A 72,089-nucleotide genomic window follows, 5' to 3' on the forward strand; every position below is an offset into this window, starting at 1 on the left:
GATGTGGTAGAAAAAGGAAGTAGTTCATATGTGATAATATGTGATGAATGATGATGTTGCAGGATGGATGATTCATAATGTGGCATAATAATAACATGTGCATAGGAATGTTGTGTCGTATACGTATATTTTGTTTGCATAATGTTGTATGATAAGTTTATGTACTTGTCCACTATTGTTCATGTGTATATGTGGTAAGAAGTGTGTAGCAGTAATGGATGAATTGGTTGGAAGAGATTAAGTAAGTAGTTGCATAAAAATATGAAATTCATGTGTGGAACATGTTTATGTGGGTAATGGATTTTATAATATCACGATGTTAGTAACATGTGAATAGGGGATTTTATGTCGTATATTATGTTAATGTGTACGTAAAGTTATAAAATAAAAGCATGTGGGTAAATCGTGATTGACAAGTTAAATAACCTATGTGCATGATGAATATTGTTGCTTGGTTTTTGAAAATAGTAACATATGATTATGAATACTGGTTTTATGAGTTTTGGACTGGTTTTGTTTGCTTGGTTGCTGTTTAAGCTGTTTGGAAGTAAAAATCAAATAGTTATGTCGTCTGATTACAGCAAAGTTGTCTTTAAACTGTTATAACTTGAGATGCATAAATGATTTTGATGTGATTCCAATTGGAGGTGATAGCTTGTCCTTTTACGATTCTAACGATAGGTCACACGCCCAAAACGACCAAGAAATGAGTGAGTTATGGCTGTTTTACGAAAACTGGACAGTGCTGAGAAATGCGTAGGTACTCGATCGAGTAGCCTTGGTACTCGATCGAGTAGGGGGCACTCGATCGAGTACGTCACTTACTTGATCGAGTGGCCCTGTTAATTTGTTTTACGTGCTTCTGATCTTCACCTACTCGATCGAGTAAGTCACTTACTCGATCGAGTAGCCTGTACTCGATCTAGTGACCCCTATTTTGGGTCATCTGCTTATCTTTTGACTTCGTTGGATATTATGTTTAATTCAAAGGTGTTAAATTATTTCGTTATGTATTGTTTTACGTATGTGTTGGTCCTGAAGCGTAAGTTACCCAATCTTATGGTGGTGAGTGGCACCTTATGGTGAGTATGAGTTTGGTGGGAGGAGATGAGCTATATGTGGTTGTGCTGAGAAGTGGAAAGACAAAAAGAACATTGATGAGCCGATTGAGGCATGGTGCAAGTTTTGGTGAGACGTGGTGAGTGATATATTCGTGAATTTGAGTGATGTAAAGGCAAGTGGATGTGAGTAAGGAGTAATGTAAGTGTAAGGAATATAAGACTAAAGGGGTGACAGGAAGGATGTGGATAGTAGCAACTTGAGATGTGTAAGAATTATGGAGGGAGATGGTTAGATTGTGTTGGTTAGGAATATCTGTAATGAAAAGTCGTTGTAGAGGGATGGAGAATGGTGGTCTATAGTGAACTGAGATGGAGACATGCCGCGAGGTGGACTTGTAGACAATGAGTGAGTTTGGGAGATTTGGTTTATTAAGAGGTGAAACTAATATGTGATTTCGTTAGGCAATTAACGGCATGAAATGAAATTGTTTGAACAGTGAACGTTGATTTTATGGATAGGTTAGTGGCAAGTGTGAGTGATAGCACAATAAAAGAAGATCCATGGTAAGAAAGAGTGAGATGATATCGACATGAAATAGTGAGATTTGAGTTTTAGAGAAACGAAAAGGTAATTACTTTTGTCGAGTGTAAAAAGAAAAGAATGAGGGGAGTAAAACTAAGGAAATGTTGACCGGAGTTATGTAATATAGAGGTAAGGAGTCACCGAGATGTGCGACACCAATCATGAGGATGTTAGTTAATGGTTATATAGGAGTTTCGGGACAACATGATTAGTCTTGAGTTTTGAGGAATTAAGGAAAGTAAGAAGTTGGTAGAATATCTGCATGATAAGAGATTTTGGTGGAGAGCTAGATGATGATATATACAATTCAGGATAGTATTGGGAAGAATGTTGAGGTAATTTTGTTGATGGATTTGATGTTCGTTGTTTGGGATGATAACCAAAGATCGGAAAGAAATCGTGATGTTTAGAGATGAGTGTAAGAGGTTTGATGTCCGGACAGTGGTAGTGTTATGGTTTGTGACTAGTGGTTAAGGGTGATGGTATATTAGAAAGGTAACAATTCTAAAGAGGTTGATTTTGTAGAGACCAGATTGATAGGTATGGTTGTGAGAGAGTATAAGAGGTGGTTATATGAGGCAGTTGTTAGTAGTTGAGTATTAATGGCATGGTTACAATTGGCAGGGGGTGATAGATATGATAATGGAAGAATATGTTATGAGGGGTATACGAGTTAAGCTCGGGAGAGATGTAACTTTTATCAGGTGGTAACTTACGTGATCAGGATTGACTGGTTGGGTGTGATTACGGGTCTGTGATTTATATATATAAATGTTGGTGTGAGGCTTTGACCTCACAAGACGTGGTATGGTTTGATTATCATAAAGTTGATATTTGAATGTTCTGTAATGCATGATTGGGTACGCTAATCTAATTGAATGATGATTAAAAAGGTAATAATTTGAGTTATCTGGCATGACTGGTTGTACTTGTATGTATTCATGATACATGTTAATCTGTGATATGGTAAGGGGATGATATTCATGAGGTTATTATCTGTTTTATTCATATAATATGTTGTGTTGGGATTGATTAAAGTGGATTTGAGTAAGTTTTCTTGTCCGAAAAGTGATTTCCGAGTCAGTGTTTATGGAATTTGTACGTAGTTGTGATGTCTATCGGTGTGGTTGTGGCGCCTCGGGTGGTGATCCGGGCACGGTACTTAGTGTTGTGATGCGGGTATTTTCACACTGCGGTGTGGCTGTTGGTGACGGTTTTGCAATGCCGTCACCGGTTGTGGTGGAGTAGACGGGATGATTATGATACGAGTTTTCGAAAGTACATACCAGTTATACATAGATTGTTGTTTTGTTTGTTGTTGTTTCATGTGAGTTTCAGTTTGGACAGATAGACTGTTGTTTTGTTTGCTGATGTTTCTTACAAGTTTCAGTTTGAGAATGAGGGTAGAGTATGATATAAAGAGAGTTGTATATGTTTTCGTTGTTGTCATGGTATAGAAATGTTCTGTTGATGGGACACGGTTGTCGAGAAGTTATTCTGATACTTTTGATCTTGTTGTAGATGAGACATCGGTGCACATAGTCATGGCAAGTGATTCGTAAAACATGTGTGGTAATGACCTGAAAGATGCAGGTGGTTCATAATCCTTTGTTGAGACAGTGAGTGTAGGGTGTTGGGGGAATTATTGTCATGATAAGTTATGTATGAGTTTTGCGGTAATAAAGGAAAGAACTTGAGGATCTAGTGTGAGTGTACGTAACGAGTGTGGATCGTGAGTTATGCTTTTGGGAGATAGGTTCTTTACATAGAGAGGTATGCCATGTTGCGGTAATGTGGAAGAGTTGGAGTATTGGTTATGCTAAGGGTTTTCTGGTTTTGGTTAAATGGAGTGTAGAGTGAATTGAAGTATGAGAACTGTTTAAGTAACAGTGTCTTGGAAATAGGAATGGTTATAGAAATGAGGTTATAGGTGGTTATCTTTGACATGTGGTGGTGATGAGGATAATGAGATGATATAACTAAGAATTTAGTATTAGTGAGTTACGAGGACGTAACATTTGTTTTAAGAGGATTAGGATGCGGTAAAAGAGAGTTTCATGTTTGTGCATGTTGTAATATAATTAGAAGTAGAGTGTATGTGTAGCATAAAGAAGGAAGTTGAATATTTTGTGGTTGATGTTGTAAAAGGCCATGGTCGAGCTTGTAGTAGTGTGATGTTTAGGAGTGGGAGAATATTTTATATAGTGTTGACAGTTGGAGGATGATGTTATGAGTCTGAGTAAACTTCGAGGACGAAGTTCCTTTTAAGGGTGGTAGAATGTAACATTCCGTTTAATGTCTATGAGTGTTTTGATATTGGATTTGGTAGTGGATGATATTATGGAGCTAGCAGCGTTAGAGAATGGTAGTTGGTAGTGGATGGAATTAGTGTCGGGAGAGTTTATGATGTAGTTGATACAACATCGTGAGCGATGTGTGGAGGTAGGAATAGTTGGTGGAGTTGGTGTTAAGAGTTCACGAGTTATAGGGTGAGGTTTTGTTTTGAGTCTTAGTTGCGTTGTTGTGTCCTAGTCAAGTTGGTAGGTTTGTTTTTATGTATGGGTTGAACTTCGGGGACGAAGTTCTTTTTAAGGAGGGAAGACTGTAATACTCCGTATTTATGAGTCTCTGGGCACTCTATCGAGTAGGCCTTACTCTGTCGAGTAAGGGTGAGTTGCGTTTTAAAATAGTTTCTGACCTGTTGGGTACTCCATCGAGTAACTAAGATACTCGATCGAGTAAGGGGGCACTCGATCGAGTACCTTAGCTACTCGATCGAGTAGCCGGTTTACGGGAGTTATTTCTCGGGTTTTGTTAATTATGCGATTAAGGTATATAATACTTCCGTCATTGTTCTTAAACACTTTTTCAAAACCTATTCACTGTCAAGAGAGAAAACAAAGTACGTTCTTCGCTTTAATCGCATTGTTAGCAAATCCCGGAGTTTGGAAGGTCGGATTTCACCTTTCGTTATACCGTTGAGATCCTTGTATCGAGGGTAAGATCTATGTGCCATTTTTACAGTATTTCCTTTAAGTTGGTTAAACCCTAATATGGGGATTTGGGGGTTTTGTGTAGATTGTGATTTGGTAGTGTTTATGTGTTTGTATGATAGGAGGAGGTTTTCTAGAAGAGGCTTTTTGATACAGCTGTTGATACCGTCTGATAGTTGTGCTTTCCAGGTAGGATTTCCTACTCGGTATTAGTCCCATAATGTGATGTTGATGTGTTGTGGTTGATTGAATAATATAGTAATTGTATTGTGACGGTTGTTGATTGTGATTGTTTGTCTCTGGTTCTCGAGATGCCTTCTCGGCTGAGTGGAGTCACTTGCGGGAGTGGCTTCACGCCCTGGTTTCGCCCTTCGTGGAACCCGCCACGGAAGGGGATGTGCACATTAATGAACAGGGAAATCGCTCATTATGAGGAGCGGGGATTTGGTGGGTACGGTTGCGGTCCCCCATTGGCAGGGCTGGTCCAGTGGACAGTCGGTGATTGAGATTGATGGGACTGGTGTGATTTAGTGTGTCTGACGGTGTAAGATGTCTGTTTGTCGTATTGTTGATATATATAAGTTGTGTGATTAGTACTGACCCCGGTTGTTGTTTTGTAAAACCTGCGGTGATCCATTCGGGGATGGTGAGCAGTAATTGAGCAGGTTTGAGTTGAGTTACTGGGATAGCTCGGATGTGCCATCGTCTGACGATAGAAGTCTTCCGCTGTAGCTTTACTAGTTTTATAGACTTTTCAATTAACTCAGTAGACAGTTGGTTTTGAGAACATGTATCGTATTTTGGTATTTGGTTTCAGTTGCAACCTTTCACTAAAGTTATATTATTTAACGTTGTTTCGTTATTGTCTTATGATTATCATGCCTCGGGTAACCGAGATGGTAGCATCCTTATACCTGAGTGGTCCTGGTAAGGCACTTGGAGTGTGGAGGTGTTACAAATGGGGTTACAGCAGGTCTGAAGCAGGATATTACTGAGATCTCTGGTTTCACTGAAGGTAAGCTCCCCTTTAAATACTTGGGTGTTCCTATCCAGGCTGGGAGACTTACTAGGAATGACTGCAATGTGTTGATTGAGAAGATTGTTTCAAGGGTCAGGAGTATTGGTGCCAGGAAATTGAGTTATGCAGGGAGGCTGGTATTGATTAACTCAGTTTTCAATACTCTACATAACTACTGGTGTTCTATTTTTTTGATCCCCAAAGGAGTGATTAAGAGAATTTAGGCAATATGTCGTAACTATTTATGGAATGGGGACACTGAGTACCACAGATCCCCTCTTGTGGCTTGGCATGATTTGTGTTGCAGCAAGAAGGAGGGGGGACTGGGAATCAAAGAAGCTGGGGTGTGGAATGTGGCCACGGTTGGCAAGTTAGTTAATTGGATATACACAAAAGCAGACAGACTTTGGGTATTATGGATAGACCATGTGTATATGAAAGGCCTTGACTGGGATACTTATCACCCTCGTCAAGATTCCAACTGGAATTGGAGGAATATTTGCAAGGTTCGTGGAATTCTCTCTGGTGGTTTTCATGGTAATCAATGGGTAGCTGACCCTAAGGGCTACTCTATAAGCTCTGGGTACCAATGGTTGCAGGGCTCACACCCCCCTGTACCATGGTATAAGGATGTATGGACTGATTGGAATGTTCCCAGCGCAGGCTTTCATTGCTTGGTTGATTTGCAGACAAGCTCTGAATACAAGAGTTAAATTGTATCAGTTTGGAGTGGCTGATACCGATAATTGTGTTCTATGTGAAGGGGGGCCTGAAACTCATTCTCATTTTTTTTGCTGACTGTGCCTATAGTCACCAAATTCTTACAGGCTTAGAAATTTGGCTCCAGATGAAGCTGCTAATCAGGACAGGTAATTGTTCAACAGTGCAGCATCAGGTGGTCAGCCTTACCAGAACAATTTATTGGTATACTATTTGGATAGAAAGGAATCAGTGCAGACTGGATCTCAAGCTCAGATGCCCTGCTCAGATTATAAGACTCATACAGCAGCAGGTCCAGAGTAGAGTTAAACAAAAGCTGAAGGAGATTGTGCAATCAAGGGACAGGCAATGGCTAAGTAGTATTGACATTAATGTTTAGTGTAGGTGCTATGTAATGGTCTTCTTGATGCGGAATTGTGGAAAATGTTGTAATGTTCTTCTGATTAATTAATATATCAAAAGCTCACATTTCACCAAAAAAAATATTTGTATTAAGAATGATTTCTTTGGTACAATCCTTGAGGAGTAAATCTTGCAATTAGATCTAAGTTTTTGGGGCATTTGGATTATTCTTAAGAAGACTAAGTTGGTAGGAGACCAATTTAATATAAACCAATTTTCGGCCCTCCTTGTAAGAAAGACTAAATTTATTCTCTTTTATTTAAATTGTTATGCATGCATAAGTTCCTTTAAGTTTTATGGCTAAACTTATAAACACTTAGGTATTAGAAATGTCTAATAAGAGATATACGAATCTTTCACTAACAAGACTCGAGTTGGTTTATATCTTACAAGTCTTGTTGAATAAGTAAGAGATGTGTAAATGCAAGGTTTCATAGTCTAGCATTTCATCAAAAATAATATGTGCATAGGTTGACACCACAACAAGTAAGCAATCTCATGAGAACATATTAGATTAAGCATGAATCTACCCCCATGTTATAGTTACCCTAATCTCTCACTAATCCTAGCTAGGAAATTACTCACTCATGATCATGGAAAACATGCTAACAAGGGTGTCAATCATATTAACAAGTCGAAACATGATAAGTGAGTAAAACAATAAACAATAAAGAACAAAGAGTAGAGAAATAGAAAGCAAAGAATAATTGAAGAAAACTTGATCGATTGATGAAGAGTTGTCAATTCTCCAATAATAACCCAATAATCTTCAATTACTCAATAATAAGTCTTGAACAATAATTAAGGAAAGATTAATTTGTAATATGTGGAAAGATTAAGTGCTAATCTATTCTACTCCTAACGAAGTGAAGGATTTGCCTCTACTAAGAGGGGTCTCCTCAACTAAGGAAGCTTCCTCTCTTGATTTTTACAAATGGAGTATATATAGTGGTACATCATTAGGTTAAGTAAGGGTAGATTAGAAAATAACATGCTTAAGTGTTGAATAGAGCTTTGAAAGTCCCGAGGGACATACGCGGATTAGCTTGCAACTCCCTCAAGGATACGCGTATCCTAGCTTGCAAAGAAAGCTTGCTGTAGAATGATCCGCTTGTCCCGAGTGAAAGACGCGCGTACTAGGCATCAACTCGAGTGGGTTGAGATTGATCCGAGCGGGTTGGACTGCAGAATTCTCTTTCTTGCTTTTATGCGTATGATCCTTCTATATACTCTTTATTCTACATCCTTGGTCATCATTCTTGCCTCCTCTTCATACTAGTCCATCCAAGATCGTCAACAAGCTTCCGAATATGCACCAGAGTTGGGGATTCTGCCTCATTATCTTCTTTCCTATAAGACATATAAAATGCAATAGGAAAGGAAAATAGGAAGGAATTAACGGATAAAATGGCCGTGAAATGCTATATTAGTATGCAAAATAGGTTCAATTAGGAGACTAAATATGCGCAATTAAGAGTCACCTCAGACATCCCCAAACCGAACCTTTACTCGTCCCGAGTAAAGAGGTGACTAGAACTAGACCTTTATTTAAACTATCCTAATAATAATATAACCGATGTGAGACAATTAGCGGGTCTCACTCCGCCCCTTCAACTTACAACAAGACATCCATGAGGTAAGATGCCTTCTTGCAAGGCAATGTGGGGCTTGCCAAAATGGCGATACATCCAAGCATTAAGCACACAAAACAAGTAATGGATGCATCTACAAAAGATTAGCCACTTTCCTCATCTAAGTGGCTGAAATCATCTAAGTGGGAAGCAATCTAAGGGTACACATTCCATTATAGATATTATTTCTCCAAGTTACTAAGCCTAAAAGGATACCAACAAATCACCTCCAATTTGTGTCAAACTAGGGTACCTTTGTCCAAAATAGTTAAATGCTTTTATTAAGAGTAGGCTCCTCATGGTGTTAGAAACACTGTAGGATCGCTGAATTCCCCCTCTTGCCTAGACAAGAAGAAGGGTCGCCCCCTCTCCACCATGCAACAAAAATGAGATCAATGGATAAAAGGGATCAAGATGTTTTGAGTTTCACATTTGTAGTTTGCTTTTTGATTTGTTTTTCCCCCCAATTTTTTGTGGCATTTGACTTTTTGAGAACATTTCTTTGCCATTTTTTATGTTTGGCATTTTCATACTTGACAAATTTTTCAATCTTTGCATTTTTGAACATTTTTCAAAGTAATCCCATTTTGTAGCAAGGGTACTTTTATTAAAACATATGAGTCTATTTTTGCTCCTCTTTTCATTTGATGCATTTTGCAAACTTTTTGTTTTTGATTTTGGTACTTGAACTCAATTTGGAGATTTTTGTTCCCATTCCCTTTTTGTTGACAAAATATGATGATAGAAGTGTAAGAACGGTTGCGTTGCTTCAAAGGTCACCTTGGAATAAACGGTAGCCAAGGAGTTATCACACCACAAAGTACTCTTGACTAGGTCTTAGTCCATGGGTCAAAAGATACTAGTATGACACATCCTAGGATGTCTTGAGGATATTCTAGCAAACAAAGTCTCAAGGAGAAAAATTATCTACAAGGGCCTTATATACACTTGTCAAGCTTCCCAAATAGGCATTTTCACAAAATTTTCTAACCATGAAACTATATGCCATGATACAACTATCATATATACAACTCTAATATATATGATTCTATAAACTATTATGCCATTTGACCTAAATGCATCTCCTAACAACACATAGGTACACAAACCGCAACAACAAAATACACCGCATCCTCCTTGACATCTAAGCCCATCCTCCTCATATGAATAATGAAAAGAAATGGAAGGGAAATAGGGATTAGAGCGATCATACCAAGCGGTCTTCATATTCCCTTACTAATGCCTCAAATGAAGTGTCGTATCTATGAGAGAAGAGGACAAAAAACACAAGTATATACAATTCTACACTACTAAATTAAAGAACATGTTTTTGATTTTTGAAATTTTCTAATTTTTATGGATTTATTTTTAATGAAATTAAAGAACATTTTTTGGGAATTTTCGAAATTTTTCAATTTTTATGTATTTTGGAATATAAATTCCCATCCCCCAATTTATTTTGGACATTGTCCTCAATGTACATGTAGGAGTAGGAATGGAAAAGAAATACATGTTTTTGGATTTTTTAAGGTTTTATGGAAATTGAAGTACAAATGCAATGATATGATATGAATGAATGCATGATCTAACTAAATACAATTCTATATGACATATATCATTATATATATAAAAGAATCTTGTAATTTTGCCGATGTGGCGCAACCAGATTTCAGAAAACTACTCTAAAAGCCCTCTCCTTCACTCTCACAATGTCAGTCTTTCTCAGCCAATCACATTGCCATGTCAGCCGGGTTGATTAATATTTTCTGTAAAAACAAGTAATTGCAATGACCATAATAACCGTGTGAAGTTATTGCCTTATTAACCCAATTTTCCATAAAAAACGATTAATTACAATGCACATTTTCTATAAAAACTGAGTAATTACAATGCACCTAAAAACCAACGTGTGAAATTATTGCTTTTTAACCCTATTTTCCATAAAAACGAGTAATTACAATGCACATATTAAACCGTGTGAAATTATTGCATTTTCAACCCAACTATCCATAAAAAACGGCTCAATAAAATTCACCATTCAGATTTCTCACAATAACTTCACACGGCTGATTCAAATTCACCATTCAGATTTCTCACAATAACTTCACCCAATTAAAAAACCCTTACTCTACCCTATTAAAAAACCGTAAAAAAAAAAAAGAAAGGCCATATAAATTACATATAAAACAACAAACAATATAAATTACACATAAATTACATAAAAAACAACAAACACTATAAATTATACAATAAACCCTTACTATACCCTATTAAAAAATAGTCCATAATTCTTTATATTCTCCATAAACTTATTGGAAATCACAGTTGCCATAAACCTCTTTATTTTCCTCTTAATTCCCCTTCACTTCATCTTCATACGTTCCCCATCTTTACTCCATCTTTCAACCTGTAAAAAAAAATCAGTAAAACTATTCTCAAATTATTCTTCTCAATTTCTCAAATGGCCATGACAAATGTTCTTACTATTAGTCAACTCAAATATGGAGTTAGACTAACTCAAATGAATGTTAGAGTTGCTCACAAATGGTCCAGGCCATAATTTAGCAACAAAAACAACAAAGATAATAAGAAGAAACTCGATGCCATTGAACTATTATTTGTTGATTCAGAGGTATGTCATAAGTTGGACTGTTTATTATTAGGGTCATCTGACTCATCTTTTTTTTTTTTTGGTTTAATTGAGCATACTTATGTTGCGGGTGAGAATCGTATTCCCAACTTCATGGTTAAAGTAAGAAAGTTCTGATGAATTAAGCTAATTTGTCACAGTACCAATAAACTTTAATTCTAGAATATCTTTATACAATTTGATGAAGAAATTTTGTCAAAGGATTATTACTCTACTTCATAAGAAAAAATCACGATAAACAATTTTTGTATACACAAAAAATTGAGAAAGATGGACACACAGCAACTTATTTAGAAACCATGAAATAAATAGTACTCTACTTCATATGAAAAAATCACGATAAACAATTTTTGTATACACAAAAAATTGAGAAAGATGGACACACAGCAACTTATTTAGAAACCATGAAATAAAAAAGTACTTTAAATATTACTGTGATAATTTCAAGACAGATTGGTCAAGCAAAAAACGTACCATAAGAAATATGACATCAAGAGGGTCCATACCATTTTTGGAAGCTGGCATATCTGCTGTGACTGGTTGATTAATAAACTGTTGCCCTGAGAAGACAAAAATGATTGAGCTACCATGTGGTTTCTATGAGAAATTACAATAATACATGACCTTCTCAGATACAGCGGTATTCCAACCAATTAAAAGTTGCAATTTAGATAGCAAAGGTGCCACTAATAGAAACTCACATGTGAATCCTCACTCCCACTGGCAATGAAAGATTGCTCAAGCCCACGCAAGCATGATCTTATTAGGAATCCAGATGGTTTATGGCACAAGTAAACAATTTCCCAGTTAATAACACTAACCAGTAAAACATTGTTATCATTTGAGAGGCAGAATGAAGTTATTGGTTTCCACATTTGTAAGTTATGAGTACGAATTTCAGAGAAGTAAAGTGATAAATCAAACGCCCCTATAAGCTGCATATAGCAATTTTTTTGTAATTTCAGGTTATTAGTAATGTTTTCTTTTTGTTAACAACTTCTTTTGGCAATTTTTATTTTTTACAGAATGATGTTATCCAAACTACTATTCGGAAACAATTAATTTCCCATTTCGGATAATAATTGTCTGTTGGTGGGGTGTACACCATTCACAACTTAATAGTAGATAACAACACCGGCCTAGACAAGGCAACCCCTCATCCATACCGTTTAAAGTTTGAGTATTCAACAAAAGTTCATTCCCCAAATGATCCAGCAATTCCAATAAGTCTATATCGATTTGCAAGTTTCAACGACATCTTGGAGGGTAAAATTCCCAATACACATTATATAGGTATGATTGTGCAAATTTAATATTTATCTTTGTTATTTTTTATTTTCGAGCTACTTTTTTTTTTAAAAAAAAAATATTTAATTTTGACCTTTGCAGATGTTATAGGAAAGCTATATGAAATTGGTCCGATAACAAAAACTCCAAACAAATTTGCATGCCGTACAATTAAGCTTGAAGATTTTCAGTAACCTCATCTTTATTTATCTTGAATTCGAAAATATTTCACCTTCATAAATTTTATATATCATAAACTAAAATTTTTTTGTTTCAAATTTTAGGGGAACAAAGCTTTCATGCACATTATGGGATCCTTTTACTGTTCAAATACCCGATATTATTTCAAAACTTCCCAATCCAGAACAGTCAAAGGTCATTGTCATCCAAGGTGTTCAAACAAAAAAATATGAAGGTACTATAACTCATACATTATATGATCAAAATAAATTTAATGTTGATATAAGACTCTAATATTCAACCTCTTATACTTAATTTTTTAGGTAATTAGCGCGTCCAAACAACTTTCAACGCTACTGTTTTTCAAGTCAATCCCGACATACCGGAAGTCAAAGAATTTGAGCAAAGGTATCACTCTTTTATATTTTTTATCACAACTTTAACTACCAGCAACTATTATATGATCGAAATAATTTGAAATCAAAGTATTTGTGACAGTTACCTGAATTATATGGTTACTTTACGCTAACTTATTTTGTTCAGTCTTTTCACTCCGGCCGCAAGCAACTCTTTGCAAATTATTGACGTAACCGACGACGACGAAAATGATGACATGACATTTCATAGTATAAAATCAATCAGTGACATAAAAGAGAATGAGAAGATAGTTTATTGCCCATGTCTCTATTTAATAAAAATTGTGGCGTGAACTATAATGTTTTTTTTCTTATTTCACGTCTACCGAATCCTATATTTAAATAACGTATTTTTCTCAGGAGGGTTATTACTACATGTACGCAAAAATAATCCACCTTGACTGCACAGCTAGTTGGTACTACGACAAGTGCAAACTCTGTTGGACTAAGGCTACAAAAAATCACAAAGGGAGGTGGGTTTGTTCCAGAGAGAGTTGTGACGGTTTTATTAATGGTTTTACATCTAGAGTGCCCAGGTCCAACTTCCATAATTTTTAGACTCCTCTTTAAATTTGTTTGTATTGTTTCAAAACTTCAAATCTGAGATTAATTTGAATTTTATTAACTGCAGATTCCAGATTAAATTTCAGGTTTCAGACCCTTCTGATGATTTGGTATATTTTGTTGTATTTGATAGTCAAGTTAATCAATTCGTCACTCAATCAGCCACTGAGATGCTATCAAAAATAGAAAAGGTTAACCTTTTATACTACATCGTTTTCTCTTTTCCCTCAAATTTCAATAACCCAGTTATTAAAAAAAATGTTTCTATTTCTAATTTATATTCTATGTTTTCCATAGAGTGGTGGTGATCCACAAGACATACCTCGCGACCTAGAAGTGTTCCTTGACAAGTCATTTGTATTCAAGATTCATATACATCCTAAGTACAATGTGGCTCAAGGTGGTATTAGCTATACCGTTGCAAGTATGACTGTCAACCCTGACATTGCGCATAAATGGCATCAAAGATATACTGAAATTTTCAAAGTATGCTACAATTTTCTTAAACCGAATTCTTATTTCCTTCAAAAATAAAATATTATATTAACCGTTTTACCTTTGACGTATTAATAGGCGGAGATGAATTATTTTAAATCGAGGCCTACACCTTTGATTGATGATCAAAGTTCGAAGGTTATAATCTTAAAATTTTACCCTTATGATCAAATGATCGATATGTTCACAATCTACGACTAACTCTTTTTTATCTTTTATTTATTATGTCATCAAGAATTTGGTTGTTCATAGTGTTGATGTCGAGGTAAATATTTCATTTAATCGAATACTTGAACTACGTACACGTATTTAAGTAAATATATCAAAAAAACTTACTATTTTTGATCAGGAGGAACCGTCCCAAACCGAAGACAATAGCCTAAAGATAACTCCTCGGAAAAGGCCGTCCCCAATTGCTAACCTTCAATCGCTACTGTCAAGACGGAGAAGTGATTTGATAATATTCGATTTAAACTTTAGAAATATTTTGGACGATTGTTGTTCTTTTATAAGGCTACTTTTTAGTTAGATTGTGTTCTGAACTTCGTGTTTCTCATTGATGGATTTAAACCTGTGTAATGTTTACAATTTCTTTGAATTTCTTTTGGAGCAACTTCTTTTGAATTTTAGTTGTGTCTGTCTTTTCATCACTAAACCTTTTGAATTTCTTTGGGAGCAAGTTCATACCTCACATATCCACTATGATATGCTACATTTAAACATTTACTCTTAATTTAAGAGTCAATATTAGAAAATTGTCATGACTGAACTTCGATTATAATGTCACTATTAAAAACATAAAACACTTCTTATTTATTAAAAGACTACTTTAAGAAATATTTAAAAAGAAAAAATTGTTTAAATGTAGCATAAGCGAATAACCTAATCATATGTTATCTTATTTGACAAAACCCTAAAAACAATTTCCAATCTCTTAGCAAATTTTAGTAGACTTGAAATAATTACAAGTTTAAAATTTGATGTCGACTTTGAGAGTTTAATAAAATTGTCTAATTAAGTGAGATAATTTTATGATAAAGAAGAAGAAAAAAAGCCCGACGTCTAAATTTGAAGAACAAATTTTTAGATTTCGAATAACCTATACTCAAAAGAAATAATAGACGTCTAAAGTTTTCTGGAAATCTGACTCATAAGTTTAATTCCCCGATAATTGGAACACTCTTGAACATCACCTTTGTTCTTGTACAAAGGGACAAGAGTGCTTCTCCTCCAAGCCGATGGCATCTTGTTGCTCCTCCAAATATTGTTGAAGAGCATGGTTACCCATTCGATCCCTTTCTCCTCGAAGCACCTCCAAACTTCTATGGGTATACCATCTGGTCCCTCTGCTTTCTTTGACCTCATCTTCCTTAACGCTTTTCTAACTTCACTCTTTTGTATTCTATGCACAAATTCCCGATTAACCATGCTTGGTGTTACCTCTACATCCCCAAAACCTTTTTCCTGATGTCCATTGAATAAATTATCAAAGTAAGAACTCCATCTAGCCATTATTTCTTTATCCTAAACCAGAACCTTGTTGTCCATATCTTTCACACACCTAACTCTCCCAATATCTCTCGTCGTTCGTTCTCTTATGCGAGCCAATTTATAGATATCCTTCTCTCCTTCTCTGGTGTCCAACCTGGCATACACTTATTGGTTAACTTTTGCCCTCGCATCCCGTACGGCCTTTTTAGCGGCTCGTCTAGCTTCCTTGTACTTTTCAAAGTTCTCGTCACTCATGCATTTCCCCAGAACCTTATAGCATTCACGTTTAGTCTTTATCGCTTGTCTCACCACATCGTTACACCAAGATGTGTCCTTAGTTGATGTTCTATTCCCTTTATATTCCCCTAACACCTCCCTCGCCAAATCCTTTACAACATGCTCCAATTTATCCCAAGTTGCATCAATATCTTTTTCCTCGCAATCCGACCAAATATCGCTACTTCCAACCTTATCCAAAAACGCTTGTTGGTTTCCCCCTTGTAGCTTCCACCACTTGATTCGTGCCTCACCGATTATCTTTCTCTTCCTCAAGTCTCTCTTACCCCGAAAATCAAGAACCACTAGTCTATGTTGTGTTGCGGCACTTTCCCCGGGTATGACCTTGCAATCGGTGTACTCTTTCCTCCACACATTCCTTACCAAAAGGAGGTCAATTTGACTAGCATTACCTCCACTTCTATAAGTCACCAAATGAGAATATGTTTTCTCAAACCAAGTGTTCATTACACCCAAGTCATATGCCAAAGCAAAATCTAATATGTCACTTCCTGTTTCATTTCTCTCCCCGAACCCAAAACCCCCATGAATGTTCTCGATGCCAACTTGACTAGTACCCACATGCCCATTGAGGTCACCACCAATGATAAATTTCTCTCCAATAGGGATTCGTTCTACAACCTCTTCAAAATCTTCCCAGAAGGCTCGTCGAAAAGAAGCATCCAAACCTACTGGAGGTGCGTAAGCACTTCTAACAGTCACCACCTCATCCCCGACTACAAGCTTAATGCTCATAATCCTATCACTCTTTCTCGATACTTCTACCACATCATCAATGTAATCTTTATCATTGACAATACCCACTCCATTACGACTTTTGTCTTTTCCCGTGTACCAAAGCTTATAACCCCAAGGCGCTATTACCCTTGCTTTATCTCCGACCCACTTTGTCTCTTGTAGACACATTATATGCACTCTCCTCCTTTTTATAACCTCCCCTACCTCAGCTAATCTCCCTGTCAAAGAGCCAACATTCCAAGTACCAAAACGTAACCTACTACCCTTCCTAAAGTCATGTCCTGATTTCTTTACCCGCTCTTGACCATGATTCTTAGATCCAACCTATTTGACACTACACCCATACTTCGAGGTGGCGCGCCGCTTTTGGGCGACGACCTAACAACCTTTGCATATTTTTCACTACACCCGGGTTTAGAAGATGTAGCGCACCCTTGCCTATTTGACACCACCCCCAGATGTAAAGATGGTGCGTCGCTTCCGCGCGACGACCTAGAAACCTTCACATGCTTTTCACTACACCCGGGTCTAAGAAGTGCAGCGCGTCGCTTCTGAGGAGACGCTCCAACGATGTACAAATTCCGATTCAAGTCCATAAATGTGACTTAAGTTTTTATGCTGGCTGCCACAGACCTACCATAACCCTCCTCCTTTATCCGGGCTTGGGACCGGCAGTGAATGCCCGAAAACACTCACAGGCGGAATTTTTGGTAAAAGTGCATTACAAAAATAAAAAGAAGAATGGTGCAAATACATACACAAGTGTGACTTGGCCGGATTAAAAAAAAAAAAATTATTGAATCATAGTAAGATTAATAATGAAGGCTCGTGGACAGATTCAATATCAACTTGATTGTGATACGATTTGACTTTGAGGTGCAATTGTCTAGAAGAAAACAAAAAGACATTCAAATAGATACGATTTGACTGCTTTTACTTAGTGGTAATTCACATGTGGCATTAACCGTAAACTCAGTTACATATGTATGAAAATTTAATAAAGTCATACATTTAGATTTCCATGAAGCTATTACTTAGAATTATTGTTAATGGATCCAAATAGAAAGTGTGATTTAAACCCAGAATCAATCTCGGATGCATTCTGATATTTCAGTGTGATTTAAACCCAGAAAGTTCGTTCTTTTTTTTCCTTTTCTGATTATTTTTTTATATCTTTTAGATAGTCCATTTTTAGAGCTTTGTGAAATAACAAACACTCATAGGCGAAGACAAACAACTACACAACAAAGAAAGAGTAAAGCACCACTTTATAGAAATACCTCAGGTATTTACTTTTTTATTTATTAATTTACTAAATGCAATTACAGTTTACATACCCTTTACGAATTCTTCATGTATTAGCTACATAGTAAATTTTTATTTTCACTATTTTTGTAGGTGACCTTGAGAATATTAGACCCACACAGAAAACAAAGTCAATGTCCAGTAACACTCATTCACAGTTATCCAGTCATATATCAATTGACCAATTTAATATAAACATGTTCAGTACTCCAATTTACCAAGGTATGTCATCTAAATACACATTTGTTGTCTTATATAACAAAGCGCATTGCTATACCTAGTTTCGTAACTTATACTTAATTTAAAAATAATATAATGTACGTCTTTGTTACCACTACGTGACATAACAAACAAACAAGGACACAGGCAAGCATCAATTCAACCAAATCATGGTAAAGCACCAATGGTTCAATCTCAGAATGGTACGTCTCTCAATTTAATAAATTTTATTTATTTATACAAAAAAATACAAAATAATTTATATCAGTACTCCGTAGATAATTTGAACTCCGATGTATTAATTTTTGTAGAGAAAAAAATAATGTGGAAAAGAGAAAAAAAATATTGTACTCCATAGATAATTTGAACTCAACGAGTGTACTGTGTGAAAATAAGATGGATCATTGATTTTTATATAACAAAGTGAATTACTAATTTATTTTGTAATTATAAGGTACGTCTTTGTTGCCGCTACGTGACATAACAAACAAACAAGGACAAAGGCAATCATCAATTCAACCAAATCATGGTAAAGCACCAATGTTTCAATCTCAGAATGGTATGTCTCTCAATTTAATGAATTATAATTATTTTTATATAAATATTTCTTACATATACATTTGCAAAAAATAAAACCATTTTCATTACCTTAATTATGTTACATGGTTACTTATATAATTTCCCACCACACACGATGTTATAGTGTTTGATTTCACGCAACTATTTCAAACACCTTCACAGCATATCCAACGGCAAGCATCAATTCAACAAAGTAAGGGTAAAGCACCGTTGTATAACACCGAAAATGGTATGTTTCTCAGTTTAAGTATTTCTATAAAAATAAGTATGTACCAATCACTGTGATTTTTATGTTACTAACTTATTTATTTATTTTTTCCTCATTATCTTAAATTGACTAATTTTACTCAAGCACTTCAACCGCATCCAAATATTCAAAGTCAGTTGTCAATTCAGCCACATAAGGGTAAATCACAATTGTATCAATCTCAAACTAGTATGTCTATCACTTTGTGAATTTGTTTTTAAATAAAGTATAGCTTTGAACATGAAAAATTTTTCTTTTTCGTTATCTGAATAATGTAGTCAACAGTTTTTGTTGTTTTAAAAAAGCACCAGATAGGACGAAAAATAAACTAATGGCAGCCTCTATAAGCAACTTTTGGAATGGTAATAGACTTACTACCTCTTTCAGAAAAAATCAACTTATAACTATTTGATTTTTTAATAACCCAAATGTGTACCTTAATTTTGTCTCATAGATTATGAGTTGGGAAAAGGTGTGAAGGACTACCTACATGCACAAACCTCAAGGAAACAACGGAAACAAAAATTGTCCGTGAAAAGACCCAATGCAAATTTGTTACTTTTTACGGGCCATAATATCTATTTAACCCAACAACAACGGGCAGCAAAGTTAGCGAGGGAAAAGAGGAATCTTATCTTATGTGAAAGAAGGATTGCTAAACATTATTCCAGCTCAAGACGCACAACTCCATCCAGCACCATCACATTTGGTAATTTTCATCAAAACCTTGCACTTTATTCAAATAAAGGAAAAAAATGAACATTTACAAAATTTATACATTTGTACAGATAATATTGAACAGCAACTTTCGGTGTATGAAAATGAGATCACTGATAACACTTCACTACTGCGGCGTTTTGAAAGACAAAACATGATCTGAGATATAGCAAGGTATCTTTCATCAGCATATGAATCTTATGAAGCTAATAACCGTTTAAGAATGGAAGATGATGACCTTCAAGGTCATATTATTTTCATATTTCAAGCACAATTTTTATTCATTTTTCATTATTTTCTATTGAGATTTCTCTTTACTAACAGATCTTGAAGGGTACGATGATATCGGGGACCCTATTAAAGTTTCACTAAGTGTGGAGCTCAGATGTGGTACAGTGAAAGGGATCGTATGGATACCAAGCATGGGGTGCCCTCTTTTACTATGTGTTGTAAAAATGGAATAGTAGAACTTCCGTTTATAAAAAAACCTCCAAAGTTGTTATGTGATCTCTTGATGCGAAAACTCCCCAAAAGTAAACATTTCATTGAGAAAATACGTAGTTACAATAATATGTTTCATTTACATCTATGGGTGGCAAAATAGATCATTCAGTGAACCAAGGTAGGGGTCCTTACACATTTAGAATAGGTGGGGAAAATACACATTTAGTTGGTAGCTTATTACCTAATAATGACGCACCACCCAAATTTTGTCAACTTTATATTTACGACACCGAAGAGGAGTTGAAGCACAGGAAGAACGCTCTAAGGTTAGCCTTTTTTATTTTTCTATTTCAAAGTTTTGTAAAGTTTTAGTCAATTTTTCTGGACTGTTTATTATTTTAATCTTTAACAATTATATATGCAGCTCTACTAATGGTATTCAGTTTGACGATGGTCTAATGAAGGATTTAAAAGAAATGGTTGATCGTTACAATGTTTTGGCAAAATCATTTAGAATGGGTAGAGATCGGCTACACCAAGGTGCTGATGGTGAGGTGAGGTTAAGGCTCATTAGTGCACGTAATACAGATGAGAGGACATATAATTTACCTACTGTCTCAGAGGTGGCTGCCCTTATTGTGGGAGATATGAAGAACACAGTTGATAGTAGGGACATTGTGGTTGAGGAACGCTCTGGTAGACTACAACGTATATCAGAGCTACATGCTTCTTATTTAGCCTTGCAGTACCCTATTATCTTTCCGCGTGGAGAGGATGGTCATAGACTTGGTATCCCTCATAGTCAACATTCTATAACATCTTCAAGTAGAATTGAGAACGCTAGGGATAAGTTAACCTTCAGGGAGTGGTTTGCTTTTCTCATTCAAGACAGATCATCAGCCAAGGAATATCCAACTATTTTGATGGCTGGTATATTCTTTTGGACCTAATTAATTTTTTTGTCCTTATTAATTTTGTCCCTTTTTATTTTAGTTTTCTATTATTTTAACCTTCATTTAATTTAGTGTTTAAATATATGGCTTCTTTAAAAAATAAATGTTCTAACTTTATTTATTTGTCAGGAAAACTATTTCAACAATTCCTTGCTGACGGTTGCACGATGATAGAATCTGACCGCTTAAAGTACATCCGTTTCAACCAACCAAAGTTGTGGTCGGAGAGCTTCAAGAATCTAGAAAATGCAGCCGCTATAGGACAAACGAACCCGTTCTCCGCTGGTGTTCATTTCATTGTCCCCTCATCTTTTAAAGGGAGTAAGGGTTTTATGAGAGAAACATATCAAGATACAATGACCATTTGCAGGTGCTGTGGGTATCCTGATTTGTTTATTACCGTCATATGCAACCCAAAATGGCCTGAAATTACCAGGTTTGTTCAAAAAAGAGGGATGCGGCCAGAGGATAGACCTGATATACTTACTAGAGTATTTTAGTTGAAACTCGACGAGCTCATGCGGGACCTTAAAGCACGACATATGTTTGGACGAACAAGAGCAGGTGAATTTATCATTTTATTTAGTTTACTTTTTAAACATAATCTTTAACTGGAATAATTTTGATAATTAACTGCATTGAATTAACTAATTTTTTTGGTCGGATTTTGTTTCCCAGTTGTTTACACTATTGAATTCCAAAAACGTGGCCTCCGTCATGCTCATATTTTGCTATTTTTACAAAGGGCTGACAAATTCCCAGAAGCCGTCGATGTTGACCGTGTTATAAGTGCTGAAATTCCAGACCCCTTAGAAAACCCAGCCCTTTATGCAGCAGTGAAAGATTGTATGATTCATGGTCCATGTGGAGAACTAAACCCAGATGCGCCATGCATGATTTATGGAATTTGCTCTAAAAAGTTTCCAAAGAGGTTTAATAAAAGAACTACTGTGGACGGTGATGGTTATCCAGTTTATAAGAGAAGGGAGAATGGAACAACAATTGAGAAAAATGGTAAAACCATTCATAACGGATATGTTGTTCCATACAATGCTGATTTATTGTTGAAATATCGTGCTCACTTTAACGTTGAATGGTGCAACCAAGCAAGATCCATCAAGTACTTATTCAAGTACATTAATAAAGGATATGACCATGTCACTGTTAGTGCAACTCGCAGCAATAATGGTACTCAATTTTATTCATTTCTTTTCTATTTCATATTTTTGGTCATAAAAATCTGCACTTAAATGTCTTATGATGCCTTTTTTTAAACTTTAAATAGGTAGTCAAGACCCAAATCAAATTGATCAAATACAAGAATACTACGACTGCCGTTACATTTCACCATGTGAAGCAATTTGGAATATTTTTGTCTTTCCTATTCACTATAGGACCCCCCCCCCCCCATGTTTTAAGGTTGGATTATCATCTACCTAATGAGCAAAACGTTATTTTCCATGATGACGATCCAATTGACGAAGTGGTAGAAAGGTCTTCAGAAGGTAGGACAAAATTCACAGCTTGGATGGAATATAACAATTTGAAATCTGGTGGTAGAGATCTAACCTATTGCGAGTTTCCACAAAAATTTGTATGGGAAAGGAAAGGGTATGGAAACCAAGGGAAAAAGGATTTACTCTTGGCAGAATGTATCATATGTCTCCAAATGGTGGTGAGAGGTACTATTTCAGAACTCTTCTGAATTTTGTAAAAGGACCCAAATCATATAAAGATATTTGAACTGTAAATGGAGTCCCTCACACAACTTTCAAAGAGGCATGCTACGCTTTAGGCATACTCGGTGATGATAAAGAGTACATTGATGCCATTGAGGAAGCTAGTTATTGGGGGACGGGGTTTTATCTTAGGAATCTTTTCTCCACCCTTTTGCTCACAAATAGCTTAGTGAAGCCGGAATTAGTGTGGGAGTAGACGTGGAAGTTAGTATCAGATGATATCTTACACAGAAGACGAACGGAACTACGTAACCTAGGTACTTGGATCCATAATTTACGTTATTCATTATTTCAATATACTAACGTTCTCTTCCATTAACCTAATTTTTTGTATTTTTGGTGATTACAGATCTGCAACTCATAGACGTGCAGTTGTAGACTTACGCACTATACGAGATTGAATCCTGGTCTCAAAGAAATGGTAGTTCCCTGCATAAGTTTGACAACATGCCATATCCGGATGTTGATATTCTTGCTACGTGATCCAATAGGCTCTTGGTTGATAAGTTATCTTACGATAAAGATGCTTTGAAGAAGGAACATGAAGTGCTCACTTCTTCAACGACAGATGAACAGAAGTCAATTTATAGAAAAATTATGTACTCCGTTGAAAATGGTCAAGGTGGTGTATACCTTGTTTATGGGTATGGGGGAACCGGTAAGACTTTCCTCTGGAAAACCTTATGCGTTGGAATAAGGTCGAAAGGTGAAATCGTTATAGATGTCACTTCAAGTGGCATTGCAGCTATCCTTTTTCCAGGAGGGCGGACAGCCCACGCCCGACTAAGCATACCTATTAATGTCGATGAAAACTCCACATGTCATGGAATACAACCAGGAGCCGATTTGGTAGAGCTACTAAAAAGGGAAAAGCTTATCATATGGGACGAGGCACCTATGGCTAATCGTTATTGTTTTGAAGCTCTTGATAGAAGCTTGAGAGATATCATGAGAACTTCACCGGAAGGAGACCCTGAAAAACCATTTGGAGGAAAAGTTGTGGTCTTTGGCAGTGATTTTCGACAAATCTTGCCTGTTATACCTAAAGGAAGCAGGCAAGATATTGTTGGGGTTGCTATCAGTTCTTCTCCTTTATGGAGATATTGCAAGGTTAGAGTATAATGTCTATTTTATTTTACCTAAAAAATCTACTATAATGCTACGATAATTACATTTACTTAGTAATTCAATTCTGACCTTCTTATTTAATTATTAAATTTAAGGTTTTGAAGCTCACGAAAAATATGAGACACCAAGTCGGAAGTGCAGAGTCAGACATTGATGAAATCAAACAATTTTCAGAGTGGATTCTCGAAGTCGGTGATGGTTTAGCTGGTGGCCCAAATGATGGTGTAGCCAACATAGAATTAGCCGAAGATATACTAATACAGCCTGCATTAGATCCAATAGCTACCATTATAGATAGCACGTACCCATCTTTAAAAGATCACCTAGGTGACCCTTGGTACTTCACTGAAAGAGTTGTACTAGCACCTACTCATGATGTCGTCGAAGTGGTGAACGATTATGTCTTGGATGAAATTCAAAAGGATGAGAAAGTATACTTAAGTTCTGATGAAATTAGCAAGGAAGAGACCAATTGTGGGGTTCGGGAACTTTACTCTACTGAGTTTCTCAACTCTATTAGATGTTCGGGTTTACCCAATCACAGTTTAAAACTGAAAGTTAGAGCTATAGTCATGCTTCTTAGAAACATCGACCAAGAAAATGGATTGTGCAATGGCACCCGAATGGAGGTAAATCATCTAGGAAATCGAGTGATAAGTGCAATTGTTGCTTCTAGAAGTCATGTTGGTAGCAAAGTCTATATTCCCCGGATCACATTGACACCTTCCGACACTACCATGTTCCCAGTTAAGTTAGAAAGGAGACAATTTCCTTTAGCGGTTTGCTTTGCCATGACTATTAACAAAAGTCAAGGGCAATCTCTATCCCGTGTTGGACTTTATCTTCCTAGACCAGTCTTCACCCATGGGCAATTGTACGTTGCCTTATCTAGGGTTACAAGTAAGAAAGGTCTAAAAGTCCTTCTTATAGATGAAGACAAAGGAGTGACTAATAAAACATCTAATGTTGTTTACAAGGAGACACTACTACAAATGAGCACTTGGGCCACGGCTAAATTCGTGGCGCAAGTGTTAAATTTCCGTAGCTAAATCATTTGGCCACGGGAATACCTTCCGTGACGCAAGTGGCCGTGGCAAAGACATAGCCACGGGAAAAACAAGAACGTGGCTATTATTAAATTTTTGGCCACGGATTCTCTCGTGGCTAATAACTCCCGTGGCCAAAAAATTTCCCGTGGCCAATAAATAATTCCCGGGCAAAAAAAATATATGAAAATAAATTAAATAAAATGTTAAATAATTTTTTTTTTCACGATCGATATTTTGTCATATATGGAATCGTGACAATTTCGGTACTGGTTTCGCTAGTTAACTCGATTCATTTGAACGTTCTTGGGTTTCGCCGGTCATGCATTCACGCGCATCAAAGAGGCTTCCCATGAGGTCACCCATCTCAACACTACTCTCACCGAGCACGTTTAAGCTGTAGAGTTCTTTTGATGTGCTACCGAAGGCGAAAGTTAACTTTGTTGATATAATTAGTACTTTGAATCCTTTTAAGTTTATTTTTTTCCTTTCAAAATTTACCTTTAGTACTATTTAATTACAAAAATGTTACATGATTTACGAATTTTTGCGGGAAAAATATTATTTTGGCCAAAACAATCAAATTTTCGATGTTACCCTCCCGACTAATGATTTTGACGTCATTTTTTTGCCCAAGTTAGTAAAAACATTTTCTCTAAAAAGTAAATTTAATCGTGTTTTCCTAACATTTTTTTATTTCTTTAGTTTATCGACATTCTTATTTTCATTTCGCTTCTACTCATTTTTTCGTATATTTTTTTACGCAAATGCTATTGTCTGACCGCCGTACCTACGATATGAAAAATTAAGTATTTTTTGGTAAAATAATGACAATTTTTTATAACTAAAGGTCTCCCCCCCCCCCCAAATTGGTCACTATTAACCAAAAAGTAGTCTTTTTTTACTCAAAAAACACGAAAAACACTATCATACAACAGAATCTCTTATTTTCTTAAGTTGATTTCTCTTTGTAATGATTTATCGTTTTTATCTCAAATTTTTCACATTATTTGCACATGTGACTTTAAATTATTATAATTTCTATCTTTTCCCTTTGATGTACTCATTTTCAAAGAAAAAATTTTCTCCATATTGAATTTTGGGTAAATTGATAAAACTACCAACTTTAATCATCTTTTTCATAATCAATAGCAACATAATCAAAATTAGTAATCACTACCAAAATATTAACTTTTTTCTACGATAGGTACCAAGTCGCCTTCTTAGTCTAATTTCTTTTCCTAGTTTAAAGGTGTTTTCATCTAAGAGAGAGATTTTGGAAGTGGACGAGTGGAGATTTGTACTTGAATGATGGCGTTTTGGACTTTTTCAAGTAGGTTGAGATTAGATTTTCAGGCGACTTAGTACCGATCGTAGAAAAAAGTTAATATTTTGCTAGTGATTACTTATTATTGATTATGTTAATGCGATCATGAAAAAGGGTCCTTATATTGTTATTGTTTATCAATTAACCCTTGAATTTTTTATATTGATAATTTTCCCAATATGTTTTTTTCTTAATTTATTTGTGGAAGATCATTTTTTTCTTTTATTTCTCAACGCACTTATTTTATTTAATCAATTTTGTAATCTAATTGTCGTTTTTTTCACTCCTAAAAAATTTTTTCCCAAACTTTTTTTCGACCAAGTTAAATTTTATATCAAATTAAAATTTTTCAATTAATATCTTACAAATTAAGTTGTAAATCAAATTTTGAATGAACCAATTGGACAATATGTTAATTTTAAATTTATCAAAGATAGATGATAAATAACTTATTTATTTAAGTTTATGTGCTATGTCTTTAAATGTGATACGATCATTTAAGATTGTTATTCCAGATTATAATGTTTTAATTAAAAAAATAAAAGAAACTCACGACTCTAATAAACATAATTATATATTAAAATAAATTTCTTAAATTAGAAATGTTTTGAAAACCCTGCAAAACGTAATTGTGATTTCTAAAAGAATAAAAAAATTTAGACGATAAACTTTTCTTTTCTTGCATATAAGTTTATAAAATTTTAAAATCTGATTAAAGTAAATAAAACAATAAAAAAATATTATTTAAATTAATCAAAGTGTTTGCAAAATTTTATATTTAAATGCATTTTCATATTATTTATATTTGATTAAATTTCTTTTAGATTTTAGGTTTCCCTTAACATGAAAATATCTCAATTTATGTCGCAAAAGATACTCGCCACGGGAGTTTGTTAGTTCGTGGCTAAAATTTTTTTTGCCACGGAACAATTTGTGGCTAAGTAAAATTTCATCACGGGTGTGACATAGTTTGTGGCTAAAATGATTATTTGCCACGGGTGTAGCCTATTTCGTGGCGCAAGTGACTTTTTGCCACGGGAAAAGTCATCCCGTGGCATAAATTTTTTTCCAAAATAATGAATAAATTTTTCCCGTGGCTAAGCAGATTTTAGCCACTTATTATAAATTCCCGTGGCATAATTTGTGGCGCAAGTGACAATTTTTTGTAGCGAGATTTTCGACAAACTATAAATTTGTCTTAGATTTTCCTAATTTGATGATACACTATTCTATTTTTGTTTGTATTAGAAACTTATTTAAAGTAATTTATCTTTTATTTTAATTAATTTGTTCTTTCATTTTCCTTTATCATTCGTCTTATAAATATAATAATTTGATGCAACTAAATGCTATAGCATGATTATTAGAGAATAAAAAAGATAACCAGCCTTGACTTATTGCCAATATCAACCGCCCATTAAAATCCATAACATAACCAAAATATGAGAGCTTGATAAGAAACCCAAATAGTTCAACCTGCTGATCCAAGTCGCCTAATTTTACCAGTTTACCACACAAAAAAAACTCTACTGAAACCCTGATTGAACAGCCAGAATCCCATCAAAGATGAATTCGAAGAATTTCAAGTACACACTATCTTATTCCTAAGGCAGCTGTTGGCAATATCAACAATGGGGTCAACACAAACATTTCAACAAGAGATTAAAATTACTGCAATCAGAGCATATAAATCAATGATGGCTGTAAAAGGAGATTTCGACTTACCAGTTGGAGGTAAAATGTTTTTTACGAACACAAAGATCGCCTTCTCTAGACTAATATTCACTCGCTTTCCCACCACATAGACAAATTGTCCTACTATCAATTCAGCTGGTACAAGGTACCTGAATTTTTTAATATTTGCACAGAAACACACAGTCGAATCAGGCTCATGGAAACCGCATTTATTGAAAACAAAAACACATAGACGAATCAGGCTCATGGAAACCGTATTTATTGAAAACAAAAACACAAAGACGAATCAGGCTCATGGAAACCGCATTTATTGAAGATTCTTATAGTTTGGGCAGTACGCATGGACGCACATGATTCTTATAGTTGTGTTCACCCAGTCATCATTCACTGTGGCCAACATCTTTGAAGGAATGTTTTGGTAAGAGGTCTTTGATGAGCTCTATCAGCTGCATATTACGCTTACGTCATTCTGTATATATCATAGTGGGTTATGTCCATTAAATTAAAACCTTGCTTCATGGTGGTAGCCTTTTTTAAAATGATAAAATGGTCATATTATTGGGAAATGCTGAAATGAAATCAAAAGATACAATTTCAGCTACAGCCTCTGGTCTTGATCCAACCTAAACTTTTGTAGATAAATCTACTGGCAAAGTAAGAGCCACAATGTTCGCAACCTTATTACCTTCCCCCTGATTATAGCTAAAATTGGCTAAAGCTAAACATCTGGGCAGCTCCAAAACGTCCTACATTACCATTTACCAACATAATTACTTGGGAATTTTCTGAAATTTAACATAACGATTATTTCTAGAGAATCTGACTCAAGAATCGTCCATTTAACTAACCTTGATCTACAATAATAACCGGTTTATCAACAGATCCATCATTTTAGAAGATCTGGAGTTCCTTTTCAACAACTCCAAACAACATGCAATAAAAAAAAACAATTATAGTACAAATTAAAAATCAAATACTACTGCTTTACCGGAAAAAAGAAAAAAAAATTAAAGGCAAAATTGTTAATCAGTAAAACCTAACCTTGATCTACAATAATAACCTTAATATCAACAAATCCATCATTTTAGAAGATGTGGAGTTCCTTTTCAACAACTTCCAACAACACGCAATAAAAAAGAAAAACCAATTACAGTAAAAATCCAAAAACTTCGAGTACTACTTTACGGGAATTTTAAAAAAAAAATTAAGACAAAAATTGTAGATCATAAAAAACGAACCTTGATCTACAATAATGACCTTAATATCAAGAGATCCATCATTTAAGAAGATCCGGCATTCCTTTGCAACAACATCCAACAACATGCAATAATAAAAAAACAATTATAGTACAAAATAAAAAACAATTACTACTTTACCGGAATTAAAAAAAAAAATAGACAAAATTGTAGATCAGAAAAAACAAACCTTGATCTTCAATAATAACCTAATGAATCAACCATTTTCACCATTTTATTGTCATTTTTGAATGATTTCGTAAATTAATGAAGAACTGTCGGATCTGGTTGAATAATCTTCAATCGCAAAGTTGTGAAAATAATGGATCGAGTTTGAGAACGAAGGATAGAAGAAGTTTGAATTCATTAAGTTGATTTTGATGATGATTTATGTGAAGGTTGAGGACGAGTGAAGAAGATGATATTGATTTCTGGAATTTTCATAACTTCAGTGTAAAAAATCAGTGTGTAATGAACTCTCCAGTTCGTTTGTGTTTGGGCTTTGCACAAAAAAAAGATGGTTTGTGTTTAGGCTGTTCAAATTGGGCTCTAACCACGACCCAATTTGAAATGAAAATAATGCATACGTATGTCCGACCTCTAAACACGACACATAAACTATTATTTTTTTTTTTTTGTTCTTTCAATTAAAAAATTCATTATGAAAAGATTTTTTACTTAAAGGACTTAAATTTGTAAGTTATAATTTCCTTTTTCAACTATGTCTTAATTGTTTCATTTTAATCCCGTCTTACAATTTTTACTGCTATTAACATTATCATGTGTTATTTTATTAATTTACTTATCTTAAAGTTCTCAAATTTAAATGTTATAATTTTCGTATATATATTTTTAAATAGTAGACATGTTAAGTAAATAAAATTGGTTATATAATTATTTCAAGTACGCCTCCGGTTAATATTGTTTTTTACTACTCTTTTTTATTAAGATTAAATTCATTATGTCTTTAATTTTATCAAACTCGAAACCGAGCCCCGACCCGACCCGTTATGGACTCGATTAAATTTATAACCCGATTATTATTAAGCTCAATATCGATCAATTTGAAAGCGAATTACTGGTTCTCCTATTAACATTATCATATGTTATCTTATTAATTAATTTACATATATTAAAGTTATGAAATTTGAATGTTTTAATTTCATTTTTATATTTTAATATTTATAATGATATTATATTATTTCTTTTTTATTTTTAAAAAGTACACATGTTCAATAAATAGAAATGGTTATATAATAACTAAAATTTATAGTCATCTTTAGAAAAAAAAAATTGTACACAACCCCGTTATTTTTGACAGGTGTTAAACTAGTAGCAAATGAATGCAATCTAAACTAAACTAGATGATGCATGTTTTCTATTAAACTATGGTCACCTATGATCAAACCTCCCCAAATCGATTTAAGCACTATTTTTAGTGTAGAAAGGAATAGGTTTGGTCATTAGTGACTATGCATGAACTCAAGTCTATATGCAACTAACTATATGAATCATGTGAGATATATTACAATGCAAACTAATCTAATCATATGAGATATATTATAATGCAACTTTAGATGAGAAATAGGGAAAGAGTATCATATAATGGAGGTGGTGTAGATAAGCACCTCTAGCCATCCTACTCATCTTCATCGTCATCATTGCGGTTTCCACGTCCGCTAGATCCTCCTTGGTCATAGCCTCCTCATTAGCTAAAGAATCCCCCACTTTGGTCGCCAAAGTTCCCTCCTTGGTTATCATAGTTAGGGAACAAGAGATGTGGTTGAGCCCAAGAAGGATGAGGGCCTCTAGGGTTGATGTACCCATGTTGAGCCATGTTGTAGTAGGAGGGATATTGGGCCAAGTAGTTGTCAACCCTCCCATCGTGCACTCTAAGATCAACGTTTTGCATGAGCTTCATCAACTCACTCATGGATGTAGCTATCCGATCTTGAGGATTGAATGGTACATGTTGTTTGGGTAGGGTGGAATAGGTACATAAGATGGTGGTGCGGTACCCCATTCCGGCAACTCGCGATGTCGATGAGGTGCTTCTTCTCTTGGTGGTGGGTTGTCATGGATCTCTATGGGGAGGAGGTAGCTTGGCCTTGGAGAATACCGGCACAAACAGGGCTCGGTGGGTGGTATGTTCCACCCCCTGAGAATAAGTGATGTGCAACCTTGGTGAACCACTCTACACTTCCGGTCTCAGTGTATCTACACCAACGATGGTAGTTGAAGATAGCATCCTCATCTATCAAGGTGCTTCCCTTGAGCTTTTCATAGCTTCCATCAAAGTTGAACCCGGGGCAAAGTTCATTGGCCAAAATTGTAATTAGGCCTCCCATCACAAAGGTTTTAATATTAGTGTTCCCTTGTGCAAAGTCATTGAACCGTGTAAGTATCTCAAGGGGTATGTTGAAATTGTAGGGCCTTGTCCCTTGCACATTCAAGTACGACTCTAGAAAGGTCAAGTCGAGAAGGGTGCAGCTATCTTGCTCTAGCCTTCCATTTATAGTTCCTGCCACAAATCGTTCACTGATCCTAATCACCGGATGTTGGATTGCAAAGGTATAACATTGCTTGTAGGAATGAAGTTCTCTTCCAGAAATAGCCCTTCAAAGGTGGTTAACAATAAAGTCTGAGGGCTTATCGGTGTCATTCCTTGGTACTTCAAGACCAAAAATACTTGCAAATTGGTCTAGAGTCAACCTTTGGTCTCTATTGTAAAGACGGAACTCCAAAACAACATCTTTATGCCGATTAGTGACAACACGGAGATTACACAAAAACTCTAGCATGAGACTCAAGTAAGTGTCCTCATGGGCATAGAACATCTTCTAAATACCCAAGCCATTGAATAATACCTCCGTTTGATGCCTTATCCCAAGTATTTCTAATGTATCAAGATCAATGAATTAAGTAGGTTCATAGTCGTTACCTAGCAATTGCTCGAATCGTTGGCGATGTTCATTTTTGGTGAAGATTGCCTCCGGGAAATACTCAAGTTGTGCAACACCTTGTATCATTAGATTATCTTGGCCCCTTGCCTCTCGTGAGGCGGATGAAGTAGCACCCTTGCGACACTTGGGCGCGGTCTTGGCGGCCTTCTTGCTATTGATTCTTAGATTCATTCTTGCTTGATGTGGTTGGTAGGGATTTGTTCAAATTGTGATGGGGTTTTTGTGGGGATTTTGTGAGGAGGAGGATGAGATTTGGTTTGGATGTTGATAAGATAAGGGAATAGGGATGGTGGGGGAGGAGTTTATATCAAAGAAGGGTGCTGGGACGAGCGGGCTAGGGCTGGGTTCGGGCGTACCAAACTGTAACCCAGCACTTATCCTTTGCAATCCGAGCGTCTTGGTATTGGCTCGATCATCCTAAAGATGCTGCACGGACGTCCTACCAAGGAAACGCACGGATTCTCTCCCACCTGGTTCTCTTTACCTTGAATACAGTTTAAAATAAGAAATTTGAAAGCGGCTCGAGCGGATCATTATCTAGGACGTGCGTCCTCTGAAAACTCTGCCCAGATTTTCATCCACGAAAAATCTTGCTTACTGTACCGTTTAGGATGAGCGTCCCGGTGTCGGCTCGAGCGGATCAGTGGCTAGGTCACACGTCCTGGTTCCAAATTGCGCAGATCTTATCGCAGCGAATTGATTTGCCTGAAGCACAGCTCGGGTCGAGTGGGCTACTGTCAGGACGTGCGTCCTGATCTGCTCTTTGGTAATATTTTAATCGTTTCACGCTAATCCTTTCCCTTGCACCCTTTTGTGCTTACTCTTACCATCTGTAACACCCCCATTTATTCAGGAGCCTTTAGCTCGACATTCCCAAATAAATAAGACTGTTACCATCTCAGTTTCCCGACGTAGTGAATAACAAAGTCCAACTCACCAAAGTACTTTAAATTAAAACTTTATTGAATACATATGTATTACAAATTAATCAACTAAAACTTAATATAAAATAATTTACAACTCGCAGCGAAAATAAATAAAGTGATCTCATAATTTACGTGGTCTAGACTTCTAGGTAGATTAGCCAAGTCCTCACGCATCCCATAGCTCCCAAGTCAGTTAATCTTTAGTACCTGTCAAATCTGCTCCCCATTCTGGTTCACCACAGGTATTCAGGAATACACTGTCAACCACGAGGTTGAGTAGGAATACCTAAACAACAACAATAAATGAATACAAGACAATATCAAATGCAAATGCAATGCATGCTCATGATCAATCCTCCGACGCTCCCGTTCATCCCGCCAATCCCTGGTCGGGGTAATCTCAATAACATCCCAGAGACAAGTCCTGCAGAACCAGCCTGGGGAAACCAATGCAAGTGCTCATGATATGATATGCAAACAATATACTTACCATCCCAGATATGAGGCTGAGGAAACCAAATCAATATAAGCATCTCAGTCACGAGCTGAGGTAGTCATTAAACGATTAATTTCAATATAGTCATCTCAATCCAACAATCCAACAATCATAATTCATCCAACACAATTCAATCAAACAATCATATAACATTATCCAAGTAATCATTAAAGTAATTGAGTAGCTATCCTACCCGTATAGCAAAGCGACTCAACAAAATCCAAATAGCAAAGCACACGAATCCAAGCAACAAAACCCGCCTCACAAAAGCGTGACCAATTAACCTTAAGATGAAAAAAAAAAGATGAACAAGCTCCTTATCTCTCTAGTCTCCCTTCTCTCTCTCTATATATATTTTATGTTTTGTGAAAGTGAATAAAACTTGTGGTTTGCTATTGTATATATATAGTAGTAAGGTAGTATCGTTTTAGGAAAGTTTATAAGTTGTAAAATATAATAATATTATAATAAAATATTTATGGCATGTAAAATAAATAAATAAATAATAATAATAATCATAATCATAATAATAATGGGATATAATATTATATTATTAGGAATATTATAATAAGGTGCGAAATTATGAAACTAATTAGCGCGTAACATCACTCAGCGAGTTCAGCTTTGCGCACTGATTTGCAAACAACTGTCACTTCTTCGTTACTGATCGGAATCAAGCTTGTGACCATGCGTTGGAAAGCTAAGACAATAAGCTTTCACCTGAAATTGGAATCACCCTCATAGAAGCTTTTAAACTCTAGATATTCCCGTTTCAAATTACCCCTGAAACAAGTGATCACATTTCCATAATTGGCACATTTGTGCAAGCTTCCTATTAACCTTTCATAGTCTACCTTGTACTTTAGACACACATAAAGGGTCCTATAACCATAAAATATGTGGAGTATTACAGTCTTCCCTCCTTAAAATGAACTTTGTCCTCGAAGTTCGCGCATACTAACAACCACTCAAAACCTATTCCACGTAGACCCTGCATGCTAATCAAAATGTTATCACTGCTAACTCACATTATGACGCCACTTACACATATTACCCAACATATATACCATTAACATCAGTAGTATTACATTCTACCTCACTTTAAAATAACTTCGCCCCGAAGTTCCACCTCTATCTTGACACCACTATAATCCCAAATATTAACATGCTACGTGGTCTTATCCAATTCTCTCCCCCACATACTCACACGCTACGTGGTGCACCACCAACATTTACAACAACTAAATCCTTAAGTCCACTCTAATGCTACAACATATCTCATCACGCTTACCAACATTTCTTAAGCCAACCAAATAACAAATAAAAAGAAGTGATATGAACGAAATATAAATCCTACCCTACTTAAAATTAAGATTACGTCCGCGTAACCTCAAAGGCTACACAACACTCACCAAGATCCTCCAGACTTCTTTCAATAACTATCAACTTACTTATATTTACAAAGTATTCGTCCTAACATTCCACTCATCGTTCTGCCAACAAGAGTCCATAACAATTTCTTGTGTAATAAATATCAATCTTTCAAATTATAACATTATTATCTTATCAATCTTAATACACCATATGCATAAATCATACTTATTGTCAACAATTCTTAAGTTCGCATAAATCCTTATTCCTCGTACACATCTTAAAATTATTTAACAACCCAAATCATTACTCTTACTATTTAATCCTCAAGGCTCGGCTATTTTATCTTTACTCCTTAACTAAATCCAACAATTCATAACAATAGTTTTTCTCCGAAACATGTTTCAGTTATTTGCTCCCTTATCAAACACATTATTTAAATTCACGCACTCTAATTCTCAATTGCCACCATTAAATTCAATCACCCGTCGATATTTCATCTTTAGTTATCATACCCATCATTAATCATTCCCAAAATCTAAAATTTTACCTCATCCTGGTAACTCATAACTAACATACACCCTAAAGTTATCTCTTAGTAACCCAAATTTCTAAGCACCCCAGTCATCTAAAATTTCATACACTAACATAAAACAAATTAAGCTCATTAAATAAAATTCACTTCTATCCTATTATAATATATCTTTCTCATGAACATTTAACTTTTTTTTAAAAAAAATTTCATATCCTTACCTACACCTTATTCCTGTCACAATCAACCAGAAACCACACTAATACTTCACTAAATTTATTGTCAATATCACCCTTTAAATCACATTACTTACCTTGTTATCGTATCAATCATCAATCTCACTTCTCTTATACACTTATGTTTCCCAATAACCTCAGACTATATATCTTTCTTATATAACCCATAAAAATATTAAAAATATCATTCACATCTGATAACGTTTCTCACAAAATTTTTTTAAGGTAATTATTGTCGTAAATCTCACCTTAGATTTCACCACAATTCCCTTATAAGACACATTTATTCCCTTAAGTTCCCTCAAAGACACTTCATTTTGATAGCAGTCAATAAATCCTCTATTTTTTTCCCAATCAATTCATCCCTAAGATGATCTCTAAATCTCTCAAAGAAGTTCAATTAAGTCCATAGAAAAAGAATTTTTTCCGATTAAAATATTCACACCCTGATGTATCTTTCCAAAAGTTAATGACTCCCCCAAGATATTTCTACATCAAATTTTATCACATCAAACCATTTCAATTCTAAGGTACGAGCATGCTTACTAGAAATAAATGATTGCGTACAAATTATTTTGCCACGATTTCTTTACAGTTTGCCACGATTTCTTTATAATTGTTCACGATTTCTTTATAACTTACCACAATTTTGCTGTAATTTGCCACAATTTTCGTTTTTTTTTTTTTTCGTGTCACTCCATTCATGCCTACCTACCTCTCTTTTATCATACAACTTAATCTTTGACAATTAAATTTAAACTTTTATAACAATTCTATAGCATAAATATCACAAATCGGTTCAGAGTAGCACATTTCGCATATCTCTAGACATGAAATTCACATATATACAATCAATACATATAAAGATGCAATATTTCACGGTTCATATTTCTCCAATTTATGTCACTAATGATATGCCAAGAAAATTTCCATGCGCAATTATGCAACGAATTAAAACAAATTCAATTCAATGTGACCGTCGTCTCATAGACCACACGCCTTCCCTTTTTATTCGTCTCAAAATTTCATACCTTTTTGTTCTCAAAATTGCGATAAAATTAGTATTTCTCACATCTTTAGGGCACAATTAGACCCTTAAGTTAAAACATCTACGTTAACTACCCTTCTCTCTCCTTAACCTTTCTCCAGGTGACCGACTCAAAACTGAAAACGGCCAGGTCAAGGACGTCTCCCTAACCTAGAAGAGGGCTCCTAAACTGTTTCTACCCCGGGTTCATTTTATTAGACTCATCCTAAGTTCATTAAATTCATTGGTTTAGACCTTAGGATCGTTTACTCTGATACCACTTTGTAACACCCGCATTTATTCAGGAGCCTTTAGCTAGACATTCCTAAATAAATAAGACTGTTACCATCTCGGTTTCCCGAGGTAGTGAATAACAAAGTCCAACTCACCAAAGTACTTTAAATTAAAAATTTAATTAATACATATGTATTAAAAATTAATCAACTAAAACTTAATATAAAATAATTTACAACTCGCAGCGGAAATAAATAAAGTGATCTCATAATCTATGTGGTCTGGACTTCTAGGTAGATTGGCCAAGTCCTCACGCATCCCATAGCTCCCAAGTTAGCTAATCTTTAGTACCTATCAAATCTGCTCCCCATTATGGTTCACCACAGGTGTTCACGAACACATTGTCAACCACGAGGTTGAGTAGGAATAGCTAAACAACAACAATAAATGAATACAAGACAATATCAAATGCAAATGCAATGCATGCTCATGATCAATCCTTCGATGCTCCCGTTCATCCCGCCAATCCCTGGCCAGAGTAATCTCAATAACATCCCAGAGACAAGTCCTGCAGAACCAGCCTAGGGAAACCAATGCAAGTGCTCATGATATGAAATGCAAACAATATACTTACCATCCCAGATATGAGGCTGAGGAAACCAAATCAATATAAGCATCTCAGTCACGAGCTGAGGTAGTCATTAAACTATTAATTTCAATATAGTCATCTCAATCCAACAATCATAATTCATCCAACACAATTCAATCAAACAATCATATAACATTATCCAAGTAATCATTAAAGTAATTGAGTAGCTATCCTACTTGTATAGCAAAGCGGCTCAACAAAATCCAAATAACAAAGCACACGAATCCAAGCAACAAAACCCGCCTCACAAAAGCGTGACCAATTAACCTTAAGATGAAAAAAAAGATGAACAAGCTCCTTATCTCTCTAGAGTCCCTTCTCTCTCTCTCTATATATTTTATGTTTTGTGAATGTGAATAAAACTTGTGGTTTGCTATTGTATATATAGTAGTAAGGTAGTATCGTTTTAGGAAAGTTTATAAGTTGTAAAATATAATAATATTATAATAAAATATTTAAGGCAGGTAAAATAAATAAATAAATAATAATAATAATAATAATAATAATAATAATAATAATAATAATAATAATAATATTAATATTAATAATAATAATAATAATAATGGGATATAATATTATATTATTAGGAATATTATAATAAAGTGCGAAATTATGAAACTAATTAGCGCGTAACATCACTCAGCGAGTTCAGCTTTGCGCACTGATTTTCAAACAGCTGTCATTTCTTCGTTACTCATCGGAATCAAGCTTGTGACCATGCGTTGGAAAGATAAGACAATAAGCTTTCACCTCCAATTTGAATCACTCTCATAGAAGCTGTAAAACTCTAGATATTCACCTTTCAAATTACCCCTAAAACAAGTGATCATATTTCTGTAATTGGCACATTTGAGTAAGCTTCCTATTAAACCTATTATAATCTACCTTGTAATTTAGACACACACACAAAGGGTCATACAACCATAAAATATGAGGGGTATTACACCATCAATTTCTGAAAACTTCCTCAAAGAATAGATAAAGAACCCTCCCTCACAACTCTCATGTAAAGAAAAAAGTAAGTAATCTAAAAGTATGTTTGATAGTATACAATGCAAAGTCGTAGGAAGTAATATGTTACAAATGGTGGTTTGAGATAGGACTCCACCAAACTAGTTTGAAATGTTGAAATATATTGTCCATAGAGCTCAAGGCCCTTAAAAGTTGGTCAAAAGCTTGTGAATGGTCCTCAAGTAAGCATGAGTAAGTTTTGAACCATTACAAAATAGAGTAGGGCCAATCCATGAGGGACCTCCCTTTAAACTCCTTCCCCTTCTTCTTTTCATTGTCGTGATGGCCTTCCCGGCTCTTAAAACTAGAAAACTTGAGATTCTTGTCACTGGGCATTTTCCAGTTGCTTCTATTTCTTCCAAAGTTGATGACGAAAATGCTTGGACTAGACAATCTTCCAAGAACAAAAAGTGAACTTTCATGGCATTGATGATGGGGTGTTGATAGAGTCAAGAAGTGTCGAGTCACTAGGGCCTTTTTAGGCCAAGTATGCTTTTAATTAAGGGTCTTTTTGTCGGAATCAAGAGTTAATCTTCCCGTCCCGATGGTTGTCATAACTAATGCGTTTTGATTCATGTGTGGAGCTTCGTATGTGGATAGAACCCGGAATCCCAAGAGCGAGCCTCTAGCCACACTAGTAGACAAGCAATCACGCGGAGACAACCTTACATGAACCAGTTACGGAGCCGACATTCCTTGCTAGGAAGCATGAAGGCTAAGTAGTGAAGAACTCATGTTGGGGAAGTGAAGAAATAATTCGTTTGGGCAATTTGCGGATCGCCACCATCCCATGTCAGCCATCTGCCACGATCTGCCATTCGTGCGAGCGATCTGCCCCACGGCGAGTCTGCCATTCAGCCGGCAGTCTGCCGTTGTGCTGTGCTCGTGACTTTTATTAAGCCCGTTGGCTTAAATTTAAGCCCAAATCCCGTATTACCCTAGAATTTCGTGCAGCCCTATAAATACCCCTCATGTTTGAAGACCTAGTTATCACCTAAGCATTGAATAATCTCTAGAAATTTGTATTAGCAAGAACAATTTATTTGGCATTCAAGTTGTAATCTTTCTTTGTTTTTGGGTTTTATGAAGACTATGGAAGGCTAATTCTTCCCTACTTGGTGTAATCCATTGCAAGTTTCCATCTTTATCATTGTATTGACTCCTTAATCTCTACTCTTTCATTTATTTCAATTTCTAAGTTCTAATGACATGATGAATGTTTTGTTGTGAGAAGTAATTACCCTTGCCTCTTTTTCATTCATCTATTGCTTGTTGTTGCAAAGTTGCTTGCTTTTGTAATAACTTGTTGAAGCATCTCATGATTGTTGTTATCTTGGTTTAAAGTATCAACCTTTGTGAGTAGAAATTGATTGTATCATAGGATTTGTTGGTTTAAACATATCTTTGTGATATCCCATTTACTTTCCTCTTGGTTTTGTTCTTCATGCTCTTGGTTACAATTCTTACATGGTTTAATGTTAGAATTTGTAGTTGAAGTAGGATTATCATTGTTGGCTTAGATAGTGGTAATTACTTGCTTGAGGATTGTTGTTGGGTAAATGAAAACTAGAGAGAAAAGAGTCTTGCTTTGAGAAAAGTTGGAACTTGTAGGGTTGCACCAAGTTCTCTAAATTATTGAATCATCTTGCTCACCAAGTGTTTGTTGTTTTGCTTCTTAGACAAAGTTTGCAATTTTACCTTATTCCATGTTACCAATCAACTCAAAAACCCCCTTTTTATGTCTCTCTATTGTTTGCCATTGTGAATAACCATTTGTTTGTTTATAATCTTCTCTTTAGTAGTCAATAGTTTACATTTCAAGTTTTTAGCTTAAAAGACCTTCTCTTGGGTTCGACCCTTACTTGCACTATATTACTTTATCATTTAGAGTAGTCTAGAGTATAGTTTGGCTTATAAATTGTTAATTTGGTACGCTAATTCTAGCATATTAACGACCTAGTTTATTGCTTATCAAATTTTGGCGCCGTTGCCGGAGAAGGGCAACATAGCTAGAACTTGAGTTTGTGAATTTATGTTTAGTTGTTTTATTACTCCTCTTGTTGTTAGAAGTAATAGGAAGTTCTAATTTGTTTGCTTAGTGCGAAGGTTTATGTTTGGTTCCCCACAACACGGTGAATCAACTTCCGTGGACGAAGACGCTTTTGGTGCCTATTCATGGTTATTTACTAACCCTTGGTACCAACGAGCACAACGAGCACATAGAGTAGAAGAACCACCTTTAGAAGCCCCTATTGAAGAAGATCCTATTGATGTAGAGCCAATTGAAGTGGAATACCCTTCAATGGCGAATGATACTAGAACTATTAGGGAGCTCCGGGCAAGGAATTATGACACTCAACCTCTTTGCATTGCCTACCCACCCATGGGGGCTAATGCCAACTTTGAATTGAAGGGCTATTTCATTCACAACCTCCCAAAGTTTCATGGACATGCGGGAGATGACCCAAATCGCCATCTTTCCGAATTCCATATGATGTGTGAGGGTGCAATTCCAAATGGTGTCACGGAAGATCAATTTAAGTTGAGAGCTTTCCCATTTTCACTTCAAGATGCGGCAAAAGATTGGTTGTTTTACCTTCAACCGGGTACAATCCGTACTTGGAAGGACATGAAGGCGGCTTTTCTTGAGAAATACTACCCCGACTCAAGACATAACCATGCAAAGAAAGCCATCACTTCTCCGGAGCAAGATGCAAGTGAGAGCTTATATGAGTATTGGGAGAGATTCAAGAAGCTAGTTGCTCAATGTCCTTACCATGGCCTTAGTGGTGATGACCTTTTGGTCAACTTTTGTGATGGTCTTACACAACAATACCAAATCATGGTTAATTCCGCTACGGGTGGTGGAGTTGACAACTATTCCGTGGCGGAGGCAAATGAGATCATAGAAAGGTTGGCCGCTAGCACAAGGAACTATGGAAGAACCCGAGGGTCAAAGAATCTTAACTTCATTGAGACACCTTCTTCTTCTACCCACAAGCTTGAGAAAACCGTGGATGATCTCACAAAAATGGTTGCTCAACTAGTGGGGAACAATCAAGGAGGAGCACAAGGATCTAATGTGGAGTGTAATTTTTGTCAAGGGACACACCCAATGGAAGCTTGTCCCATCATGGAAGAGCAAGGAATAAGCAAGGAGAATGTAAGTGCAATGGGGTATGGGAATTACAATGCTAGAAATCCTCAAGGGGGAGGATACTACAATTATGACCCTAGTGGCAATACTTACAATGTTGGGAGTAGAGACAATCCTAAACTTGGTTGGGGTGGTGACACCTCAAAGAGCTTTGTGAATGGTCAATTCAACCACTTGAGGGACCAAAATTCCTGACAAGGTCAAGGTTCAAACTCTCAAGGAAATAGGAATGGGAATTTCAACAACCAAGGTAGAAAACAAAACCAAGGTCAATCATCCCAATTTGGCAATCAAGGTCACAACAACAATTCTCAAAAAGAACCAAGTGTTCAAGACTTGTTTAAGACCATTTTGCAAGAGCAAGTCAAAACAAACAAGAGGCTTGACAAGATTGATGCCGACAAGAATGTTAGTGATGCCAAGGTTGCCAACCTTGAAGTCCAACTTGGCCAAATTGCCCAAGAACTTGCCAAGAAAAATCAAAGGACCTCAACTTCTATTCCCTCCACTACATTTCCTCCTAGAGAGAATGCTAGTGCCATGACATTGAGAAAGGGGAGAACTTTAGAATCCCCTCCCAAGAAGAAGAGAAGGGGCAAGTCACAAGAAAGGGTTATTGAGGTTGAAGATCAAATTGAAGAAGAACTTGTGGTTGAACAAGGGAAAGGATCATCTTCAAAAGCTAATGAGGAAAAAGAGAGGAGTCCTTTGAGCATTGACAAAGGAAAGGAAGGAAGCACCAACACAAAGGATTCACTCCAAGAGATTGAAAAGGAATATGAACCGGAGGTACCATTTCCTAGTGCCCTCACAAATCCCAAGAAGTTTGATAAAGACACCGATCTTTATGAAACTTTTAGGAAATGTGAGGTCAACATCCCTCTTTTTACTATCATCAAAACCGTTCCTAGGTATGCAAAGTTTCTCAAAGAACTTTGCACCCCTAAACGGAAGCCAAGGAAAGGAGTAGAAAGGGTCACGGTTAGTAGGCATGTCTCGGCCATTTTCAAACAAAATCTTCCCAAAAAGTGTGATGACTCGGGCATGCTAACTATACCGTGCTCAATTGGAGGCAAAGATTTTGCTAGAGCTATGCTAGACTCGGGGTCCTCTATTAATGTCATGCCTTATTCCATTTATGAGACCTTAGAATTGCCCCCCTTGTCTAGGACCAATGTTGTGATCGAATTGGCGGACCGTTCCACAATTCACCCCAAGGGTCTTGTAGAGGATGTGTTGGTAGATGTTGATAAATTCATATTTCCGGCCGATTTTTATGTTTTGGATATGGAACCGGACTCTAAGGCTACACCCCTCTTGCTAGGGAGGCCTTTCATGAGAACCTCTAAAACCAAGCTTGACATGTATGATGGAACTTTGACCATGGAATTTGAAGGGAAAGTTTTGAAATACAATGTGTATGAGACGATGAAAAAGACCGATGATTTGAGTTGTTGTTACTTTCTTGATAAAATTGAACAATTGGCAAATCGAGTTTACCAAATTAGTCAAAGGGACCCACTCGAGGTAGCCCTCACTAACAATGTCGAGAAAGAAGGGTTGCGGTTTTTGTTGTCTAATGATGTGCAGGATTATGTCAACAAGTTAGAGGAAGAAATAACCCTTGAAGAAGATCAAATGGAGAAGATAGAGGCGGAATCGGGGATTACGGCGGTCTGCCGAACCCCACGGCAGTCTGCCACGGCAGTCTGCGGACAAACCGCAGTCTGCCATGGCAGTCTGCCATACCCCTGGCAGTCTGCCAAATCCCCTGTTCCACGAATACTTGTTTTGCTTAAAGACAAATCCTAGCTACCCCAAATTCCTTCCCTTAGAAGCCTCCCTTGAAAGACCACTTCCATCCATCATTAAGCCACCCACCCCCAATCTAAAACCACTTCCCGACCACTTGAAATACGTCTTTCTTGGGGCAAATAACACTCTACCCCTCATAATTTCAAACCAACTTGAGGGTGATCAAGAAAGGAGATTGGTGGATGTTTTGCACAAGTACAAGGAAGCTTTCGGGTGGAGCATCGCGGACATCAAGGGGATAAGCCCAAGCACTTGCATGCACAAAATTCGATTGGAAAAGGATGCAAAACCCGTTCGGCAACCACAACGGAGGCTTAATCCACCTATGATGGAAGTTGTCAAGGAAGAAGTTATCAAACTTCTTCAAATGGGTATTATCTTTCCAATTAGTGACTCCCAATGGGTAAGTCCTACTCAAGTTGTGCCAAAGAAGGGAGGGGTGACGGTAATAAAAAACACTCAAGGGGCATTGATCCCCACCCGTTTGCAAACGGGATGGAGGGTGTGTATTGATTATCGCCGCCTCAACCAAGTCACTTGGAAGGACCATTTCCCCCTACCCTTTCTAGATCAAATGCTAGAGAGGTTAGGTGGGAAAGAGTACTATTGTTTTTTGGATGGATATTCCGGGTATTTTCAAATCCCCATTCACCCGGAGGATCAATCCAAAACAACCTTCACTTGCCCATTTGGTACTTATGCTTACCGCCGCATGCCCTTTGGATTGTGCAATGCCCCCGGCACTTTCCAACGGTGCATGATGAGCATTTTCTCGGACTATGTGGAGCGTATTTTGGAAGTCTTCATGGATGACTTCACCATTCATAGAGACTCATTTGACTCGTGTCTAGACCATCTCGCTATGGTCCTATCACGATGCATAGACTCTCACCTCGTTTTAAATTCTGAAAAGTGTCACTTAATGGTGAGTAGTGGAATCGTGTTAGGACACATAGTGTCGAAAAGAGGGATTGAGGTGGATATGGCAAAGGTGGATGTGATTAAAACCTTACCGTATCCATCTAATACTCGAGACGTGAGATCGTTCTTGGGGCACGCGGGTTTTTATCGAAGGTTTATTAAGGATTTCTCCAAAATAGCTAACCCCTTGTGCAAACTTTTGCACAAGGATGTAGAGTTCGTGTTTGATGATCATTGTAGGGAAGCATTTGACTTGTTGAAGGAAAGACTTGTATCGGCCCCAATCATTCAAGCACCCAAGTGGGATCGACCATTTGAGATCATGACCGATGCAAGCGATTTTGCCATTGGAGCCGTATTGGGACAAAAAGATGACAAAGCTTCATATGTGATCCAATATGCTTCCTCACTCTTGAATGACGCTCAACGAAATTACACCGTCACGGAAAAGGAATTTTTAGCGGTGGTGTATGCCATTGAAAAATTCCGGGCTTATCTCTTGGGTGCTAAGGTCATCATCTATACCGATCATAAGTCTATAAGGCAACTTGTAGACAAGAAATACACCAAGGCTAGGCTCATGAGATGGGTGCTTTTGTTGAGCGAGTTTGACATAGAGATCAAGGACAAGCAAGGGAGTGCTAATGTGGTGGCCGACCATTTGAGTAGGCTTCACATCAATGAAGATCTCGTGAAGACTATGGGGGTAGTTGACGGTAGCTTACCACATGAATCCCTTTACTCCATGAAGGCCGTTGCGCCTTGGTATGCCAACCTTGTCAATTACATAGTCACCAAGAAATTTCCCACCTCACTTTCATCTAGCCAAAGGAACAAGATCAAGTCCGATTCTAGATTCTATATATGGGATGAGCCATACTTGTGGAAAATGTGTCAAGACCAAGTCATCCGCCGTTGTGTGCCGGATGTAGAAATTCCATCCATCCTAAAGCATTGCCATGAGTACGCATGTGGGGGTCACTTTGGGCCTCATAGAACGGCACGTAAAATCCTTGAGTGCGGTTTCTATTGGCCCAAGTTGTTTAAAGATGCTCATATTTTCGTTACTACTTGTGATAGATGCCAACGTTTTGGCAACATATCACGTAGGAATGAAATGCCCCAACAACCGATGCTCTACTTGGAGATTTTTGATGTTTGGGGAATAGACTTCATGGGGCCATTCCCTAATTCCTATGGATACATCTACATCCTCTTGGCGGTCGATTACGTTTCTAAGTGGGTGGAAGCCATCCCCACGAAATGTGATGATGTAAAGACGGTGCAAGCATTTGTCAAAAGTAATATATTTTCGAGGTTCGGCTTCCCAAAAGCCATTGTGAGTGATAGGGGGACTCATTTTTGTAACAAGGTGATCTCAACCTTGCTTCAAAAATATGGTGTGCTTCACAAAGTTTCTACGGCATATCACCCCCAAACAAATGGTCAAGCGGAAGTCTCTAACCGGGAGGTTAAACACATCTTGGAAAGAACGGTCAATCCCGACCGAAAGGATTGGAGCAAGCGGCTTGAAGATGCTCTTTGGGCTTATAGAACGGCCTATAAGACCCCAATCGACATGTCCCCATATAGGCTAATTTATGGGAAGGGATGCCACCTTCCCGTAGAAGTGGAGCACAAAGCCTATTGGGCAATCAAAGCTTTTAATCAAAATTTCGATGAGGCGGGATTGCACCGGAAGCTTCAAATACAAGAATTGGAAGAGCTTAGGCACAATGCCTATGACAATGCTAGCATCTACAAGGAAAAGGCTCGGTCTTGGCATGACAAAATGGTCACAAGATGGGTTTTCAAAGAGGGAGAAGATGTGTTGGTTTTTCAAAGTCGCCTCAAGAATTTTCCCGGCAAGCTATGGTCGAAGTGGTATGGGCCTTACAAAGTGAAGAAAGTTTTTCCCCACGGAGCGTTGGAGGTAGAAGACCCAACCTCGGGAAAAGTTATAAAGGTAAATGGGCAAAGGTTGAAACATTACTACAAAGGAATCGAGCTACAAGGCGAAGAGGATCTTCTTTTAGAAGATCCAATTTACAATGATTGATTCTCCAACATTGACTAAGTCGAGCCATCGACGTTAAAAATACGGCACAAACTTGTAAATATTCTCTTTTAGTGTAGGATTTCCCGTTTTTCATAGATAGAATTTACATTCACGTCATTTCTCATTCCGTTATTTACATTCTTGTTAATAAATTGCATTAACATTCATGAAGTTACTAATCATTCTATGAGGTGTGAAGTTGATTTTTACATCACCTCGGAAGGCGTGTCATTGGTCAAGTGACGAAAATTTGGATGGAAATTGAATGGGAGCATGTTAAGAGAAAGAGCAAGGAAGAAGTGAAGCTTAATTTGCTAAATTTTGGTTTTATACCAAAATTTAGCCAACGAAAAAATTGCGAAATCAGGGATTTTGGCAGACTGCCAAACCCCTCGGCAGTCTGCCACGGCAGTCTGCCAAAACCTCGGCAGTCTGCCGTTTCTGCTACAGCGGTTTTTTTTTTCTAATCTTAACCACGAAACAACAAACCCAACTCCCTTATTTCAGATTTTCGAAGAACACCAACAACTCTCATCCCTTTTTCCACCCAAAATCACTCAAAAATCCCTCCCAACATTCGTCAAATCTTCAATCCTTCAATCTTTTGGCCTCAATCCTTCCCTCACAAACACCAAATACCTCTGATTCCACCAAAAATCAGAATTTTTCCCCAAAATTTTGAAGAACCCTAGCTTTCAAGACCTCAAATTTCAAGCTTCAAGATTGGAATTCAAGGGTTTAGGACGGGTTTTTGAGCAACTAGGAGCAACAAGGAGCATTATTTTGTGGAATTCGGGGAGGTATAACAACCAAACTCAACTTTCATTTTCTTGCTCTCTTATAATCCGAATTTCGCCTTGTTCTAGTGAATTAGTTGGATTAATTGTTGTCTCTTGATGTTATAGTTGTTGTTGGTGGTAAAATTTTCTGGGTGAGGCAAGACAAACACCAAACACAAGCTTTTGAACATCTTCTTGAGCTAGTGCACACCAAGTGTTTGGTGAATTGTCCCAAAGAGTGAAAAAAATTTTGAGTGCCATATTTTGTATTGTTTGTGTTGTATCAACTTTCTTTGTAGGTACAAGAATGTCAAAGTTAAACCCATTCCGAAGGCCAATCTAAGAAAAGGGTTGTAGAGGAGATTGAAGATGTGGTGGAACCAATTTTTACCGGGGAGGAAGGGTTAGATGCAAACCAATTAAAAATCTTTCAAAAACTCGGCCTACACCAAAAACAACCAATCAAAACCACCCGGTTCCTTGACCCCCCCACCCTAAACTACCTAGGCATGGGCACCCTAGCCCGGGCTATGCTAGCTAAGGTGGGCCTAGAGGCATTCTTTGATGATGAGTTATAGGATTACACCTACACCTCCTTTACCCGAGAGTTCCTTTCCACCTTGACGGAGTGTAATGTAGCGGAGGGAAGAGAGAAAAAAATCCGGTTTAGAGTGAGTGGAAAGTGGCACACCCTTACCCATACTCAAGTGAGGGAGGTCTTGGGAATTTCAAAAGCCCCATCTCCCATTCTCATGCTTGGGAAAAGGAGTGATGCCGCTTGGACCGAGATTGTAGGATCCGAAAATGCCAAATATGACAACATGATCTCTTATTGCACCAACCCCGTTGTGCAACTACTCACCCGCTTCATAACCACCATCTTCTATGCCATAGGAGAGCCCACTAAGGTCAATGCAAAGATCCGAACTACCATGTGGACCATGCTCCCGGAGGGGGTAGGAGTGCCCGATTGGGTACAACTTTTTATTGATGCATGCATGGTTCACAAGACCAAAAGTTCGGGAGGGAGTATCAATTGTGGGGGAGCAATCACATTCTTTGTTGCACACTTTGAGGGGGACATTGATGAATCCAAAGACATTTTCAAGACTAAGGGTCTTCCCTTGTACAATGATATTGTTCTTGAGGAGTGTAAGATGTTCAAGAAAGTAAGGCAAAACCCCCTTAGAGGATATTGGTTGGGCCCCGACAAGCAAAAGTATTTGAGGCTTCCAAGGCCTAAAAACTCCCCTTTGCCAAGTGGCACCCATGGTAGGCATTTCTTTTGTCGGATGGATATATCGGACTTTACCTCCGATGAGGAAGAAGAGGAGACACCAAATGACCCTCCCGTGGACATGGACACCCCAATGCATGAAGCGGGGGAGGGCTCTCATGGCCCGGTTGCTCCTTGGCAACAAAATATGTACGATTATTTCAAAGAGACAAGAGAGGTGTTCACTACCATAAGTGGACGTGTGGAGAATCTCCATTCTTGGCAACAACAACAAACGCCAAGATTGGAGAATCTAGATCAATGGAGAAGTGTGGTTGATGATAGGGGGAAGTTGATAGAGGAGGCCGCAACAAATCAAACGGCTTTGATGAGGGAAATGATTGCTAACCAAGAGGCTAACCGTCGTTGGCAAGAACAACTTGACCAAACAATGACGGCCAATGCCAACATGTGGAAGGAGCAAAATGAGTGGAGAGGCCAAATGGACCAACAATTTGGGGTCCAAAATGAAAGATATCAAGAGTATGTCGAAGATTCATACTACGATGCAAGGACCCAAGAAGACACACTTGGGATAGTTCGTGGTCTATTTGGCATGTCTCTTAACCCATCCATCCCACCCTCTATCACCCAAGAAGATGTGGACCAAAACTATGCCCGGGCCACAAGAGAAAGAGAAAGAAGAGAAAGAAGGTGGAAGAACCAAGGCACCCATGATCAAGGGGGTGCCTCGGGTTCTCATTCTTGAAGAAAAAGTGTGTGACTCCTCCACATTGAGGACAATGTGGAATGTAAGTGTGGGGGAGGAATTTGGATTGTATTATATGTAAATTTCTTGTTGTTTAATGCATACTAAAAAAAAAAAAAAAAAAAAAAAAAAAAAAAAAAACGAAAATCCCGGCTAGGTGAAAACCCACAAGGGTGGGCGCCTAGGCAAGATTGGGAAAGGTGGCCGAGGACGGAATGAAAACCCGAAAGGGCATTCCGGGCAAAATGAAGAATCGAGTTGCGAGCCACCATGAGAGGAAAGGAAAAGCTAAGGTGAAAACCCGAAAGGGCACCTTAGGCAAAATGAGGGATTTTCACAAAAAAAAAAAAAAAAAAAAAAAAAAAAAAAAAAACTGAAAAATTGAAAATTGTAACACCAAAAAGATGGAGGGATAAGAAGGGAGTGATAAGGAGGGTCTTGGAAGGAGGCTAGACTAGGATTTAATTTCGTTTTTGAGTCACAAAAACTTGTTCCAAATCGGTGGATTTTTGCTTTGGCTACTTTGGTTGTTGAATTGCATAGGTGTGTGGCCAACCAAGTAGCATGATCATACTCTTTATGGAGTGATAAGGGGGTGAAATAAGGGGAAGATGAATGATTTGGAGGATTGGTTGGGTCACTTTGCTTGTGCCTTGGGATAAGGCAAGAGTGACCACTTCTACTTTGGAGATATAAGAAGGGTGGAGTTATGTGAGGAGTCGGAGTTGGAGTCATGTCGTGTCTTGTGTGAGGGATGATATAAGGAGGGTGAGTGAGAGAAGAGTTTGTGTCACCTTTGAGTCTAGATTTTCTCTTTAATTGGTGGTAGTTCAAGAGGGAGATATAAGGAGGAAGAGGTGAGGGAAGAGTGGTCATTCTCTCCTACACCCGCTTATGGACTTGCTTAGAATGCTTTCTTGAGTTTTACTCGGGACGAGCAAAAGTTCAAGTGTGGGGGAGTTTGATAGAGTCAAGAAGTGTCGAGTCACTAGGGCCTTTTTAGGCCAAGTATGCTTTTAATTAAGGGTCTTTTGTCGGAATCAAGAGTTAATCTTCCCGTCCCGATGGTTGTCATAACTAATGCGTTTTGATTCATGTGTGGAGCTTCGTATGAGGATAGAACCCGGAATCCCAAGAGCGAGCCTCTAGCCACACTAGTAGATAAGCAATCACGCGGAGACGACCTTACATGAACCGATTCTGAGCCGAGCATTCCTTGCTAGGAAGCATGAAGGCTAAGTAGTGAAGAACTCATGTTGGGAACCGAAGAAATAATTCGTTTCGAGGCAATTTGTGATCGCCACCATCCACAGCGATCTGCCACAGCGATCTGCCATTCGGCAGTGCGATCCGCCACGGCGATCTGCCATTCGGCGATCTGCCGTTGTCTTTGTGCTCGTGACTTTTATTAAGCCCGTTGGCTTAAATTTAAGCCCAAATCCCGTATTACCCTAGAATTTCGTGCGACCCTATAAATACCCCTCATGTTTGAAGACCTAGTTATCACCTAAGCATTGAATAATCTCTAGAAATTTGTATTAGCAAGAACAATTTATTTGGCATTCAAGTTGTAATCTTTCTTTGTTTTTGGGTTTTATGAAGACTATGGAAGGCTAATTCTTCCCTACTTGGTGTAATCCATTGCAAGTTTCCATCTTTATCATTGTATTGACTCCTTAATCTCTACTCTTTCATTTATTTCAATTTCTAAGTTCTAATGACATGATGAATGTTTTGTTGTGAGAAGTAATTACCCTTGCCTCTTTTTCATTCATCTATTGCTTGTTGTTGCAAAGTTGCTTGCTTTTGTAATAACTTGTTAAAGCATCTCATGATTGTTGTTATCTTGGTTTAAAGTATCAACCTTTGTGAGTAGAAATTGATTGTATCATAGGATTTGTTGGTTTAAACATATCTTTGTGATATCCCATTTACTTTCCTCTTGGTTTTGTTCTTCATGCTCTTGGTTACAATTCTTACATGGTTTAATGTTAGAATTTGTAGTTGAAGTAGGATTATCATTGTTGGCTTAGATAGTGGTAATTACTTGCTTGAGGATTGTTGTTGGGTAAATGAAAACTAGAGAGAAAAGAGTCTTGCTTTGAGAAAAGTTGGAACTTGTAGGGTTGCACCAAGTTCTCTAAATTATTGAATCATCTTGCTCACCAAGTGTTTGTTGTTTTGCTTCTTAGACAAAGTTTGCAATTTTACCTTGTTCCATGTTACCAATCAACTCAAAAACCCCCTTTTTATGTCTCTCTATTGTTTGCCATTGTGAATAACCATTTGTTTGTTTTTAATCTTCTCTTTAGTAGTTAATAGTTTACATTTCAAGTTTTTAGCTTAAAAGACCTTCTCTTGGGTTCGACCCTTACTTGCACTATATTACTTTATCATTTAGAGTAGTCTAGAGTATAGTTTGGCTTATAAATTGTTAATTTGGTACGCTAATTCTAGCATATTAACGACCTAGTTTATTGCTTATGAGGTGTCTTAGGAGTTGGGATAGTAGGTGCCAAATTTCCACATGTAGACTCCTTTTTAGCCTTCTCTTTGAGCTTCTCCACTAAGTAATTCTTGTATGACGATTTGACTTTAGTGAGAAGGTCCATAATGTCATCTCCAAGTATCATGAGCTCCATAGTGGGTTTGAAAAGGTTCTCATAAAGGCATTCCTCCTCTTCACCGAGGCAAACTTCAAACTTCTCATGGATGGGTTCCTTAAGCAAGTTGATTTCACAACTACATTTATCATTTGAGCCTATCTTTCCCTCATCGTCTTCTTCCAAAGATACGTCATCATTGCTTCCTCCATATGAATCATAAATAGGGGCTTCATTTTTCCTCAATGGTTCTTCCTCCACCGTCTCAATGTTCACATCAAAAGTCACACCCTTATACTCACAAAGGCTAAGAGTATTTGGCTTACTCAACCTCATATCTTCTTCATCAAACACCACACTTTCGTACTCACAAGAGCTCAAAGAGATTGGATTTTCCCATTTCACACCTTCTTCATCAAAGGTCATTACCTCAAATTCACATTCATGGTCAATGCTCAAGGATTGGTGAGGAGTGGCTGGTTGAGTTGTTGCTTGGGTTTCCTTCATTTGGGCAATTTGAATTGCCAAATTCTCACCATAGGTAGCAATGCTTTGAAGAACATTGTCCCTATTTTGGCTCTCCTCTAGCACTTGTGTGAAGAAGTTATGTTGGTCCCCCATCATTTGGAGAACCACATTTTGAATGTCAAAGTTTGGGTCATCTTCTTGTTGTGTGTGGGTGTGAAGATGGTTATATTGTGGCATTTGGAATTGGTTGTAAAGTGAGTCTTGGGTGGATGGTTGTTGTGGATATTGGGTGTGGTTATTTTGGCGGGGCAAGTAGGGGTAGTAGTTAGGATTTTCATTGTATGAGTAGTAAGGTAGGTTTGTGTTGACTTGCTCCTCAAACTCCCCATACCCATTGTCATACTCAAAAGATCCACCACATACTTCATGAACCAAGTCTTGGGTCATCATCATAGCTAAGATAGAGATACAACTACAAACACGAAAACTACAATAAAACGGTAAAAACGACCTTGAGGAACATGTTCCTCAAGGTTAAAGCACAATTAAAAATAGACAATCAAGTAAGAACTTAATCACAAAACACCGTCCCCGGCAACGGCACCATTTTGGTTGCACGTGGTCGTCACACGCCCATTCAAACACATTTATAATCTCAACAAACAACTAGATAGTGGTTAAGTCGAGGTCGGTCGACATACGGTGTGCTTTGGGTTCTAAGTCTATCTGTCTCAATTTATGCTAGTGTCACAATTGTTGGGATTTGAAGTTGATGAGTCTAAACTAATGAAAGGAATAAAATAGAGCAAGTAATAAATTAAAAGATGTAAATAAATGATTAAAAGCACTAGGATGTCATGGGTTCATAGGGGATTCATAGGGGTGATCATACAAACATGTTTACATAGTTGCAAGCAAATTATTGTTATAGTGGAATCGAGTTAGTTTATGTCTTATAATCCCTAGGAAGATTTGGGTCCCGCAGCCGAGTCGGTCAAGATTGTACAACACCTACAAGTCGACTTAGTTTCATCCTAGTCACTTCTATGCATGATCTGACGAGTTGGTTTATATCTTACAAGTCATGTTGAATAGATAAGAGATGTGTAAATGCAAGGTTTCATAGCCTAGCATTTCATCAAACATAACATGTGCATAGGTTGACACTACAACAAGTAACAAATCTCATGAGAACATATTAGATTAAGCATGAATCTACCCCCATGTTATAGTTCCCCTAATCCCTCACTAATCCTAGCTGGGAAATTACTCACTCATGATCATGGAAAACATGCTAAAAAGGGTGTCAATCATATTAACAAGTCTAAACATGATGAATGAGTAAAACAATAAACAATAAAGAACAAAGAGTAGAGAAATTGTACCAACTTAGGATGATCAAATAGAAAGCAAAGAATAATAGAAGAAAACTTGATCGATTGATGAAGAGTTGTCAATTCTCCAATAATAACCCCATAATCTTCAATTACTCAATAATAAGTCTTGAACAATAATTAAGGAAACATTGATGTGTAATTTGTGGAAAGATTAAGTGCTAATCTATTCTACTCCTAATGAAGTGAAGGCTTTGCCTTTACTAAGAGGGGTCTCCTCACCTAAGGAAGCTTCCTCTCTTGATTATTACAAATGGAGTATATATAGTGGTACATCATTAGGTTAAGCAAGGGTAGATTAGTAAATAACATGCTTAAGTGTTGAATAGAGCTTTGCAAATCCCGACGGACATGCGCGGATTAGCTTGCAACTCCCTCAACGATACGCGCGTCCTAACTTGCAAAGAAAGGTTGCTGTAGAACGATCCGCTCATCCCGAGTGAAAGACGCGCGTACTAAGCATCAACCCGAGCGGGTTGAGATTGATCCGAGCGAGTTGGACTGCAGAATTCTATTTCTTGCTTTTATGCCTATGATCCTTCTATATACTCTTTATTCTACATCCTTGGTCATCATTCTTGCCTCCTCTTCATACTAGTCCATTCTAGATCGTCAACAAGATTCCGTATATGCACGAGAGACGGGGATTCCGCCTCTTTATCTTCTTCCATACAAGACATATAAAATGCAATAGGAAAGCAAATAGGAAGGAATTGACGGATAAATGGCCATGAAATGTTATATTAGTATGAAAAATAGGTTCAATTAGGGGACTAAATGTGCGCAATTAAGAGTCACATCAATACTTGACCTTTGATTCAAACTTGAATCAAAGATAGAACAAGACCCAGGAAATGAGCTAAATGGCTCACTTGTAAGGGGTCACATAGGACAGGGGTCTATACCTAAACAAGGGCTATGACTCGAATCACCTAGTTTCTTGAGTTGGACTTGACATCGACTTGGTGTGACTAACCCGTGATTGAACCAAACATGGTTCAAGGGTTCATCGTAAAGTCTCTAGTGTCCTAATAGAGATTTTTCGTGGTTTGACTTTGACCAAATGGTTGACATACTTGTCTTGGACCCAAGAGGTGGCTTGGGCGACCCACTAGGGTCGTGTATTGGATAGACACGCGGTTCACTTGAACCTACGACATGACCAAACTTGACTCGAACATATTCTATGCTCGAGAACGGTTCGGTGAGAAAAACATTTTGGAATCGATTTGAAAATAGATGATTTGAAAATGAGATTTTAAATGGGCAGCATGCCGGCTATAAAAAGCTCATTTTGGTCGAAAAACCTACATTTATTTTGGTAGCATTCCGAGTTTGAAACATGCTTGATTTGAAGACGGTTTTAACAAAAAAACGGTTTGACAAAACAGTTGAGATTTTTCGAAAAAAAAAACATGGAGGATGATCACATAACACATATGCATTCGCATATTGATCATGCATGAACCTAGACTCTTCTAAGTCTCGGTCGGTCCTCTAATTGGGTCTATGCCAATGATCCTCCTTATCAAATAATGTCAAGCCTCCCATAAGCAGGAGTGTGCAATATGGTAAGAGCAAGTACTTGAAGATCTCAGCGATACCATCTTGATATTTAAATCGGCATAGTGGACTTCACCTCCTAACCATTGAAATCGACCCAATGGGTGAGGTCCTCCTCCTAAAGTCTCAAATGGGTAATGCATGTATGCAAAACAAATCATAGTGTTAGTCCTATTAGCCATTATTTTACTTTTCAAGTTAAAATTCCCCAGCGGAGTCGCCAAAATGTGGATGTGGGAAAATGGAGGTACTATCCACGGGGTTGAAAATCGTGTTGGAGTCGCCACCAAATTTAAGGAAATTTGGGAACCATTTTTAAAAATGAGATTTGAGTTCGTTGTTGAAATTACGTGATGGGAAGTTCATTTATAAAACACCCACCCCCGCCCGTTGCAATAACGGCCTCTATTTGGGACTATGATGGCTAATTGGATAAGACTACAATAGCTATATGAGAGTGCAAAACACCATTTTAATCCTAACATGTGAGCTTGGTTTCTAATCGTTTAATACACCTAATCTACTTTGTCCAAGTGACTTAGCATGTGAGGTTGATTTGACCTATGCTAAGAAGCATTCACAAACATGGCTTGGGGGGAAGGGAAGCAATTGAGGCACTACCTATTACAATCCAGACGATTCTCGTCGACTCAATTTTCGAACAATTGAATTAAAGATACAACTCGATCTAAATACAATTTCTAAACATGACTTACTCACTTGACACACTTGACATGCCTATGTATGAAAGAAAAGTAGATCTATATACTTAACATATTCATATATGTTTTAATTTAATTTGTCATAAAATTAATAAATGATCTTATGCATGCAAACTATAATCAAAAGAGAAGAATCTTCCATCCTTACATTGGATTTTCGGTTTTAGGGCACAAGAGAGATCTCCTTCTCTCTTGTTCTTGAGCTTTCCTTTTGGATGAACAAAGATCCAAGTGTAGGATCTCTCCCAAGAATTTATACCAAAAGCAAACTTTTAATTAAAATCAATATTATAAATACTAGTACAATATTAATTTTATAAGGAAAAAAGACCCAAAATAATTTTGGTTTTTATCTCTCTAAAACCGGTTAGGAGAGGAGAAGAGGAAGAAATATTTTATCTCTCTAAAATATTTTTGGGTGAATGAATGAATGAATCATACAACAAAAACATTTTGTGTATATTAGGTAAAATAAGATGCAAAACCAAAGTGGTTTTTCATCTCAAAAAACCGGGTGGAAGAGGGCATGGGAGGGAGCCAATGCATGCTTGAATTGTTCTTTACAATGAGCATTAGGTTTGCATGGCTAGAGACTAGGGTAATCATCATGTTTACCACTCAAATAATAAACACAATATTATCCTTAATTCTCCCTTAATTTCGGTACATATATGTAAAATGGGATCCATTTTATTTTTGTCAATTTGTCAATATGTCACATGTCACATGTCACATAAATTTGTTATGTATTTTTAACATAGTAAAAATCAACGTATTAATAAAAATACGTCATATATAAAAATCGACTTAGTAATTCATAATTACTTGTACCAAAATATTTTACCAATTTATAAATCACAATAAATTGTATTTATAATAATTCATTCAATTTCCATTGTTTCTTTAAACAATAATTTCATCTGAGTAATAATACAATTTGATTACTCAGACCGTATCTCATTTAATCAAATTTCAATGTGATACGTAAATTTTACTTCCAAAATCGTCCGTCAATTTTCAAGTAAGTTAATTCACTCGTAACGTTATACGATTAATTAAATGATCAATTAAGAGTGTTGCCCTATAGGTATGACCTAGGGGATCAACTGATCACCACCGTCGCACGACAGTAATGTCAAACTTTAGTCAGCCAATCATTACCGATATGTGTGGACCAGTTGACAGTAAAGAAATTACTTCCCAATTGTATTCTTTATAATGAGATTTAAACATGTGATCATCATGATCAACAGTCGTGATCGCATAATTGTCGGAGGACACATATTCCAACAATCTCCCACTTGTCCTCGACAAGTGTTCGTCACCAATTCTCTTGTCCTATTACTATCTCCCACTCAATGCAAGGTGTCTTTCAGGTTGTACTTGCAAGTGATCATATCGAGAGTGGTTTCCTCGATCTGGAGAATAACTGATTGACCGGATTTATCCACCATGGATACATTCCGAGCGTGGCCACGCATTTCCAGTTCATTACTCCTCGAGTGGCCCTGAGATATTGTTATAACCCTGACTAGGGGTGGAGAATTCCTATCGCACTCATTCCCTTCAACTAGCCACAGCCATCATAACCCAAAATATGCCCATTTGACCCCATTTACGAAGGTCGTAGTAACACAAATCAAAGTTAATCTGAAACTGTGCCATCTTAGGCGAATAGTCTTTAGTCAAAAGAATCGACTCATTTGAATACTATAGCAGCTCTCGCCACGACCAGGCTATATAAATTTGCCAGAACTCTATAAGCGGTCATTAGGCCCGACAAAAAGTTCCTAACAGTCTGCCTATGTGATCGACTAGTCATCTCACATGACTCCATGGCACTTGAACTTGCCATGAATCGCATCACACTCTAGTCACTTCTAGACGTCACATCATACAAGTGACTATGGGAAAATAAAATGTTAATCCATGTTCACTTTAACGGGGTTCAATTGTCTCTACAACCCGTTTGGATATAACAATGTATAAGGTGAGTTAATAATAACTCAAACGACAAAAGTCGACATCACACTCGGGTAGTCAATACCATATTACAAACTTGTGATGCATATCGTAAGTGTAAACACTTATTGATTGCAATAGAAGTTTAACATGCCATGTGTCTATGTGTTCAAACTTCTTGTACTTGCATATTCCTTTACATTCATGTTATCTCTCATAGCATGAACCTTACCAAGTACACATCAAGGTTCCCGACCTTGGTTTCGGTTCTTTATCTTGAAAGAACTTCGTTATCGATTATCACATAACGAACGAATTTGTGGTGGATGATATAACTTGTACCGATCAAGTACTCCATTCACACACAATGCACTAGGTATATGTTTTGCAGAGTCTTGCAACAATTTGTCAAGATGATTGATTTAGCACTTCTCACAAGTTCTAGCATATTAGGAAAGATTAGTTTTGAGCAACTTCTTATTCAACTAAGTATCTTTCCAAACTCCTTATTTTCCCTTTTAGCTTGAAAGGCTTAGGATTCTCATAAATCCTTACATGTGCTCGGATTTTCATTAATATGTGCAACCTCTTGTCACATAACAGAGCATTCTGTCAAACATCGAAATCGCACATCGGATTCTTCTTGAGAATTCATGACGTTTCTACTATGGCTTACCAATGATTCATCATGCTCTTATGCATATGATTTATAATTGGACATGTGCATGATTATTCTAATGGCGGAAACATTAGTAACTTATAATCATGAGATCAACCGTTCTTAGGTTCAATGAACGACCATGACTGCTAATGGCAATTCCATTTACATCTACATGAATAACCTATGTGTATGTTGATACGATGTGTATCTCTTAATACTAATCCAATATTTCTTGATGTAATTGGATTCATCATAGTCCTAATTCATCTAGAATTGAAAACTCAAATACTTCTTTGTGAAAGAAGATATTAGCTCGTCATTCCTAATGAGTAATGAGTTGTAAACATTCAGAGGATCATAGCTCCCACTAAATTCCATGTCTTCACATGATAATTTCTAAACTCCCACTTAATTGCACATGTTTTGAAATTGATTACTCAATTGAAAACATTTCAAAATTTGGAATGTATGTTGCTTTGCAAAGTTATTAAGATGAAACCATATATGTTCCCATCATATCCTTTCAAAATTCCTATTTCGAAGAGGTCTCATCTTAACCTTATGGAAAGAGATTTTAAATTTCTAACACATTCATGTCATAATGATGTGTGGCAATGTCATTTATTAAATATAAGTAATATCTAATACACATCCTTCAAAATATCCCTTTTAGAAGGAGGTTTAACCAATTCATTTTCATAATGAGGTTAAGTAATGACATCTGCGTGGTTTAAAACTTTGGCTATTGAAGATATCGGTATATCAATCCTTGCAACCTCTAGTCATAAATATCGCTTATTACTAGGATGTTACATTGATTCGTTTAGTCTCTTAAGTAAATATCAAGGTTGAAACTATTGGTCAAAATTTTCATAAACTAGTCAAAAAACTCTTGTTAAGACTTTACATTAGTTATTTTTCTTCCAAAACTTTCTTTTGCTCTCCTCGTGTAGTTATCTTGAGAACATACTCTTATGATTACTTCACTTGGTCTCTTTAGTCATATAGAACTTACTTGAGACCATAGATCTCATCTATTGGGTATACTATTTAAATAGATATACCTTCATTCAAATCATTCTCTCTTGCGTAGATCTCATTTACACAAGTACACAATTTTTATCTTGCCTCGCGTGTTGTGATCTCATTTTTCTCCCACTCTATCTTTAGAATAAATACACTATAGATTCAAAGATAGCATATGAGACACAAATAATGAATTTTGAAGTATAAGGAGAACTATCTCATAGATTGACTAATAGTTTTAGATTTCGTAAGTGTACTTGGTGATTGACATTCCTTTAAAAGAGTTCATAGACTCAAAATCACTTTGTAAATGATCATACACAAGCCTTAAGCATGTGGACATATAATGAATCCCGTCATTATATTTGTCTATTAGATCACTTTAAGTGAATAATCCTATGTTTCTAAGAGCAAGCATTTAAATACGGATTTTAGAACAAAAGGATAAAATGATAAAACGGGTGACTTGGGTTGCAAACCAAGTCACCATTATCCAAAATACAACAAATTATCCAAATTACCTTTCCATGTCAAACACGGAAACTTAAGGTTCTAAAATCCAAAACATGAGTAAAATAAGACAATAAAAAGCAAAGCTCCATGAAAGCTATTCCTAGCTTCTTGATGGTTTCTTATGCTTGCTTTTCTTTTCCCTTGTCTTTGCTTGGTGGAGGCCCTATTTACAATAAAAAGGGAGATACATTATCACAACTTTGTATCACAATACCATAGTTGAATTAGAAACATAAAAGAAAGGATAGTCATTTACCTACTAGAGTGATCTTTCCAGCCTTAATATCACCAAGGTATTTGGAACAATTTCTTTTCCAATGTCCCATACCATTACAATAATGGCATTTATCAAGAGGACCCTTCTTGATTTTTGAAGTGCTAGCTTCATAAGTCCTAGCTTTGGTGAAAGTGGGAGTTTGCTTCTTACCCTTCCTCCCATTCTTCTTGAACTTCCCCTTACTCTTAGTGCTTATGTTAAGCACATCCTTGGGTGGGTTCACATTTAACCCCATGTCCCTTTCGGCTTGCACAAGTAACTTGTGCAATTCTTCAAGAGACACATCCTTGTCTTGCATGTTAAAATTCACCCGGAATTGAACATACGCTTTGACTTTGGACAAGGAGTGTAGAATCCTATCTACAACAAGTTCTTTGGGGATTTCAACCTTTTGAATCTTCAAGGTCTCGACAAGCTCCATAAGTTTGAGCACATGAGTGCTAACCTTTTGGCCCTCTTTGAAGTCGAGATCAAAGAATGCCGCGGCCGCCTCATATTGGACGATCCGCGGAGTTTGTGAAAACATTGTCACAAGCTTGGAGTAAATCTCATTAGCGTTGACCATTTTAAAGGCTCTCCTTTGGAGATCCGCCTCCATCGCAAATATCATGACATTTTTCATTGCGGCGGACTCCTTTTGGTAAGCCTCATATGCTTCCCTAGTGGCGGCGGTCGACCTAGTAGTAGGTTCGGGTGGAGAGGCCTCGGTAAGGTAACGAAGCTTGTCGTCACCTTGGGCGGCTAATTTGAGTTGGGCATCCCAATCGGAGAAATTTGACCCATTCTTTTCATGTTTACATCGATCCATGAAGGATCGAAGCCATGATGAATTAGCGAGAGGCGTGGCGTTAGGGGTTGGTGTTGCCATTTGTTATGAGAAAAAGAAGTGGTCTACAAAACAAAATAGAAGGAGTAAAACAAATGTCGTTTTAATAATAATACTCGTAAAAATTTATAATTTAAACAAGTTTTATGCATTTTTCTAGTGACCTCTACCCAATTAGACAAATGATTCCAAGACCCAAATTCATATCAACTTAGGGCACGGTGTGCCGAAATACCCTTTATTAACAGAACTCGGTGGATTAACCTTTTAATCGATTCTAATTTTAGAACTCCTGGTCGATGATATTTACATTAATATTAATCTCTAGCCCGAAACACATCCGGAAATCGTCGTGAATAGTTTCGTTGAGTACAACCCAAATTTCGAATAAATGTGTCCATAATCCAAACCCTTATCAACGTAGGGCACAGTGTGCCGAAATACCCCTTATCAACATGAATTCGGTGGATAGACATTAATCACCCACTTCCCCTACGTAACAAGGTTTGTACCCCGGTATGGCCGAGTGCACTCCCTCACGAAATAGGTGTTCATGGTTTCTACTATTTGGTAAGGCTATGTCTCAATTGATTGTTTTAGCGAGAGGTCATGTCAACATATTATCTATCACGTTTTAAGTGAACTAAAGCGGTGAACTACGATAATTTTAATTGACACGGTCGATGAACTCGATTAGATGAGGATGCATGTTTTAGTTATGGCGATTTAGCGATGCATGTGACATATAAATAAAATGCAAAGCATAAAAATAAATCCTAGTATGGCCTTCCTAAAATAGAAAACTATTTAACTATTACATATTCGGAAACCAACTCCATTGGTCCCTTGAACTTCGGTTGTAGCACGCATCTCGAGGTAACACCGTCTTTATGTATCGCCATCTTGAAGAAATCCGTCTTTGGGAACTCCGGAATGAATAAAATTACATAACAAATTACATAATTTCCTATTATACATTTGTAACTATAATAAAATAAATCTATTAAATTACAAGACGGTGATACGAGATCACAATAAAAATTACAACCGAATCGATATTCCCATACATTTCGGGTACTACCAATTAAAACTAAGGCCATACTAAGTAAAATTTACATAATTCAAAAATTACATAAATTAAAATTATGACAATCATAAAAAAAATGCAGCATTATAATATGTATGAACATGCCCAATTTTATGCTAAATCGCCTTTAATTAGCCAATATCGTATATTACTCGGTTTTTACGGATTTGCGTGATTTCAACATTTTATAATCACAAAATTACATAAATTCATATTTATGCATAAGTTAATTACCCTAACCTCTTAGGACTCAAAATTTAGTCTTCACTAATAATTTGACCATAATTAACTCATATTTCTAAAAATTGTTCATTAATGGACTTAAAATTATAAAAATAAGCTATAAACTTCAAATAAATCACAAAATTTCAATTAAATTCAAAATTTGAAATATAAACTCATGAACATTCTGGAAAAATACCATGACACTCATAATGTTCAAAAACTTAGGTTAAAAATTTCGAAATTTATCCGGAAAAACAATGTTGCGGTTTATCGGTTTTAACTAAATAATCATAAAAACATGTGAAAAATGATATTCATTAACTTTTCAATTTTAGATCTGAAAAAGATAATAAAATGCAACATATGATGTTTTTCTTTAGTCATAGAGTATGTTTTATTAATATTTCACTAATAAAGTCACTATTCATGCTATTTTTCTTCAAAAATCCATAAATCATGCAAAAGACTTCACTATAGCCTATTATTTTACACACATCTTGTAAAATAGCATGTGACAACATACTAAATTTCTATGACCAGATTCGAAATTTATCTAATATTAACCTATTTTTCACTTAAATCGGATTTTAACAATGAAAAATCCAGTTTTCGAGCAGAAGAAGTCCAAAAATTATGAAAATTTGCAGGTCATCTCAAAATAACATATGTGACAACATATCCAAAAATTACTGGAAAATTCGAAGTTTAGCTAATTTTAGTCCGAAAATGACATTTTTACTCATAAAATCATATTTTAATGCCATTATTGAATAATATGAACAATAAAAATCCGTAAATTAACCAAAATATCCTAAAACATTTTAGGACCAGAAATTTTAACATGCATAAATTAATTTCGTGATATATCATAATAACACAAATTATACAAGTTTTATATGTTAATCTTTATAACTCGGAAAAACTTTTAACCGATTTGCATGCAAACAACCATGGCTCTTGATACCGATTGAAAGAAAAGTAGATCTATATACTTAACATATTCATATATGTTTTAATTTAATTTCTCATAAAATTAATAAATGATCTTATGCATGCAAACTATAATCAAAAGAGAAGAATCTTCCATCCTTACATTGGATTTTCGGTTTTAGGGCACAAGAGAGATCTCCTTCTCTCTTGTTCTTGAGCTTTCCTTTTGAATGAACAAAGACCCAAGTGTAGGATCTCTCCCAAGAATTTATACCCAAAGCACACTCTTAATTAAAATCAATATTATAAATACTAGTACAATATTAATTTTATAAGGAAAAAAGACCCAAAATAATTTTGGTTTTTATCTCTCTAAAACCGGTTAGGAGAGGAGCAGAGGTCTAAATATTTTATCTCTCTAAAATATTTTTGGGTGAATGAATGAATGAATCATACAACAAAAACATTTTGTGTATATTAGGTAAAATAAGATGAAAAACCAAAGTGGTTTTTCATCTCAAAAAACCGGGTGGAAGAGGGCATGGGAGGGAGCCAATGCATGCTTGAATTTTTCTTTACAATGAACATTAGGTTTGCATGGCTAGAGACTAGGGTAATCATCATGTTTACCACTCAAATAATAAACACAATATTATCCTTAATTCTCCCTTAATTTCGGTACATATATGTAAAATGGGATCCATTTTATTTTTGTCAATTTGTCAATATGTCACATGTCACATGTCACATAAATTTGTTATGTATTTTTAACATATTAAAAGTCAACGTATTAATAAAAATACGTCATATATAAAAATCGACTTAGTAATTCATAATTACTTGTACCAAAATATTTTACCAATTTATAAATCACAATAAATTGTATTTATAATAATTCATTCAATTTCCATTGTTTCTTTAAACAATAATTTCATCTGAGTAATAATACAATTTGATTACTCAGACCGTATCTCATTTAATCAAATTTCAATGTGATACGTAAATTTTACTTCCAAAATCGTCCGTCAATTTTCAAGTAATTTAATTAACTCGTAACGTTATACGATTAATTAAATGATCAATTAAGAGTGTTGCCCTATAGGTATGACCTAGGGGATCAACTGATCACCACCGTCGCACGACAGTAATGTCAAACTCTAGTCAGCCAATCATTACCGATATGTGTGGACCAGTTGACAGTAAAGAAATTACTTCCCAATTGTATTCTTTATAATGAGATTTAAACATGTGATCATCATGATCAACAGTCGTGATCGCATAATTGTAGGAGGACACATATTCCAACAATGTAGGCGTTGGAAACCATGCCAGTGAAGGGGCTACGGCTCACATAGAACTTCGTCCTTAGTCTCTTCATTGCTTTGTGCACTCACTTCGATTTAATTAGTTAAGTACTTCAATTTAACTAGCTAAAGCAAAGATTTGGTAAAATCATTTTGACTTGAAATAAAGGACTAACTAGTCCCTTATTTAAGTACAAATTACATTGCTTGAAATGAACTACAATAATTACAATGATTAAATTACAATAACAATTGAAATAAAACCGCAATAATTAAATAAAACTTAAACAAAAGAGGCACGAAGGCCGAGGCATATCACAGCTATTCACGGCCATAATGGGTGGTTAACATGGACTATTCTAGTGTCATGAATCGGATGTTAAGCATGCGCAATTCAACTAGCTAGAAATTGTCATAAGAAGAAGATGTTCATTAAATTCTTTAAAGAAATTCATTTAAATAGTGCTATGTCGGGTTTTGTATGACCTATTGAATGTCTAATTCGTTAAACATGCATTCTACTTGTTAATTAGGCCAAACGGGATTTAACAATGATAACGCTACAAATAAACATACATGCATAGTAAATCAACTAAATCAAATTGAACATGTGATTTAATCTTAACTATTTCATAACTAAAATTAAAACTACTCATTAAACATGTGAATATAATTAAATTAATTAAAATTTCATTTTAATTAATTTAGAATGAGTAACAAACACATTAATTCATTTTATAAATTAAGCATGCAATTAGTCTAATTAACATGTTAAAGTCAAAAAATGAAATGCAAACATATGATTAGCAATAAACTTACTCCTTATCAGCAACTAATCCTCATCATTAACAACATATAATTATGAAACATTAACTAATGAAACGGTAATTAACGAACGGTGCAAAAAACGAAACAAAAGGCCATAAGGCCACGACATATGCGAGAAAAGGAGAAAGAAACAGACGGGATTTTGTGCACCCTAAACTTAAATGTAGATTTGGACACCACTCGGGATCCCGTGTGCAAGTTTTTCTTAGAAGTTGCGTCTTCCACGATAGTAAAACAAATACTGAAACGATTTAACAAAATCAATTTCGAAAACAAAAACAATTTCTCGCGTAAAATGTAAATCCGAAAGATGTTCTGGAATCGTTAGACTCCAAAGATTTGATGTTTAATAAAAAAAAAGACCAAAAATGAATGTAAAATGATTGTAAAATGACGAGAATTGGACGTGAACAGAAGCAGTCCAAAACGCGAGAAAACACAAACAAGAGAGCAAATTGATGCTCTAATGTTTGTCTACTCCTTTGTATGAACTATATGCTTTGTTTCTAGCTATCAGAGGATGCTAGGGTTGCTTTGAAATGTGAGGTTTGTGTGTGTACTGCTCGAGAAAACCGTCGTAAAAAGAGGTCCCCCGATACCGTGTATGGAGGATGGTATTTATAGAAAATGAAGGTGTGGGGTGTTAGTGTTCTAAAGGCTCGGTATTTTGGCTTCATAGGTTTCAAAAAATCTTGCTTAAAGAAGGGGTAAGTGTGTTTGGTCGAAATATGAAATGTAGAAGATATAATTCGGTTTTAGAAAGGATAATCGAAGATATTCGGTTTTAGTTTGTGAAGGATTTGCAAGCTGTTTGGATAGGCAAAATATCTTCTCATACTTGGGGAATAAGTAAGAGAAATGAGGGAAGGAGTTGGATGGGATGGGGGCATGAAAAGGGGATCAAAAGCCCCTGTTTTGCTTCGCAAAAATAGGGTGCTCGGGTGTGGTTTTTGGCTCGGGTTTGGTGCGGGTTAGGGCTAGGTTGGGGTGTTGGGTTATAGGATAGGTTTAGGTGGGTGGCTAGGCTAACTGGAAATTGGGTTGGGTGGTGTTTGGGTGTCGGGTTGGGCTCGGGAAAACAGGGGTGTCGGATTTGGTTGGGTGTTTGTCGTGCGTTTGAGGTGGGAAAAAGGAAAGGGAAATGGTGTGTGCATGGGGGTTTGAACTCGTGACCATAGGGGGATGGGATATGCCAAATTTATACCTCGATTCTATTGCTCAAAGTTATTCTAAAATCGAGCTTAAAACTGTCTCAAACTCCTGTTTTAAACTTCTTAAAAAATCAATTTCTTCGAAATATAATAAAGCGATAAAACACGAAACCATCACACATTCAATTTCAAATAAATTAAAATAAAAAAATTTGAAGAATAACTTATTTTCCAAATAAATTATAAAAGCTTTAAATTTTAAATAAACTCGAAAATATGAAAACCGATGAAATAAATTTCATTTATTTCGAAATAATTTAAATTTCATTTAAGTAATAAAATAGTCAAATAACGCTTGTCCCGCATCACAAACGGAATCCGCTAACGAGCGATGTAAGTGAACATGTGTCCTATCATCATCGGGTGTTTTGTCGGGATCTCTGTAAATTCCATTATCGACCGATACGGGTATCTACATAAATCGTCATGTTTGTTGTGATTTCTTAAAATCTTTACACTATTACAAATATAGGCAATAACAACGCCCCTTGTACAATGCATATTAACGCAAAAACGTAATAACGTTGTTAATGGGATTATTTTATTTTCGCGGAATTCAATGAAAAGTAATAACAACGGTTACAAGAAAAAGAGCCGTTGTAATTACTTATAACAACGGTTAGGTAAATAAGAACCGTTGTCATTAATGACGTAATAACAACGGTTTAACACATAGTACGTAATAACGTTGTTTTTTGGATTATTTTATTTTGGCGCAAATCAATGAAAAATAATAAAAACGGTTAATTTATGCAACCGTTATCAATACTAATAACAACGGATAAATAACTAAAAACCGTTGTCAATAATGAAAGTAATAACAACGGTTTCTTTGTTAGAACCGTTGTCAATAGTATTGACAACGGTTAATAATATACAAAACTGTTGTCAATACATTCAGTATATAGAAAAACAAAAACAAACACGAGAATACCACACGAACACAAACACAAACACACAAACAATGTAACACCCTGTATTTTATAATAATATTTTATTTAAAAGTATTTTATTAAATTAATTATTTCGAAGTGGATGGATGTATTTCGGAAATATTTATATTTATCGTCTTCATTCTCTATTTTATTATTTCTCGTTTTAATCTACTTTTGGAAGGGTTAAAATGTTTGTGCACGATTTTACTATTTTAATTTAATAATTTCTTTTATATAATAAGCTCTCCTTGCGTTTTAATATGGTCCAATCGAATTTATAGTCAGATAATCCATTGTGTGAGCTAATGGACCCAAAGCCCATTAGTTAATCTCTTATAAATAGAATTAACCTAGCAAGCAACTAGGTCAATTCACATGTTTTGGTTCCACGCAAATTGCCGCACGCTATTCTCCTCTTGCTTCTCTTTTGTTCTCTTTTCTTCATTTGACTCCATTGTTGAATATCTTTCCTTGTTCCAAACTCATACACAAATTATATTTCCACAATTCTTGCTCTTACCTCTACTTCATATTCATCTCCAAATATTTTTATGAGAATTATTTGTATGAACCTTTAGACTTACCTTTAAGCTCTCTTTGTTTAATGGGTAAAGAAGAAAAAGAGTCTTTTATGGTATTTTCTTGGATTTGGATTCGTGCATCTTTGATATTGGTATTAGGGACGTTGACACGTGTTGGAGACAAGACTTTGTTGGTCCTTTTCTTTATGAAGGTTTTCATTGATTGCTAAAAAGGTAACTAGGTGTTTTCCTTTAATTGTGTTTATGCCAATTGATGTAATTTACATGATTTAATAATTGATTTGTGTAAATTGGTACGTGTTTGATTGTTTATTATCATGTTTAATTGTGTTTGTGTGTTTACGTATGTGTTTTATTGTTTAAATTACATATTGTATCTTGCCTATGCTATGTTTTGGGTGTTTGGGCGTGCGGCTAGGGTGCCCAATGGAAACCCTATTGGCGGCTTGGTGGTAGCATATAAGAAGGCCTAGAGTTATAGCTAAACTAGTATAACCTTGATATTATGGCTAAATGTTATAGCTAGGTTGGTACAACTCTGAGGTTGTGATAAAGTTATAAGTGGAGCCGTATAACTTTGAAATTATAGCTCAATGTTATAGCTGGGCTACTATAACTTAAGTCACATGTCGATGTTATAACTAATGCTAATGTAACATTGGGCTAATGAAATGAATGTTATAGCTGGGTTAATATAACGTTGAGTTACAAGGTAAGGATATTATTAAAGTTATAACTGGGGTACTATAACATTGAATGGTTAAATGTTAAAGTTATAGCTGGAGTACTATAACATTGTATGGTTGATACTTGTTTACATGTTGTGTTGTGTTCAGTTACTATATGACATTGTGTTTGCATATATCTTTGGTTACACTTGTTCATATGATAAGTAGGATAGTCAGTTATACTATCCTATGGGTTGAGTCGTGATGTTGTTCACGCATGTTAGTACAGTCAGTCATACTGTGCATTTGTGGTTTGCTAGTCTGAATAGATGATGGTGGTATCAGTTATATACTACCGGAACGAACTAACGTCACCCGTTGATGCCGGATATGTTTGGTCTATGTTCGGGGGGGAGGGGGGGTGTAGCAGAGGCAGTGGTTATACGTTGTGTTCCCCAAGTGTCGTTCGGTTTACCGAGAGTATGACCAGGTCTTAGACATATAGGCAGTGGTTATACACTATATATAGTACCGTAGAGGCATTAGTTATACGCTCCACACCGATGGAGGCAGTTGTTATACGCTCCACACCGATGGAGGCAGTGGTTATACGCTCTGTCAGCTAGAGGTAGTTGTTATACGCTCTGGCAAGTTAGAGGCAGTGGTTATACGCTCTAACGGGCGTTCTCTCTATTCGCTATGCTTTATTGCAAGCATTGTGCCTTAGTTTGTTAGTCGTGTGTTACTTTGGTTGTAAGTATACGTGGTCTAGTGGTTGCATATGATCTAGGTTTGCATGATTTCTCCCGTTTAAGGTTGATTAAGTCATGGTAAGTTGTATTGGGTTTTCATGAGTATAGATGGTCTCACATGTTTACGGTTTTACATTTCAATTGTTAATGATTGTTAGTTATATTCAATTGTTGTAAACATGACTGGGAAAGCATCTTGTTACTCCCGACTGATTGTCGACCCCCATTCTCAGGTTGTTCAGATTGTTGCTGACTGGTTGATGCTTGCTTAGGGAATGTGCAAAGCGAGTTTAATAATAAAATAGGAATTTGCTTTATGTTTTAAGAACCTTCGAATAATGTAATAGTTTGGTTTTGGTTTTAGTAGCGAACCGGATTTGTCAGGTGTTTCCTCCACCTTCATCCTTATATCGGTATTGTACTCTGATATTTACTTTATAGAATGTTTTTCCCTTTGTTTTATAATCCGGGTTGTAACAGTTGGTACCAGAGCGAACACGCTCCCAACTCTCGCGTAGTTAATGACTAAAAAATAAATTGACTTAGTAAATGAGTGAGAGTAAATTGACTTTGTTTTATAATCCGGGTTGTAACAGTTTGTTTATGCTTTAAATTTTGCATCGTTATTAATTATATTACATGTGTTGTTCATTTACTTGCTTGTTTGTGCTTTAATGTTTCATATTGTTATTAATTGTATTAGTTGTTTTGTTCATGTATTTGTTTGTTTATGTCTCAATTTTTGTCGCATTAACTGTATTAAATGTATAGTTTAAGTATTGTGATGTTTATAACTTGATGTTTTATTTCGTCATTAATTGTATTAAATGTATTTCCATGAACGGTTTTTCGAGCATGCTTTGTTGATCTGAAAGATAGTCGATTCTGAAAATGTTTTTTACATGTTACTTATCGTGCATGTGGGTACATGTTTGTCAAAACTTTTAATCCTTGGTAACCCGAGCTTTACCTTTATCGTACTTTCATCCTTTTGGATTATTTGGTGGTGTTGTCCTTGTTTGAGGTCATTTCGAGGTTGATCTTCTTGTGGTTTCTTGAGGCTTCAAGTTATGATTGATTGGCAGGTTTGGATGTTTAAGTATGAAAGAAAAGAGTGTTTATTATTATGGGTTTGGTAAGGAAGGAGGTTACTTTGGGATTAGAGGTTGTTGTGATGAAGGTTACTTTGCGAATAGAAGTTGTTATGATGATGTTTCCTTTGAGATTATAGGCATTATGTTCTCTTATGTGCTTGAGGAAATCTTTTTTTGATGATAAAGGATGATAATATGTGGCATGAGATATATGATTGTCGTTTCATAGTTCATAAGAAGTGAGAGGCATATTGAGTGCATTTATCTTATGGTATTGCTTGGGAATGCTGAGACTTATGTTCTTAACCGTGGGAATTACTGAACTTTGTCTTGTGTTAAGGAAAAAGTTATGTGAGTTATTTGGATCGAGAGTAGAATAATGGAAATGAATTGAATGTTATCATGGAGAGATTGAGCTCGTTGGGAATATTGGAGATTTTGCTTATCTTTTAAATGGAATACCATATTTGAGGAATAAGAATCGTTAATGACTATTAGTGAGTTATGAAAGATTTTATGATTTATCCGTTAAGGAGTTATAGATTGATCATACGTTTTAAAGGATTGTTTGAGAGAGACAAACTATAATTTACAAGCTTTTGAGATGTTAATGTTAAAGTGTTCTAGCGTTGCCTTAGTGAACGACCATGTTGACGATGATTTTAATGTATCGTGGTGTTCGTCTTTTGAGGGTATAGATATTGCTATGGATTGATTCATTAAGTGTGATTAGATGGAGTTCTTGAGAGTGGAAGGACTTGAGGGTTGATGTCATGAGAGTTTATAATCTTGAGAGTTGATAATCTGAGGATGTAGTAATGGTAAAAGGAGCAATTATATAGAGATTTGTTGGTTCGGAGGTATTATGGAGATATGATGAAAGGATGTTTCGAGATGGATTTACCTTAAATAATGATTGTACGATAATTGTAAGACCCTGGTTATCTGCTTTATTTATTTTATCTTAAGGTATCGTCTTCAGATAGATAAACTAATTTTTGGAGTCTTCTATTCTTGTCATCCTTGCACGTGTGAACCATACCTCTTCTATTTGAGCCTTCAGATCAAAAGTTTCTTTTATATTTGTCCTCTGTCTGTTTTATCTATCCTTGCTCTCTATTTGTTCTTTATTTCAACTCCACTTCCTTCTTCTTTGAACTTTTGTAATTACCCTTAT

At 36.3% G+C, this 72,089-nt stretch overlaps 1 protein-coding gene across 1 annotated transcript; it reads left to right on the forward strand.

Moving 5' to 3' along the window:
• The first annotated feature begins 20,181 nt into the window (after window positions 1–20,181).
• LOC141618623 (uncharacterized) lies at window positions 20,182–28,157 on the forward strand. Its single transcript, XM_074435717.1, has 10 exons — window positions 20,182–20,363; window positions 20,462–20,967; window positions 21,120–21,426; window positions 21,736–22,153; window positions 22,276–22,672; window positions 23,079–23,103; window positions 23,221–23,839; window positions 23,953–24,731; window positions 27,780–27,964; window positions 28,099–28,157. Exons 1-10 carry the CDS (start codon window positions 20,182–20,184, stop codon window positions 28,155–28,157), a joined length of 3,477 nt encoding a protein of 1,158 aa, XP_074291818.1.
• Window positions 28,158–72,089: the final 43,932 nt, after the last annotated feature.

Source organism: Silene latifolia, chromosome X, assembly GCF_048544455.1.
Source record: "Silene latifolia isolate original U9 population chromosome X, ASM4854445v1, whole genome shotgun sequence".
In the NCBI taxonomy this organism is placed as follows: domain Eukaryota; kingdom Viridiplantae; phylum Streptophyta; class Magnoliopsida; order Caryophyllales; family Caryophyllaceae; genus Silene; species Silene latifolia.

Coding starts and splice junctions, on each gene's coding strand:
- LOC141618623 (XM_074435717.1), top strand. CDS start 20,182: ATGGGTGGCAAAATAGATCATTCAGTGAACCAAGGTAGGGGTCCTTAC. Junction 23,104..23,220: donor CAACTCATAGACGTGCAGTT/GTAGACTTACGC, acceptor GTGATCCAATAG/GCTCTTGGTTGATAAGTTAT. Junction 27,965..28,098: donor TTTCGACTTACCAGTTGGAG/GTAAAATGTTTT, acceptor ATATTTGCACAG/AAACACACAGTCGAATCAGG.